Source organism: Gossypium raimondii, chromosome 6 (genome assembly GCF_025698545.1).
Source record: "Gossypium raimondii isolate GPD5lz chromosome 6, ASM2569854v1, whole genome shotgun sequence".
Taxonomy (NCBI): Eukaryota; Viridiplantae; Streptophyta; class Magnoliopsida; order Malvales; family Malvaceae; genus Gossypium; species Gossypium raimondii.
The window spans coordinates 36,541,034-36,613,122 of record NC_068570.1 but is presented as its reverse complement, the minus strand read 5'-3'; the positions used below and the strand labels follow the sequence as shown (position 1 = coordinate 36,613,122).

The window sequence follows — 72,089 nt, the reverse complement described above, 5'->3', positions numbered from 1 at the left end:
CTTGTTGGACAGTTTCCTAGAGAGGGAAGGGGAGCAACATGAGAAGGCATTATAATAACTGGTAGAGTAGACAAGGATTATGAAGCATCGGATTTGGTAATTGAAAGAACCGAAGAAATTCTGGCATAAGGGAAAACACCTTCATCAAACTAAACATACCCGAAAATGTAAACTCAACTAGTCTTGTCAACACATTTTTATCCTCTGTAATTTGCAGCATAGCCTAAGAATGTGCATGGAGAAGATCAAATGAGATATAATATTGATAACCAATAGAAAAACAAAGGGCAAGCCTCCAAAGATCAGTGACAATCAGTTCAAGTGGCACAGAGTAAATAAATGTAGTAGACTTAAATGGTAATTTATGAATTTTCCCAAGTGCACAGGCATTACATAGGGACGAAATTGTGGTACGATGAATACTTATATTACAAGCATGCAAGACATGATTCAACACATCAGTAAAGGGGTGACAAAGTTGTTGATGTCATCTAGTAATCTTAACTGTACTTTCTGGAACCATTGGATCTGCAGCCACTAGATGGGACACAAAGAGGAAAGGAGCCGAGTTATTGGAAGTAGTAAAGGCAAACTCATTAGAGGACGTAGGAAACAACTAGTACGACCTATTGGACTCAATACCTTGGATCAAAACCCTGTGAGTTGCCAAATCCTTCACATAGCAACATGAAGGATGAAATTCAAGAACACCTGATTATTTTTTGTAAACTTAGAAATAGAAAAAAGACTCTTATGAATGTCAGGTACATAGAGCAAATTGTTAATGGATAAGTTGTGAGAACCAGAAGAAACAGAGGATTCACGAACATAAGAAATAGAGGCATAACTACCATTTCCCATAATTACTTTACCTTGAACCATGTAGGAGTTGCAGTTGCTGAACTTGACTAGATCACTAGTCATGTGAGCAGTAACACCACTATTGGTGTACCATAGTGGAGCAACAACACTAGATGTGGCTGTGGTAAAAGTAACAAAAGCTTGCTGAGTAGTTGGATTTTCTGCATTTGAGAGAACAGATGGATGGAAAGTGGGCTGATAAACGATAGAGGGCATAAAATGAGTTCTAGATGGGAAAGGTCTAGGAAAAAAATGATCCATATGATGAGGTGGGCAAAAAAATTCCCTAATCCTTTATTGGTTGTTGATCCAAGAGAAAGATAACTCGAATCATTAGTAACCTTATTGTCATAAGTGGAATTATATCTGTAAAAAACCTACGAGCAACGTGACCCATCTTGCCACGGATTTGGCATTGCAGTCGCGACATCCCCCTAAATCATGCACAACCACGACCACCAAAGAACCTAGTAGCCCGACTGGAGTGAAACAATTGTGGTGGTGGATGACTGGTATAAGTAGGAAGCGATGGGGTAGATCAGTCAATCATAGCCAGATTCACAGAAATTTGAATCTGTGAAAAATGAGCATGTTGTCGAGCTTCAGCATCCAACAAGGCTGTAGTAATTCCTTGTAAAAAAAAGAACCCAACTCGTAGTAATGATAGATACGATGTGATCAAACTCTATTAGAAGACCATTAATAATCGTTGACTATTGTTCTACCAAAAAAACATGTTGACCAAAACTGGCTGAAGAATCACAAAAATGCTTGATACTGGCCAGATAAACAGACATGGAAAGATAATTCTTTTTGAATTTATGGTGAAGAGAGCGATAACACTTAGCCTTGGTAGTAGATTGTGTACCAAAGATTCGAGTTAGCGTTTTCCAGAGTTCAAATGCAGATGAGGAACTCCCAATTAACTGATTGTGCAAAGAGGCACTAACAGTGGAAAGAAGCCATACCGAGAGAGCAAAATCCTACTGCTCATATTGAATGCACACTGGATTCTCCACGGAAACACCATCATTGCTGGTCAACCTTCGAGGTGGAATCGTAAGCAAGCCATCAATGTAAGAGTGAAGGCAATGGGCCTTGATAATAAGAAGCACATGTTGCAACCTTTTGAGAAGCAGACGTAACAGGATTAAAGAACCTCACAATAGCAATCACAGAATTTGCAGAACCAGAATCCATGGTCGAAAGTGAAAAAAATTCACTCTAATACCATGACAGAATAATGATGGAAAAGGAAATTGTTCTCTTAATCATGTAACACAAGGCGCCTGAGTACTCAATATACAGAAGGGATATAATAGAATTTGTAAAGGAATAATTTCATAAGAGACAAAGAAAGGTGAATTTGTTAAGCCTGGTGAGCTAGACTTGGATGAGAATTGGATGGGCTGAGCTGGTCATTCTGTTTGTTATTCATTTCTCCTAATAGTTAGCATTATGTTACCATGAAGTGAGTTATTTGATTTTTGTAAATTTGTAGATCCAACCAAGCATCTTCTATTGAACTAAGAACTCAGAAACAAAATCATAGTGGGAATTGCTTGAGGGATTCACTATCTTCGTGAAGATTCTCGACTACGAATTATTCATAGAGACTTAAAAGCTGATAATATTCTATTAGACCGCGGAGATGAATCTTAAAATTTCAAATTTTGGAATGGCGAAGTTGTTCAGTTTGGATCAGACTCATACTGATACAAACAGAATTGTGGGAACATTGTGAGTACAAGTCTCCTCTCAAATGTTTGAGTCAAAAATTCCGTCTCAATGGGGACCAGAGCATTAAACCGTTATTCACTTATGGTTCTATGTGAAATTATCAATGTTTTTCATAACAAGGGTAGGTTCCGAGTCTTAAAACAATATACTGTACTAATCAGCTCAAGAAGGCTAATTAATGGCAAATAGATCTGAAGGTAGAAAGTTCAAAGAACCCCAAGAAACTTCAAAGGAAAATGGGAATGGTGGAAAAGTGATTCCATAATAGTATAATTAAATGAAATTAATTCAATCAGAAGTCTCATTTTTGTTTAGAATGAATTTATTCATTTGAAAAATTACTTTATAACTGTGACTTAGACAAGTCAAAAAGTATGCAAAATAAGTGAAGAGAGAGGTGAGTTGGTGTCCAAATTCCATGTGGAAACCTGGAGGGTCTCTTTCAATGTATTTTGATCTATTTATGTATGTAACAATGCTCTTATTCAAGTAATGAAGAAATCACTTTGTTCATTAACTTTTCTCTTTGTTTTTGCTTCTGTTTTAATCTTTCAAACACTTCAACAATCGGTTTTGATTGTTTTTTTAACTTTGTTGCTGATTAAAAACCAATATACCCTACTACTTTTGTCCATAACAACCGCAACATCACCTCCAACTTACAACAATTTGATACAGTTTGGGAGAGTTTGATGGGCAGTGTGGTGACAAAGGCTTCCAACGGCTCTTCTACTCTCAAGTACGCAACCGAGAAAGCAAATTTTATAGCATCTAAAACTATATATGCATTAACGCAGTGCAATCCAAAATTAGCACACAATAATTGTGATTCCTGCCTAAGGGAATTGGTGTTTCTATAAAGTATGCTACCATCAGAAGCAAGGAGCTCGTATTCAGAACCCCAACTGTTGGTTGGGGTGGGATTTGCATGGTTTTTATGTACCAAATCCAGCTACTACTGCTCCATGTTTTTCTCCACCACTCGCACCTGGTACTTCTCTCACTATAACAAAAGGTAAACACGCATCTGCTATATGAATATTCCAATGAGTAAACTGATGTCAATCTGAATTTGTATTAATAGTTTCCAAGATTTTGATACAATCTCTTTTATCATGGATAAACGAAAAATCAGATGAAAAGAAACTAAATAAATCAATCTGGGTTCCAAGTTTATCAGCGGCTCTTGGACTAGCTCTGCTTTCTGCTTACTATTTCTTCCTCTAGAAAAGGATAAACATTCAAGGTAATCCACTATTAGATCATACTGCCATTTACAAAATTTTGCTATAATCTTATGCCGATCACATTATGTTTTGTTACAGAGGATAAAGAAGATACCCAAGAAGTTCAATTACTTGACTTGGTACTGGGAAGCGTTCCTCATGAGAACTCGAGCGGAGATTTTAATTTAGAAAACGTGGGAAGATCTCTGGACTTTCCTTCTATTCAATTGGATATTTTACAAGCAGCGACGAATAACTTTTGTGATGAAAAAAAGCTCGGACAAGGTGGATTTGGCCTTGTGTACAAGGTAATTATGATTAGGATTTTTTGTTACACAGTGAACAACTATGTATGTTATTTTGTTAATTTCCAGGGCACACTACCAAATGGAAAAGAAATTGCAATTAAAAGGCTTTCAATAACTTCCGATCAAGGGCTGCTTGGCTCTTAGGATGTTGCTTAGAGAAAAACAAAATGTTGCTTGTATATGAATCCATGCCCAACAGAAGCCTTGACATGTTGTTGTTGGGTTTGATACTTGAACCTTTAAATAGCATCATTATCTTGTACATGAAAAAATTTTAATATGTGATTAGGTGTGTCGTTTTCTCTCCTTTTTGGGCATTTATCAGATTCAAGCTTGGCTATGCAATTAACTTGGCAAAAATGATTTAGCATTATTAAAGGAATTGCACGAGGAATCATGTATCAACATGAAGATTCTCGTCTTAAAATTATCCACAAGGATCTTAAAGCAAGTAATGTTTTACTTGATCATGAAATGAATCCGAAAATTTCAGACTTCGGTATGGCAAAAATTTTTGGTAGAGATCAAAATCAAGCAAATACAAATAGAATAGTTGGAACATAGTAAGTGTTTTAGACTCTTCCCCAAAAACTCATGTATAGTTTGACATTTTCTTTATTATTAGTTGTTGCCAATTTCAACTTTCCAAGAAATATGTACTCTGTATCAATATCATGTAAGTTAGAAGGATCCCATGTAAGAAATGGATCTAGTATGTTTCATGGCTAGCAGTTAAAAATTAGTTTGGGGTTTTTAAAGTTTTATATGATTATCTAATTTTGTTTTAATTTTTCATCATTGTTTCTTATGAAATAAAATAGTGGATATATGGCACCTAAATATGATATGGAAGGACTTTTTCAATCAAATCTGATGTTTTTAGTTTTGGAGTAATTTTGTTGGAGATCATAAATGGAAAACAAAATAATGGGTTTCAACTTTAGGAACACGGTGAAAGCCTCTTGACATTTGTATGTTTTCTTATCCTCTCTATCTTCAGTAAATAGACTAATACTATATTATATACATTAGGCTAATTCTAAGTAATAATTGTAGGCATGGAAACTATGGTCAAAAGGTGAAGGAATGGAATTAATAGATGAGCATCTTGTTGAGTCGAGTGTGCCCGCTGAGGTGCTTAAATGCATTCAAATTGGATTATTGTGCGTGCAAGTAGATCCAGCAAATAGACCAACTATGTCAACTATCGTTTCCATGTTGGGGAGTGACAGTATAACGCTTCCTATACCAGCAGAACCTACATTTTATGGTGGACATTTTGTTGCAAAACCAATTCAACCCAATTCAAGTGATAAAATTCATTGAGTTAGGCTCAATTGCAAAACTTCAATTACATGCTTTCCTCCCGGCTTAGGTCAAACAACAATTAAAGTCTCTAATATCCCATCACATAATTTTTTGCTCATCAATTTCACATAAAGTGTAAAAATTGGCCATCACCATCTCCCTGGAATAGGACTTTTAAGCTCTAATATCTCATACAGTAGTCTTTCTGTTCATCGATCTCACACAATGTATACCAAGACAATCATAATTTTGAAAATTTCTCATTCTCTCCTCATTTTATTAACAACCATTCATGCTTAACAATATTCAAATTCATTATAAACGTGTTTTTACCTCAACTATTGATTAATCCCTAACTCTACCAATTGTCACAAAAATTGAACTCGAAATCTTTATAAATACAAAACTTTATATTTTTAATCCCTATCAAATAAAGATCTAAAAAGAAATAATCAGACATTCAATTTATTTTCATTATTTACGTCCATAATCTTCAAAATAAATAACAGTTCAATTAATAAAAAGTAAAGATATAATAATTGATTTATTGGTTGTTATCTAAATTCCAAAACAAAAAGATATCTGTGATAAATAAAAAATAGAGAATAAATAATTTAAAATTTAATAATAATAAATTTTAACAATGTAAATAAATTTTATAGAATTATTTTTCTATGACCTTTCAACATAATAAATTATATCTCTATACATGATCAATAATATTAACAATAATTAAAATAATTCTTGCACGTGTGATAAAATATATAACATGCAACTTAGAGCTAAATGAAAACTATTATGTCATGTGAAGGTTATTTTTTTCCGTTTATTAAATTAATGTCGATGGAGTCTTAATTCGATTGACATGAACATTATTGCTAATGTATGAGGAAAGGTCTGAGCTCATATCCTTTTATCTTTTATATCTAGATTGGACACAAATCATGGTATAGTCACACTTGTATAGTCAAATATCATATTTCTTGATAATCTAAGTAGACTATGTTAAACAAAAAAGTGTGATATCTCATATCAACTTAATTGAGCATGACCATGCATTTCTAGTCTTACTTCATCAAGTGGCCCAAGATATTACTCTTACTATGGAAGAGAGATAAATCATATCCTGATAAATCATATCCCACTACATGGATTATGGTATACGCAACATTAGTCTTTATAGTTCAATTTGTTACGGTAGATGTTTGACTATATCAAAATATACAACTCACGATGTTCAGACAATGATGATCTCAAGTATGAGTAATATTTGTGACTATTACATAATAATCCAAAAAACATGCTCATGGCAGGTTAGTCCAATATGTTGTTCTCTAACACATGCTCATGTATTGATTTTGACATCCCTATGTCAATGACAACACTTTCTCATCAATCAACTACACATTAGTCTCAATGCATTATTATTGTCCAATCCTAGAATAATACTTGAATAAGGACTTTTTAAGAATTATCATATTATTCTTACGACTTTATTAGTAATCAATTTATTTATACACAAAGAAAAAGAAACTAAAATAACAATGGCATTGCCTTATATTAACAAACAAGGTAAAACGAGTATGTAATTAAAACCATCTCATGATTGGTCTTTGGGCATACTCTAACAATTGGTGGGAAAAATCTTCATTTTTAGACCCTTCATCACCATCTACTATGGTGCCCAATACCTCTGGATGTATGTCTAGAACGAGACCCAGAATGGGTTGTTATACAAACAACCACCGTAGTTTAGATTTTTGAACGTTTGCAATGTCCCTCCATAGCTTGACTGATCTTCCCAATACAAATTAAGATCAAAGTCAAATATGTGATGTTGACTTACTTGACGGACAAGTTGAATGGGTTCGTGATTGGTTAACTCTGCAAATAACTCAACCGGTCAGGGTTCTCGATCTCAAGTGGGAACTAAATTGTGACCATTGTAGCCACATTGATATGGCCGTGGCTAGGGAACCAACTAAGGCTGCCGACGAACCCTTGGGGTTCCCAACGGGTCCTATAACTCGTGCTTGAGCCAAAAGATTCAAGGAAGGAGTTTTAGCTCTCATAGATGGGATTTGGTGTAATATCGTGGCTGGACAGCTTGAGAACATCGAACCAAGCAACCAATGCAACCTCCTTCAAGCTCAATTAGCTCAAATTTAGCTTGAGGAGCTCACCTTTAGTTTGCGTTGAATTTGCTGGAATAAATAAATTAAGTTGCTGATTAGTTAAATAGTTAATTAGCTTAAGATTGATTAATTTACTAAAATCTGGACATATTAAATTTTGTGATAAATGTGTTTTATTTTAATGCATGTTATTAATGTGTCTAATTTTATTACATGCTTTAATGATGTCCAAAGTCCAGCTGAATTTATGTTAAATAATTAAATTGTCCAAAACTCAAACTTGTTTTAATTATGTTCTAAGGGTTGCCAAATTTAATGTGCAGGATTTTAGTGTTATTTGCTGCCGAATTAATGTGTCTAAATTGCATTTAATTTATTGAATGTATTTGCTGCAGGTACACTTCTCTTGGACATCCTAGGTGCATGAAAGACTTAAAGATGGTGTGCTGACTATTGGTGTAAACAAGGTGACCATTCAGCTAAAGGGCACACATGCATGGATAGAGAATAAATTGAGCTAATGATTGAAGTATCCTAGATGTCTATTCAGCTAAATAAATTCTTTTCACATTGCTGGAAGCCCCTTCACATGCTAAGGCTTTTCGGTTCTGGTTGTTCACACACAATGGGCTATTTCTATTCTAGTTTTCACACCACAAGACCATTGAGCTATCCTAAGCTGCTCAATTACTCCTATGAATGTTTGGCTGCCCCAAGCAGTACATTTAAAGCTCATTTAAGCTAGCTGCTGTCCAAATTGTTTGCATCTCAGTATCCAATAAGGCCACTCATTTTTCCAGCTCAATTAAGTCATTTGGGAGCAGCTAATGACGTTTTCTATTCAAGGAAAGCTTCAAGGAACCTTCCTCCAAATTCTGGAATTTTTCAAGCCATTTACTTAGCTCCTAAGATTGCCTATTCGGTTACCATGTAAAGCCTATAAATTCAGGCTGAAATCACTTTGTAAAAGACTTTTGAAACCTTAATGAATTGCTTTCAAATTTTTGAGAGAATTCTTCTCTTAAATTTCATCCAAAAACTCTGTTGACTTATCTAACTAGTTAGTGGCGTCAACCCGTTTTTGTTCAACCGAACTTATCACGAAATTGTGTGGCATTCAACTCAAATTATACCAAGGTTCCTATCTATTTTAGATAGTGGGTTGAGGTTTCCCTATTCTTTCTCATTAACAACTTTAGAACCTATAAGTTTCGGGTCAACCTTCAATCGAAGAGTTGGTTCATTATTGTTCTTAAGTTCTCGTTTTTAATTCCAATTAACGAGTTTCCTTTTCTCTTACCACCAAGCCTTATTCATTTGATTATCCTTCTTCTTTAATCCTATCCTTTGACACCCTAAAACCACACCTAGCCTAATATCCGACAACATTTCAAACTCAAACGATTCTTCTTTGTTTTAACAATCGGGTAACTATACGACTCGGACTAATCAATGGAACCGGGGGCATATCACACATCATCATCATCTACAAGTTCCATATCTGAGAACTTCAACGAATCTGTTGAAAATGAAATTTTGTAGAACAATCTTGACATATGCATCCCACAATGGGTAACTATCTTTGCACTTGTAACAAACTAATTTCAATGGTGTCGGAAACAAAGGTTTTGGGACCACAAATCCAATAAGTAAATCTGTAATAATTAGTATTTAAATTATATGATTCAATTATAATTTATAATATATTTCGATTTGATGAAATTTTAGTAAATTGAAAAAATGAGTAGTATAGGTGGTTGTCCCAAAAGTCAAGTGGTTTCGAAAAATGAGGTATCGAGACTTCATTTTTGAAAACCAAATTGTAAATATTTTATTAAATATTTACGGAGTTACTATTTTGGTATGTGATGGTCTGATTCAGAAATTTTATTGTTTAATTAGTTAATTAAAAAAGGACTAAACCGTAAAAAGCTGTAAAAATTCATCACTATTAAGTACTAAATTAATTTAAAAGTATTAATGGTTGGATTTAAATGGCAAATAGGACATTATTAAAACTAGTGGTCGGTTTTTCAACTTTAATTAAGTAAGTTATAGTTAAAATGTTTATTTTTTAATGTTTAAGTTATAATAATAAAACAAAAAGGTAAATTAAACTTCATCTACTTCATTCTTTCATTCTCCTAGCCGAATCACCATTTTAAAAGTCTTGGAAGCTTCGGCCAACGTTTGGTTTTTATGATTTTATGCTTTTATGATTGTTGCAGCTAGGTCCAACTAACATGTACCTCCGCTTTCGAAACTGTTAAAGATTTTAAAATTTTTCATTGATAAATCTTAGATGTTTTTTTTATATAGAAATGGTTTAGTTGGAAGCTTGATAATGAGTTTGGACTTGTTTGTAAAGTGATTTTGTTTTGTTAAGTTGTTAAGTTGTTAAATTTGACATGGTTTCCTTGTAAAATTTTAGAATTAGAGGGTTGATTTGGAATGTAATTAAATTCGGCTCAATAGGTATAAGGATTAATTGTGAAAATAAGCTTATTTCGGTTTTAGGGACTAAATTGAATATGTGTAAAAGTTTGGGGTAATTGTGAAAAATTATATATAGGAAGAAATAAGCACTAAATTAAATATTACATGAAGTTGAAGCTGATAATTGAAATAAATTTTACTCTATAAATCAAGAACAAGTAGATAATTGTGGAAAATGAAAGTTGCTAATTAGTCCTTGAATTCTGATATCTCTGCAATTTAGCACTAGTAAGTAATTTGCCAAATTTTATTAACTTGTGATTTATGATTTATTGAATATATATGTAATAAAATAATCATAATGATTATTCAAGGTGAGTAATGAAATTGTATTATAAGATATTATGCATTTTGTATATCGAGCCCGGATGAACATAGGATAGGATACAATTTGCATGTCAATAGATTATTTTGCACCCTGTATGGGATTGACTTGTGTTGAGATGATGATTCCTGACTTGTTACTCTCCACTGAATAAACTGGAGTCTAACATTTGTTGTGGACTACCATGTTATATTTACAGTGATTTGGCATGTTACCGGAGGCAAATGTAAAGTCTTCGGGTTTGGCACTTGGTGTCCAGGCATGTTTCTAGAGAGATGTTAGCCTACGGGCTAGGCACTTGGTGTCAAGGCGTGTTCTCGGTTGGTTTGGCTTGTATGAGCTTTCTGGCGTGTTTTGGGTGGATAACTACGTATCCATATCCGTTTGTATTGTTCATCAGGTTGAATTTTTAATGGTTAAATGACATAATGATTATATGTCACTGATATTTAGTTATATTTTCCTGTGAAAGATTTGTGCATGTGTTTATGATTTCCGATATTATGTCGTGACTTGATAATGGTTGATACTTTATAAATGAGGTGATTAAATAACTCGTATTTACGAAACTCACCTGTTGAATGGTTGTGATTGACATAGTTAATGTTAGCTATTGTTTTTGCTATTTATAAAACTGTGATTATATGGTAAGTTATAGCATCTCAACCTGTGAACTTACTAAGCTCATAAAAGTTTACTCACTATTGTCGAAACCTTTTTTGTTTAAAAGGTCAGGATCGACTTTTTATTTAAAAACGAAAATGGAGTCGCCACCAATCCTTTTTATTTAGGTGTGATCAGATCATCTCATAATTTAATCATTTTAATAAAAGTTTAAATTTACTAAAACGATAATTTTTGGTCTACAAAATCCAGAAAACAGGTTCGGAAGTCGGTTACGCACGAGGAAGGATTAGCACACTTAATAAGCCCAAAATTGGTACCTAGTTGATTACTTAATGTCTTAGTGTCGAAAGTTGAAATTTTGAAAAGATTTCAAAATACGATCCTTTTTTATTAATGCTAATTTAAAAAAATGCTTGAACTAAATTGAAATGAGCATCAAAGGCCCTCTTGTCCCACGATAACAAAATGCCACATCCCGTAAGTTAGGATGCAACATTTGAACCCTCGAGAATAAGCTTACCTTTAATTTTTATTGAAAATTCACGTATTTTAAGAATTAAAAGAATATTTGGCTATTTAGGTTTAACGAGAAAATCGAAACCCCGTAAGTTAGGGTACGATTTCTCGATTCTCCAAACTGCAAAAATACTCGATTTTAAAACATTTCCCTTTTTATGAATTTGGGTGAAAGTTGATGAAATATCTAAAAATAATATATGTGTAGTTTATTTGATTATGCTTTAAAACAAATCATTTAAAACTTTGAAAGGGTCATATGTGGCTAATAATGATAGTGTAACATGCATTTGAAGTAACAATGACATAATGTGCATAATAAAATATAACATACGTAGCGTTAATATTAATAAATCATAAAGTTAAAGCGCAAAACGATAATACTCATAATAATGCAAATGATAATATAATAACAATAATAATATAAGTAACGACCACAATAATTATAATAATTGAAATATATATTTAGAGTAGTAAAAGTAAAATAAAAAATACAAAATAAAAAATGTGAAAACGAAATAAGGGAAATATTAAGTAAATAAAGTAAATAAATAAGGCATTTGATTAAAAAAGGACTAAACAAATAAAAAATAACAAAATAACAAACAAAACAGTTTGTAAAAAAAATTAAAGTTAAATGGACCCAGGATAGAATCAAAATTAAAATAAAATTAAAGGGAAGAATTTAAAAGGAAAGAAAAAAGGATCAGGCCTAAATGAAATGCGCACAAAGATACGAGGGCCGAATGGGCAATAAATCCAATCCCTGAACATGCGTCCCTTCCCCAGGGGATCAACGAGCCAGGGACTTATTTGAAAAGCTAAACAAATTCTATGGTTCGATTTAAAATAAAAAAGTACACAAAAGGACTAAATCAAAACAAATTGAAAATACGGAAAGGCCAGGGGCGTAAATAGCCCATAACAGAAAAAACATACGGATCCCCCTTGCGAGTTGGGCAACGCGCAGATCCTAGGGTGAAACGACATTATTTTGGCCACTGGGATTAAAGCCCAAACCAACGCCATTTCAATCCTTTATAAAGGCCAATTTTTTTTCAAAAATTTCATTTCCCCTCTTCTTTTAAAAAAAACTCAAAATACTCTCTCCCTTCCCTCCAAATCCGACCATGACTCCGGCCATTGGCCACCATGGCAGCTATCGGTCGTCGGTGACGACGCCACCGTCCATGGTGGCTGAAGAGCACAAAAAAAAACTTGTTTGAAGTCCGTCACCCGTGGAGCAAGGATTTGAAAACCTTGCCAAACCTGGCGGAGCAACAAAGAAACATTTTGTTTCTCCTCTTTTTTCAGCGTGGCCTTTGGTGGTGAGTGGATTAGGCGACCTAGGTAAGTTTCCTTCCCTTCTTTTTAAAAAAAATGAAATAAAATAATCGAAATGAAAAATAAAAAAAATGAAACAACAACTACCTCTGAAAAGTTTTCTATTTTTTATTGCTATTTCGATCTCTGTACAGTTTTTTTGTGTCTGTAAAAAATATACATAGCAGTTTCGTGGCTTTTATAGCTGAAAATACAACATTCTTTTCTTCTTTCTACTGCTATTTTTTTTGTCAGCCTCTATGTTGTTGCGCGTTTGTTTTGCAGGTACGAGGGTCGTAGGCCAACTGTGTACAGAGGTGCTGACGTGTGCAAGGAGGCAGCGTGGCTAATGCGCGGCGGCAGCAAGCTAGGTTTTTTTGTTTCTGTTTAGGGTATTGAGCCACTGGGCCATTAGGTTTTTTTATTTTTTTGGGCCATTTGGTCTTGGGTCTGTTGTATGTAATGGGTTTAATTTAGTTGGCTTTGGGGTTTAAGTTTGTTTGCTTTGATTTTGGGTTTATGGTAGCTTGGGTTTTGGTTGGTTTGCTTATGAGCCCCGGGCTAAATTGGGCTCATACAACTATATTTTCCTGTTTCCTTGTAGATAACATTTTATGGAATCGGGCAATTGGATCAACATGAATGTCACACTATCCAAACTTTTTTTGGTAGATTTTGAAAACATTTATTTTTGGGATATGTGACATGTAATAAGAGTATCTTGTACATGTTTTAAGTACTTACTACAAATGGTATGTTCTATATTTGTGCGATGAATGTATGCTTTTGGTTAATAATATGTTTGTTCATGGTATAAAAATTCAATTATAGCGTGGAACTTGTCATGTAATAGGTGTGTTTTGTATTTAAGTTGAGTACATATTTCTATGTGTTCATATTTGGGTGATGGAAAGATGTTTAAGCTTGGTTTTAGACCACTTATGTCTATGCCTTTTGTGTTGGAATGAAGTGTGCATATAACCTTGGGTTTGGTTAGTTGATATAAATAATTTGGAAATGTTTACATTGTGGTAGGATTGAATATGAATAGGTAAAATAACATGGTAAGTTGGTATGTGTTTTTATGTATGAACTCATGGGTTAGAATGTAACTTATTTGATATGATTTGTGGATAAGTTTGTTAATTGAATTGTGGTGTCAATGAAGACACGTTGGGTAGGCACTTAAGTTAGATGATTTTGGCATGTTTTGGGCTTGTTCAAGTGTGTTTTGAATATGTTTAATTGTTGGTAAATAATTTGTTTGATGTTCAAGTAAGCACATTTCGGTAAACTTACATTTGAAGGAAAAATTAGGGGCACACGGCCTGGGACATGGGCTGTCACACGGCAATGTGTTGCACATGGTCGTTTTACACGATCGTGTGTTTCAAGTCAATGTGTCACACAGTTTGGGACACATCCTGCGACATAGTCGTGTGACCCTTGTTTTTAAAATTTTTAAATTTTCCTAAAACTTTCAGTTTTGTTTCAAATTAGTATTATTTTTTAAAAGCTCTGTATGTCCGATTTAAGGTCAATAATCGTATTTATGTTATGAATAACATTTGAATTTGATTTTTGTTATTTAATTTGATATTTGAATAGTTAAATGTTAGTAATTGTTCTGATGTGTGTTGTAATACTCTATAACCTAACTCAGCGACGAAGATGGGTTAGGGGTGTTACAACATTGATCTTCTATTTTAGTTCCACCAGCATTACATGCTTATTGAATCTCATTCTCATTTTTTTGCGACTCTGAAATACACAACCTTCTTCAGTTGTATTTACCATTTCTCTATTGAATTGACACTAACATCTGGCTATTCATCATCAACAAAATTTGTTTCCTTCACAACAAAACACTGATATTTCTTTGTTTTTTTTTCTTTCTCTTAAACTATTAATGTAAAAAAAAAAACCTCAACCAAAACATAAAAAAAAATCAATATACAGCCTATCTGTGCCGGCAACGAAGATAGTCGGCACCCCAAAAAAATTTCATTTTTTTCAAACATGGATGCCGACAGATGGAAAGCCAACACCAAATATATATATATATATATATTATTGACAAAATACCATTATCGACAACTAGAAGGTTGACACAAATATTTATTTTTTTAAAAATATTTTCCCAGCAAAAAATAACCGATGCCGGCAAAGGGAAGGCCAATACCAAAAATAAATTATTTTCTTACCCGGGTCTCGGTCTTGAGAAACACGGGACCAATTTTTTTTTTTTACCTACCACGGGTGCCAACACTAAAAAATACCGAAATAATATTTGAATTTTTTTTTGGTACCGACCATGTAAACGCTGACACCTAATCAAAAATATTTTTTTTCAAACCGAGAAATACCCGTATTTTTCAAAAAGTAGACCCAGAAATACAAACGGGTATCGGCCATTGCAATGTCGGCACCAAAAAAAATATTTTTTTAAACCCCAACCCAATCAGCAAGCAATCATTACACGGTGATTGACTTTGGTGCCAGCCACCGAAATGCTAGTATCGCTCGACACTATAGATTTCATGTAATTTTCATTATAGTTTTTCAACCTTAATTATTTTTGTAAATATTTATATTTTTTGAATTATTTAAGTAAAAAAGCCCAGCACTAATTAGCCCAACCAGAGTAATTACTCTGACAGGCAGGTAGTAAATTCAAAGAAGCAAATGAAACTTGGAAAGGAAGTGGGAACTGTGGCAAAATACGTACCACAGAAAACGAGTTTGAATGTTCAAAACAAAACCATCCAATTCAACATATATGATTTTTCATTATGTTTGCATTATTTTCAATGAATTAAGCGAAATTCTTTTCCGAAATTTTGTTTGATAGGTAGACATTGACTTGGATTAGTCAAAAAGATAACCCGAAAACCAAGCTTCCTAGCATGGACTGAATCTTTTTGCTTTAATGGGCGCTCTTGAATCTTTCTCCCACTCCAGGCAAGGCAACCAAAACACAAATACTCCCATCTCTGTCGAAACATATCTGGAATACTAAGTTCCCACTTCTTTTTTCTCGATTTTGGTTCCTTGAAATTATAGAATCTCAAAATGTGGATTAAACTTAAAGCTCTTTCTTCAATTCTCTCCCATCTGCTTATCGGCATTGCTCTCGTTGACGCTAACCTACGATGCTATGACACTGGTAATTTCACCCTTAATAGTACATATGGCAAAAACAGAGACCTTATTCTCGCTTCTCTCCTACCTAATGTCTCTGCAAATGGTGGTTTCTTTACTGCCAGTATCAGCCAAGACTCCAACAAAATTTACGCTCTTGGTATGTGTAGAGGAGACTCTACTCCGAACGGTTGTTATACATGTCTCAATGCCTCAATCCAGGACCTCATAGCTAGCTGTCCCAACCGAAAAGAAGCCCTTTCATGGGGAGGTGATCCTCCTTGTCTTGCACGCTATGCAAACCGCCCCTTTTTCGGAATCCTGGAGCTACAACCCACTGATGCAGGCTATAATACGGCGGACATCACGTCCAACTTAACTCAATTTGATACTATTTGGGAGAGTTTGATGGACAGAGTGGTGAGCAAGGCTTCCAGCGGGTCTTCTACTAAGTATGCAACCGGGGAAGCAAATTTTACAGCATTCCAAACGATACATGCACTTATGCAGTGCACTCCAGATTTATCACACAAGGACTCTGATTCCTGCCTAAGGCAATCCGTGAGTAACTATGAAAGCTGTTGCCGTGGAAAGCAGGGAGGTTATGTTCAGAAGCCTAACTGTTGGTTCAGATGGGATTTGTATCCTTTCTATAAACGCAATGCTTCTACTGCTGCAGCCCCATCCTTATCTCCGCCATCCTTATCTCCTCCACCTCCTCCCCCAGATATAAAAGGTATGTAAGCATTTTCTACATGACTCGTGAGTAAATTGAATTAAATTAAAACTAAAATATGCATCTTTTCAAAGAAAATTAATTCTAATAGGTATCATTCTAAAAGAGCTTGACATCTATAAGCAAATATATTATATATTAAATTAAAATAATTATATCAGTAAAAATGCTTTCAATTCAAAATATCAAAACATATTATGGATTCAAATAATTAATTGATCAAAATTTCCAATACATAATAATGATATATAAGATTTTTAATTTTTAAACATAACTTAATAAATTTTATATTATGTTTACATATATATTTTCATATAAATTATATAAATAAAACGATATATACGAAAGTAAAAAAGGTCAGATGTTGGACCGGGTAGAAGATGGGATATCATTCCTATCCTAAAGGTCACCAACACTAAGGCACATAGGTTGGATAAGGTTATAGCCTAAAGGTTTTTGAACCTTTATTTCTGCCTTTTCATTGTAGGTAATCAGAGAGTTATTATTATTAAAGTTTCAAATTTGTTGGCTAGCTATTGCGGTAGTTGAAAGCACTAAAAATATCCTACCCCTAATAAATAATGAAAAAGAATAGTAAAAGGGAAATAGGGTCAAATCCTCAGGGACTGGATTTGCACAATATCTTGTTCTGTGAAATCCCATGCAGAATCTTACCCAAGGAAACCTGCGGTCCTGGAAAAAAATAAGAAAATAATAGAATTAAAGGTTTTGATTTGGAAACGAAAAATAAAATAAAAACAGAATTAAGAATATTGAATCGAAAATTCGAGAAATTAAAAATAGAGTTGAGAGAAAGAAAATTCTTATGGGAGATTCCAGCCTCCAGTTGTCTTATTCCGCCTTGGGTTCAATCCTCGGCTTTTAGATGATCCTTCTCAAACCGAATAAGCCAGTTATAGTGGAAGAGGACGCCTACAACCACCAGCTCCAAGGATTTAGACTTACGATTTGGTGGAACCAGACTCTAGCCAACAATCGCTTCTGTAGGATCATCTTATGCTAGATCAACGCTTCTCAATGGCGAATCCCATGCCATTTTGTCTCTTGGGCTCGCCGACCTTTGACGCAGTAAGCTAACGAACTGACTGTGCAACCTACCCAACACATACAAAGAGGCCGCCTTCGCATATGTTGAAAAGCTTACTTCTTAAGGGACATGGACGGAAGCGTCAGCCCTGTAGTGCAGACAAACAATGAATACTCGTTGAAAAGGCTAAGTACGGATTCTAAGCCTCATAAACCCTTTTGGGGATTTTCAACAACCTTTGGCTAGATGGGTTTAGTGGCTCATGGTTGTGGTGGAAAAGAAAATAAATATAATAAAAATGGAGATTTTATTGAAAGGAAATATGAGAAGAACAAAAGTCTAGACTTTTAGGGAGAGAGTGTTTATAGAAAAAGATCGATCTCTTTTAAGTCACTTCACCTCTATTTATAGTGCTAGGGGGATAGTCTAATCCTACTTAAATTCCCAAAAGATAAATACATTTAATTGAAGATAGATAAAGATAAATAAAATTAAATCCTAAAATTAAATAATCTTAATAATTATCTTAATATTAATTATCCTAATATAATTAAAATAGAGTTTGATAGAATAAAATCTCTTCTTTTTGCATTTCAACCCTTGTGTCCTACATGTTTGCACTTTTGGCACCAATTTTTTCTTGTGTCGCGTATTGGCCCATTTTATCTCTAAATTCATGCTTTTGGCCCTTAATTTTACTTTTACCTCAAATTTAGTCTCTATGAGATAAAAGATCATAAATAGCTCAAATTAGATGATCATACTCAGAAGAAATACATAATTAATACATAAAAATACGTTATTCTAGAGTGTTATCAAATTTTCCCTACTTAGCCCATGCTTGCCCTCAAGTATGTTTCCTATCTACTGTGAAAGTTAGATTTTGCCATAAAAGAAATACCACTCCAAAGTTTTATAAAAATCAGTCAAAAATGCATATGAAAAATAAAGAGAACCCTAAACTTGCTTTAAGTAAAACAAAAAAAGTTTTCCAATTAATACACACAAAAATTAGAATCGACTTGAATTATTTAATGAAAATTAGGTAAATTACCAAACCTACCAAGACACCCTATTTGTTTCCTCCTTTAGTCCCCAAATGATATTTTTTTTCTTTTTTATTTATTTTGATTTTGATTTATTTATTATTTACATTTTTTATGCTTTAGGAATATACTAAACCTTTTGACGCGAAGAAAGATAACAGCCAATCACCCCACCCCAGTTACTCAGCCCAACAGACTCCTAATTTATTATAATTTTTTTCTTAAGAACACATCGAACCTTTTGACGCGAAGAGAGATAACAATCAAGCACCTCACCTCGGTTACTCAGCCCAACATGTTCTTAAAAATTAATTTTGGTTAGCGGAGTTTTACGTAACACGTCACACAACCTTTTGACGCGAAATAGGATGACAACCCAAGCACCCTACCTCGGTTACTCAGTCAGTCACGTTTTTAAGTTGCACTCATAACCATGGAAACATTAAATGACATTTTATTAATAACTTTTTTTCATGAGGACTTTAGAGAAAAACAATCAAGTGTCAAAAATAAGTTTCAGTAATTACCTTAATAGTCATGAACATATTTTAGCATGCAAACTTATTAAGTGTCCACTTTGTATTAAACTTGATTAATTTTACGAAAAGCAAGATAAAGTTAACTCTATGAATCACAATTATTTTTAGCCTAATAAGAATAAAACAGTGGAGATGACATCAATTATGGAAAATCCGTAATTTCTTCAGAAAACAAGAATCATGTTTGTAAGTCAAACAGTAGGCAATTCTTGGTAAAAATCTTGGGCATGAAAAAGGGCAGGAGATTCTAAATAAATATGGACAAAATAGAGCCTCAGGCCAAAAATAATCACAGCAACAGCAACTAAAATCACAGCAAAAAATTACAGTAATAACGAAGAGTACATCCCCTCTACTGAAAGCACATTGTCCTCAATGTGGACGAAAAGAAATAAATAGGTAGAAAAGTTTAGAAAAAAATCCTCGTGTTGTTACTGTCGATCGCATATGATGGCAATGAGCTCAGTCAGTTGCTGGCCAAAGGTTTCAAGTCGGGCCTCAATACGCTCTAAGCATTGCTCAACGGTTTTCTTCGCATTTTCGCTCTGTTTTATCTAAGCAAAAGAAGAAAAAATTATTAATATCCAAATAAGTAATAAATAATAAAATAAAATAAAGTAATAAATAAAGTAAAGAAAATAAATAAATAAATAAATAATAAAAATTGAGTTGCCTCCCAACAAGCGCTTGTTTAACGTCGTTAGCTCGACGCTGTTATTGGTTCTATGGTCGTTCCAAATTGATTTTCTCAACCATGTGGGCTTGAAAATTCTCATAAAACGGCTTCAACCGCTGGCCATTGACTACGGATTGCTTTCCAGATTCTTCACTCTCTATTTCAATCGCTCCATGTGTGAACACTTTAGTAACAATAAAAGGTCATTGCCATCGTGATCGAAGCTTACCTGGGAATAATTTTAACACAGAGTTATAAAGTAAAACTTTTTGTCCTACCGAAAAATGCTTCTAAGCTATTCTCTTATCGTGAAACAACTTTGTCATGTCTTTATAAATACGAACATTCTCGTAGGCATCATTGTGAATTTCTTCCAACTCTAGAGCCTGTATAACAAAAGGTAATAGTTTAGTATTTGGAGATAATAACTCATTAACAAATTCAAATTCATCAAGTTCAGAATTATCTTCATAAATTGACTCAAAATTCTTTTCCACTAAAGAGTCAATTATGTCGATACGATTTACGCTCAAGATTTCACTTGGATGGCTAATGGCGTCGTAGACATTAAAATTTACGATCTCCTCATCAAACTCTATCGTGAGAGTTCCACTTCGAACGTCAATTTTAGTACTAGTTGTACTAAGGAATGGTCGACCCAGCAGGTGATCTGAAGATCCAAGAGTGCTATCATCCTCTATTATGATCACATAAAAATCTACAGGGAAAATGAACTCGTTAATTTTTACCAAAACATCCTTAAGGACTCCTTTTGGATGCACAACAGACATGTCCGCCAATTGAATGATAACACTTGTTTTTGTCAAAAAAACCGCGTTAAGTGATTCATAAATAGAATATGACATTACATTTATAGAAGTCCCTAGATCACACATAGCCTTTTTAATTCTCAGATGGCCTATTTTGTATGGTATTACAAACATGCCCCTATCCTTACATTTTGCCGGCATTTTCTGCTGTAACACTGCAAATAAATTCTCACCAATATTCACCCTTTCATTACATATTAATTTTCGATTGTTGGTGTAAAGCTCTTTAAGAAATTTAGCAAACTGTGGTATTTGCTTAATGGCGTCCAACAGTAAAATGTTGATCTCAACATTCCTAAATGTTTTGAGGATTTTCTTGTCCTCTCTACCTCGTCGACACTGGTTGAATCATTCTGGAAATAGAGGTTAAATTTTAGGTAATAGAGGTTTCGGTCGTACCTGTTTATCTTTCTTGGGTTTTTTTGGACTATTTCTTAGCCAAGATTCTTATCAGAAATCGGTTCCAGTACCTTTTCGCTTCGCAATGTCACTGCATTCGCATTTTGTCTAGGGTTTGGTTCTATTTGCAACGGTAGTTTCCCTTGAAAGGTCAATTTCTCGATCGATGTGGTCAACTCTCTAATGGATGCCTCAGTTTTCTGTTGGAAATCCTTCGTCTCTTTTTGGAAATTAAGAGTTTTCTATTAAAAATCAGAAACATTAGCTACTAACTTTTGATCATGGTTTCTAGAAAATTACATGAACCTTACGGCTGCTGTGGAAACTGATTTTGGTATGGCTGGTTATTTCGTGGATTGGCCTTATAACTTAAGTTAGGATGGTCCCTCCACCCTGGGTTGTAGATATTAGCGTAGGGGTCGTATCGACTTTGTGGTGGCCCAGGGAAATTTTCTACAGAATCTAGATGGGCCGTGGTATCATCATACAAACTGGGACATGCATTAGTTGTATGATCGTGTAGCACATATTCCGCATAACCGAGCTGTCTTTACTTTTTCTGCAATAAGAGAGTTCATCGTATTAGTAAGTCTATCAACTTTATCCTCTAAGGTTGAATTACTTAGTTGGTGAACCCTTCTAGGGGGTTCAATATTGGCTCAGAACTGCTGAGAATTTACATCCATCATAGAGATCAAGTCTCTCGCTTGTTGGGGAGTCATGTTGACCAATGCTCCTCCACTAGCGGCGTCTACCGTATTCATCTCCATGGGCTTCAAACCTTCATAAAAGTATTGGAAGAGAGATTGCTCCATTATACCATATTGTGGCCAGCTTGCACATAACTTCTTAAATCGCTCCCAATAATCGTAAAGGGACTCAGCTTCTTTTTACTTTATTCTAACGATCTCTCTTCTTAGCTCAGCTACTCGAGACGCTGGAAAAAAACCTGTTCAGAAACAAACGAGATAAATTAGCCCAAGTTGTAATAGATCCAGGGGGTAAATAAAATAACCATTCCTTAGCGAAATCTGCTAGGGAGAAAGAGAAAGCAAGCAATTTAATTTGATCCTCAGTTACCCCATAAGGTTTCATGCTAAGACAAACCATATGAATCTCTTTCAGATGCTCGTGGGGATTTTCATTTTGCAACCCAATAAAAGTTGGCAGTAACTGGATTAAACCTGACTTTAACTCAAAATTAGTATCCACAGTAGGATACGCGATGCACAATGGTGGTTGTTCTGTTGGAACTTTGGCCAGTTGTCGGATCGTTTGAGCCATTGGTTGGTTTGCTAGATTCAGGTTTTCGTTAACCCTAGCGTTAAGCACTTCTTCTGGTGAGTTGACTTCTACTTTTTTACTTTCAAGTGTTCGAGAAGGGTTTTCGTTAACCCTAGACTCAGCTTCGTCGTCGGCTTCGATTTTTAGTGGTGGGTTACTTTTAGTTCCAACCACCGCTGACTGTTTTTTCGTAAATTTGTCTCCTTGCGATTGGCTCTAACAGTCTTCTCAATTTCTGAATTGAGCGCATATCTCAAGCAACGGTGCCAAAATTTGATGCGGTTGTTGAAAGCACCAATAATATCCTATCCCTAATAAATAATGAAAAAGAATAGTAAAAGGGAAATAGGGTCAAATCCTCAGGGACTGGATTTGCACAATATCTTGTTCCATGAAACCTCAGACAGAATCTTGCCCAAGAAAACCTGCGTTCCTGGAAAAAAAATAATAAAATAACAGAATTAAAGGTTTGGATCTGGAAACGAAAAATAAAATAAAAACAGAATTAAGAATATTGAATCGAAAATTCGAGAAATTAAAAATAGAGTTGAGAGAAAGAAAATTTTTATGGGAGATTCCAGCCTCCAGTTGTCTCGTTCTGCCTTGGGTTCAATCCTCGGCTTTTAGATGATCCTTCTCAAACCGAATAAGTCAGTTATAGTGGAAGAGGACACCTACGACCACCAGCTCCAAGGATTTAGACTTACGATTTGGTAGAACCTGATTCTAGCCAACAATCGTTTCTATAGGATCGTCTTATGCTAGATCAACGCTTCTCAATGGCGAATCCTACGCCATTTTTTCTCTTGGGCTCGCCAACCTCTGATGCAGTAAGCTAACGAACCGACTGTGCAACCTTTCCAAAACATACAAAGCGGCTGCCTTTACATACGTTGAAAAGCTTACTTCTTAAGGGACATGGACGGAAGCGTCAGCCCCGTAGTGTGGAGAAACGATGAATACTCGTTGTGAAGGCTAAGTACGGATTTTAAGCCTCATGAACCCTTTTGAGGATTTTCGACAACCTTTGGCTAGATGGGTTTAGTGGCTCATAGTTGTGGTGGAAAAGAAAATAAATATAATAAAAATGGAGATTTTATTGAAAGGAAATATGAAAAGAACAAAAGCCTAGACTTTTGGGGAGAGAGTGTTTACAGAAAAAGATCGATCTCTTTTGAGTCGCTTCACCCCCTATTTATAGTGCTAGGGTAGATAGTCTAATCCAACTTAAATTCTCAAAAGATAAATACATTTAATTGAAGATAAATAAAGATAAATAAAATAAAATCCTAAAATTAAATAATTCTTAATAATTATCTTAATATTAATTATCCTAATATAATTAAAATAGAGTTTGATAGAATAAAATCTCTTCTTTTTGCATTTCAACCCCTGTGTCCTCCATGCTTGCACTTTTGGCACCAACTTTTCCTTGTGTCGCTCATTGGCCCATTTTATCTCTAAATTCACACTTTCGGCCTTTAATTTTGCTTTAGCCTCAAATTTAGTCCCTATGAGATAAAAGATCATAGATAGCTCAAATTAGCAGGATCATACTCAGAATAAATACATAATTAATACATAAAAATACGTTATTCTAGAGTGTTATCAGCTATGTATTGTTTGAATGTTTAAAGGGTTGCCCTTTGTTTAAACTATTACAAGCCTTTTTATTTTTATTTGTATATGTGTTTTGATTAATAAATCATTATAAGAAAGAAATAAAAAAATTAATCATCTAACCATGAATAAATTTGATTTTTCCACACCAACTCTGCCATAATCTTCACCTCATTAAATACAATAACGAAACATATATAGCAAACTCCATACCATAATAAATTTGTTCCTTTAACTATTTCCCACAACTTCCATGGTCAAATGTAATGAATAGTGCATCAAGAAACAACTATCTTCCTCTAATTAATAAATTCACAAACTCTCGTTTATAAAAATTCATTGAGTTAGGCTCAATTGCAAAACTTCAATTACATGCTTTCCTCCCGGCTTAGTTCAAACAACAATTAAGTCTCTAATATCCCATCACTTAATTTTTTGCTCATCAATTTCACATAAAGTGTAAAAATTGGCCATCACCATTTCCCTGGAATAGGACTTTTAAGCTCTAATATCTCATACAGTAGTCATTCTGTTCATCAATCTCACACAATGTACACCAAGACTATCATAATTTTGAAAATTTCTCATTCTCTCCTCATTTTATTAACAACCATTCATGCTTAACAATATTCAAATTCATTATAAACGTGTTTTTACCTCAACTATTGATTAATCCTCACTCTACCAATTGTCACAAAATTGAACTCAAATCTTTATAAATACAAAACTTTATATTTTTAATCCCTATCAAATAAAGATCTAAAAAGAAATAATCAGACATTCAATTTATTTTCATTATTTACGTCCATAATCTTCAAAATAAATAGCAGTTCAATTAATAAAAAGTAAATATATAATAATTGATTTATTGGTTGTTATCTAAATTCCAAAACAAAAAAAGATATATGTGATAAATAAAAAATAGAGAATAAATAATTTAAAATTTAATAATAATAAATTTTAACAATGTAAATAATTTTATAGAATTATTTTTCTATGACCTTTCAACATAATAAATTCTATCTCTATACATAATTAATAATATTAACAATAATTAAAATAATTCTTGCATGTGTGATAAAATATATAACATGCAACTTAGAGCTACATGAAAAACTATTATGTCATGTGAAAGTTATTTTTTTCCGTTTATTAAATTAATGTCGATGGAGTCTTAATTCGATTGACATGAACATTATTGCTAATGTATGAGGAAAGGTTCGAGTATGCTGAAATGCATTATACTCTAATTTATGGGTTGGAAAGAAACTATGGGTAGTTCTAGACATTGTGTAAAAAAAAACAGATACAATCAAAACCTATAATGAGATTATTCAACAAAATTTACTAAATTAATTAATTAAAAATTAAGTTAATTAATATTTTATAAAATTTTAATTAGAAGAGTCTCAACCACTAAAATTAATTTGTATTTTAGTTTAATAAATAAATTTCAGTTTATTTTATCAATGTAATTATAAAAATTAAATAATAATAAAACAATTTTACTTTAATAAGGATTTTAATGTTAATGGTAATAAAATAACTAACATTTTATTATAATAAAATGAAATCTAATATTAATGGCAATAAAAATTAGGATGAATAAATAATTTTAGAAATTATCAATATTATTTATAATTTTTGAGTTGGTAACAGATAGAGATGGAGATAATAGGTATCATTCCGAAAGAGCTTAACGTCTATAAGCAACCAAAACTTACTGTTATTGTTATCTAATTTGTAATTATTTCTCGTAGTTATCTGATATCCTAGACTTGCAAAATTACAAAATTTGTCCAAATATTCATCCAATTTGAGAGCCTTCTTTTCTCAATCCAGCACTCATCTTCGTCTCTGATTGCATTTGATTCAAACAAAAAATTTGAGGCTTTCCTATGTTTTTCATTTGTTGGAACAAAGAAAGTCAGTTCCACTGCTGACTAAGTGTTTAGCCAATTTATAAAAGAAAAACCCCTTAACGAAAGCTTTCATATGGAAAATTTTGCAGGCATCAATCTAACCTACCAAAGCTTTAGGTGCTACAATGACTCGGGTAGTTTCACAACCAGCAGTACATATGGAAAAAACCTTGACTATATTCTCGATTCTCTCCCACACAAAGTCTCTGAAAATGGTGGTTTCTTTGAAGCCACTGGTGGCCAAGACTCCAACAAAGCTTACGCTCTTGGGATGTGCAGAGGAGACTTAATTAAAGATGACTGTTATATTTGTGTCAGTTCCTCGGTTAATGATCTCAGAGTTAAGTGTCCTCACTGGAAAGAAGCCGTTTCATTGGCAGTTTTACGACCGTGTATTGTACACTATGCAAATCGCCCATTTTTTGGAAACTTGGAGGTAGAACCCACGGATGCAGCTCATAACAATGAAAGCATCAAATCGGACGTACTAACAGAATTTGAAATGGCTTGGGATCGTTTGGTAGTCAGTATGAGGACAAATGCTTCCAACGGCTCTTCTAAGTTTAAGTATGCAACTGAGGAAGCAAAATTTACAGAATCTCAAACTATATATGCACTAATGCAATGCACCCCAGATTTATCACGGCAACATTGTTGGACCTGCCTAAAGCGAGCCACAGAAACCCATGATGACTGTTGCCGAGCGAAGCAAGGTGGTTTTGTTCAGAAGCCTAACTGTTATTTCCGCTGGGATTTGCATCGCTTCTATACAGTAGGACCTAACACTACTGCTGCTTTATCTCCTGCACATACATTTACAAAAGGTAAGTATGGCTAGATGACTCGTAAGTAAATTGATGTAATAAAAATTACCAAATTGGAACATGGAAACCATCTATTCATTCAATCTCTAATATGGTTTGAGAGCCGTCTTTTCTGAATCCAGCATTCCTCACAGCCAACGACTTAACCACAGCTCCTTTTCTCAATCCTTCTCATCCTCTTCATCTCTGATTGCATTTGATTCAAACAAAAACACTGCAAGATCATTTGTTGCAACAAAAGAATAGTCAATTCGACTGTTGAGTAAGTGGTTAGCCAATCAATAAAAGGATCGGCTCCTTTGATTGGATTTAGTTAGCCATCTTCTTTTGTATTCATTTCAGCCTAAGTAGATATGGTTGCCAGCACACTTAGTATCTAGTCTAAACAATCTTCCACTATATGAGTTGCAAGCTTTGCTCTCTTGCTAAGGCTAGTTGAGTTTTTGTGTTTCTTGTTACGTGTCCTTCCACGAGTTGATGATAAGATCTCTTTTTTCTGGGAAAAAATTATCAGATGAAACGAAACAAAACAAACCAATATGGATACCACTTGGTACAAGCTTATCAGCTACTCTAGGACTAGCTCTGTTTTCTTCTTGTGGTTTCTTTATCTGGAGAAGGAGAAACGTTCAAGGTATGCACTATTAGATCATGCTGGCATTTACAAATTTATGTTATAATCTTATAGCCAATCACATTTTGTTTTATTACAGAGGATAAAGGCCAAGAAGTTCGATTACTTGACTTGGTAATGGGAAGTGTTCCTCGTGGGAACTCAAGCGAAAATTTTGATCTACAAAATATAGGAAGGTCGCAGGAGTTTCCTTCAATTCAATTGAATATTTTACAAGTAGCAACCAATAATTTTTGTGATGAAATAAGCTAGGACAAGGTGGTTTTGGCCCTGTATACAAGGTAATTATGGTTAGGAACTAAAATAACGTAGTTAAGAAAAAATGCATGTTAATATGTTAATTTGTAGGGCACACTAGCGGATGGAAAAGAAATTGCAGTTAAAAGGCTCTCAAGAACTTCTGGTCAAGGGCTGCTTGAGTTCAAGAATGAGGTCATGTTAATTGCCAAATTACAGCATAGGAATCTTGTGAGGCTCTTAGGATGCTGCTTAGAGAAAAACGAAAAGTTGCTTGTATATGAATTCATGCCCAACAAAAGCCTTGACGTGTTCCTATTCGGTTTGATCCTTCAACCTTTAAATAACAACATTATCTTATACATACACAAAATAAATTTGAATATTTAACTTGTCATTTCTTTTTCTCTCCTTCTTGAGCATTTGTCAGATTCGAGTTTGCCTGCCCAACTAGTTTGGCAAAAACGATTCAATATTATTAAAGGAACTGCCCGAGGTATCATGTATCTGCATGAGGATTCTCGTCTTAGAATTATCCACAGAGACCTTAAAGCAAGTAATGTTTTACTTGACCATGAGATGAATCCGAAAATTTCGGACTTTGGTATGGCAAAAATTTTTGGCCGAGATCTGAATGAAGCAAATACAAATAGAGTAGTCGGAACATAGTAAGTCTATTAATTGGTTCTTCCCAACTTATTAACTCATAAGCTTACAGGGTTACATCTACTTATTTCTTCACCATTAGTTGTTGCCAACTTCAACTTATCCATATTCATCGACCAGTTCTGAGAAATATGTCCTCTACATCAATATCATATAAACTAGAAGGACCCCATGCAAGTAATGAATCTTAGTATGTTTCATGGTTAGTGATTAGAAACAAAACTTGGTTTTGTTACCGAGAGTATCTGATATGTGATTGATATACATTGAAAATCAGTTCATGTTTGTAAAGTTTCTTATGATTATCTAATTTTGATTTAGTTTTTCTTCACTGTTTCTTATGAACGACAACAGTGGATACATGGCACCCGAGTATGCTATGGAAGGACTTTTTTCTGTCAAATCTGATGTTTTCAGTTTCGGTGTCCTTTTGCTGGAGATTATAAGTGGAAAAAGGAATAATGGGTTTCATCTTTCAGAAAGCCTCCTGACTTTTGTATGTTTTCTTATCCCATCAAAATTTAAATAATAGATTAATACCATGTTATGTATACTACGCTAATTCTAAGTAAGAATTGTAGGCGTGGAAACTATGGTCCAAAGGAGAAGGAATGGAGTTACTGGATAAGAATCTTGTTGAGTCGAGTGTGCCCAACGAGGTGCTTAAATGCATCCAAATTGGGTTATTGTGCGTGCAATCAGATCCGGCAGACAGACCAACTATGTCAACAGTGGTTGCAATGTTAGGAAGCGAAACCATAACAGTTCCTCTACCAGCGAAACCTGCATTTTATGTTGGACGTTTTATTGCAGAATCAGTTCAACCCAATTCAAGTGATAAAATATGTTCTGTTAATGAAGTTACGATTTCAAACATGTCACCTCGGTGATTGATTAGTCATTCCATCTTCAATTTATTCACTATTACAAGATATGATAGATTCTAAAAATTTTGTTAAGCCGCTCTTTTAGCTAAATGTTCTGCAACATTCCTGCAAAACACAGGGAGATGTTCTTCCGAGTTTTCTGTATTGAACTTTGATATATATGTAGTAAATGACAAAGGGGTATGAAAAAACTGGTATGAAGCTGACTTTTCAAATCCAAAGTGGGAACGGTGGGAAAATCATTCCATTACCGAAGACAGAGCAGCAAAAACGAGTCTATTTGTTCAAAACTGAATTTTCAACGAGTATGGATGAGAAGGTACAATTTTCGTTTCCTTTTTCTTGGATACAATTAGGGCTAGTTTGGATGGGCGGTGTGTTTGCCTCCGGTGAGGTTAAAAACAGCGGTGGCGATGAGATTAGTTACTGTGGCGGTGAGATTGGATACTTGTGGCGGTGAGATTAGAAACAAGTGGTGGAGTGTGTGTTTGGATTCAAACGCAATTGTAGAAGTGTGAGGTGAGAATAAAATGACTATTAAGGACATCGATTAGAATTGATATATAATAGAAGTTTTTAAATTATTTAAATTTTTAAAATTATTAAAATATGTGAATTTATAAATTCATTTAATAAAATATTAAAATGTATCTTCCAATATTTTAATGAATTATATAATTAATTTAAATTATTTATTAGATAAAATGATAATTATTTTAATTTTTATAGTTAAATATTTTTTATAACAATGTTAAATATTATTTTTACAAATAGTAACATTATACTTGGATCAAATTTTAAAGTATCTAAACGGATAAATTTTAATAAAAAAATAGTAGCATAAGACATAACAAGTTTCATTATTACTAGAAATTAGGTTATGATACAAAATGTTTTTACAAATATGGATTCATTAAACTAGTTGCAATGGTTTCCCTTAACATCATGATTTCAAGGTCACTTTCTCTATTAGAAGAACTCGATTCACCTCTGTCAAACTGGCTTGAAGAGACTGGCATGTCGGGTATATTCTTAAATTCTCGAAAATCCTCATCATTTGACGAAGCATGTCTTCGAATGTAATTATGCAAAACCATTGATGCAATAACTATTAAAACTTGCTTATTGAATGAATAACTTAGAATATCTCTTAATATTGGACATTTTTTTTCCACACTCCAAATGTTCGTTCAATCACAGAGCGTAACGAAGAATGGGCATGATTAAAGGTTTCTTTTTTTCCAGATACTTGATGATTACCTCGACGAAAATCAGGTAAATAATATCGTTCCCCCTATACGGACCTAGAAAACCTGCCATTTGTGGATATCCTGAATCCACAAGATAATATTTTCTTACAAAAAAGTAAAACATAATATCAAGTTTAAAAATAAGTTAAAAATTTTAATTTTTTATGTAAAAAGTAATTAAAAATTTAAAGTTCAACCTGGTGGAGGGTGTGGAAACTTCAACTCTTGTTTTCTAAGTGCTTGCAAAAAAATTCTACTATCATGTGATGTTCCTTCCCAACCAGGAAATGCAAAATAAAGCACATGTTGAAGTCACAAACTGCCATAATATTTTGAGTTGGTTCACCTTTCCGTCCGATATAAGGTATTTGACAAGAAGGCGAAATACATGCTTTTATGTGTGTTCCATCTATGGCCCCAATACAATCCTTTAAAATAAATACAAGTAATGAGATACAAGTTAGAAATAATTTATATTTTAAAAATATAAAGAGTGTGTAAATTTTACCTTAAAGTGAGGCCAATATCTTGTATCATGTCGAATATGGTTCGGTACTTCCTCGAATTGACCTTCAGTGGGTTTAATCGTGTCTATTCCCATTCGAGCAAATATATGCAACATATCAGTAAAAATTCGACTAACAGTTTCCCCAGATCGTTGAAAGCGCTCTGTTGCATTTGAATTTGATTCTCTATTTCCAAGAATGTATAATGATAATGCTAACTTCTCCATCGTCGATACTTTCCCATTCTTTAAGCCATAATTTGTTTGCAAATCATGCAACAAGCTGTGAAATATATCTTTTGGCATCCTAAAACTATTCATGCAACGATCATCGTGCCCTTTTAATACTTCATCCACCCACATTTGACCTATATAATTTCAATCCATACGCGGTTGCATAGTGAAATAAGTTTCATGGTGTACCAATACACTGCTTAACACATATTCTTCCTCTTCATGATAACTGTTGTTCTCAACTTGGGTAACAATTGTGGCTATTCTTCGTTGAGCTTCTTCACTTAATTCAGGGGTATCATAATTCATATCAAAACTATTATACATATTGTTAAATTCATCCATAACCTGAAAAAGTGATCAAATGAAAATAAATCCTTTAAAATCTCGTGACATTCTATACAACACAGAAACTTGATTAAAAGCACAGCATAAAAATACCAAACATAAAAAGTAGCATACATTAGTTTTACATATAAAAAAGTAGTATAGTTATATTACAATAATAATTCTACGGAGCTTATGGTGGAGGTGGTTGATGGTATGGTTGGAAGGGAAATGAGGATGTTGCTACCAATGATGAAAATGATGCAATTGGATTTTGTTCAGCATACTCACGTCGAAGCCACCAAACCCTATCATCTGGATCTAAGTTCAAAAACACTTCTCGTTTCACCGGTATTTGGAACATTTTGGTGGCAAAATAGTATAGTTCATCTTTTTTTGGAATTTCATCTCCCAAAGCACGCAAAGCATCTATTGCATTTGAAATAGTATATTGAGAGTGTGGAAAAATAATTTCATTCACTGACTTCCTTGGACTAGACATGCTCTCACACAATTTCTCAATATGGGTAGTTAATGTATTTCTTGATGATTTTCTACTTGAACTTGATTTTTTTCCTTTACCATGTACAACCCCAAGTGTTTGCTTTCTTCGATCAGGGATTTCATGAAAAGGGTTTGATGGTACCTCATCAGGAGGAATACCTTCATTCTCGTTACTATGTTCATCTGAATCACCAAATCCCTCATTAGGTGCATCATCTCCCATAGGAACCCCACTTGGAAGAACACCAGACGAAGGTGCCCATGCGTTCTCTCCAGTGGCTACAATGCCACCAAACATTTGCCACATTAACTCATTCAATCGTGGTTCAATTCCTTTCTTCTTAAATCCTTTAAAATCAGGATTTTCCTACATAACATGTTAAATTTAAATGTTATACTAAGACTTTTATAATTGTAAATTATTAATTTCAATAAACTTTATGCATTAAAATAATGATAAAGTTAACACTAACCTGTATTTTTGCAGCCCACCATTCTTCCGTAGCATCGATCGTCTTTTTAGATGGACACCATCCAATACCTGTAGATTTCTTAAGCAACTCCCTCCATAACCTCCATTCCTTTTTTAATGTATCCCATTTATTTTTCAATTGAGGTTTCCATAATTTTTTTGTGTTTTTACTTGAAAAAAAGCAATGACATTTTCCCATCCTTTTGAGTTTAGATGAGTTGTCGGTCTATTACCAGCATTGACTTCATTCACGCAAAGTTCACAAAATATCAACGTCAGCTATCATCCCAAACAACTTTTGTTGCTAAGCTACTATCTTCGTCCACAAAATTTCGTGTCTTTACCATCTATTGTCATTGATATAATTCAGTCAATGTGCTAGCATTCACCAAGAAGCATAGAGAACATATATAGTCTATAAGTTATTTTAGACGTCTCCCAATGCTAATCTTTATCTAGCCACACCCAAAAAAAAATTGGCACCTTAATTGAAGCTTCAACTTAATGGAAAAAGGGAAAATGAATGCAACAAAAATATAATTTTCAAGTCTCATATTTACTCCATTTCTGATTCTCTTGGACAGAAGACATATTTATATGGATATCAGACTTAAGTCTCTAGGGCAAACTAATAAAATTAAAGAAAAAATCTGCAAGAACCATTGGCTCACGTTTATTGCTTAAAAATCTATCTACAATACAATTTCTTCATGTTTCTGCCAAATAAATACAGGGCCTTTGGGCCTTTGGCTACAAGCACTGATATGTTTATTTAATATGAGTTTTCTATGTGGTAATTTACATGTATGCATGTCAATAAAATTAAAAAATGCTAATTTTTTTTTATCTATTTTAGAATTATTTGACAAAAACTATAAATTAAAATACTCAAATAAATTTTCTTCTAAAGTTGGAGGACTAAAAAGGTTATTATGCCAAAAAAGAATAATAATAAAACAGATAAAATGTTTATGTTCAAAGAAGCATAAAATTAACACGTGTAATTCACAGGAATTTGACTCGGCGGAGCCACCAAGGGGAGAAAAAAAAGAAAGAAAAGCTCTTTCATTCTTTGTAATATTGGCGTAGGCAAAATAAATCCATTAGGCTTCAAAGATTGAAACTAACCGATTATGGCTTCCTTGGAGATTATGTAGGTCAGTTCGCTTCTTTCTTTGTTTAATTCTCTCTTTTTTTTCTGATACTTTTTTTTCTGATTATTTGAAATTCAATGTGATTTTAATATAGGAGCAAGGCAGTTTTTCATTTATGCTTCTTTTTCTGTTATATTTTTGTGAATAATACTTGGTGAATATGTTTTGATCTCTATTATAATTTGTTAGATTTAATCATATTCATTTTTTATGTAAATTTTTGTGGATTAATTAATGGAGTTTTTTATAAAAAGATATGTAGGCATGGATCTTTCCTAGCTTTGCTAAAAAAAGTATGAGTCATTGGTTATATTCAATTCCTCATATGTTGATAGATTTGTGGATTGTTATATTGAAATTGTATCAAATCCAGTGGTTCTATGTTCTACTTTCACGCTACTGAGTTTGCAGCAAAATTTTTGTTTGGTATCCTCATTGGATGCTCCAACTGCTGAAAATTCAGGGTGGGAATGGTGTTTATGCTTTCAGTGGCTTCATGTGTGTCTTGTATGGGTTTGATTGTGTCTAATTCAAGTCTTATTTGTTCTATTGAATGCTTTATACTGACATTCATGTGTGTCTTATATGGTTCTCTTATATTATGATATTGCATGTGGTGATGTGGTTCCAGTGCAGTTAAAGCACACTAGTTCTTAACAGAGGAAAGCTGGGATACTTTTAAACAGATTTTTGATACCAACATGCTTGAAGCGTCGAAGGTATTGACATAAGTATTCATTTATTCTCTTGACATTGGATATCAAAAAATTATTGGGCACATTTGTGAGAGAAGGAATATGCATTTCCTCTAATATTAACTTACAGTTACTCTTGTTGCACTATCATATCTCCTGTTCTTGTGGTATTTATGCTAGTTATGAATATAACTTAAGTGATTTTAGTCTAAAATTTGTATGTTCATCAGTTTTTTTGGGAGTTAATCAGACTCATAAAACTTTGGGCCAATGGTGTGTTGTGTTCATGTCATTCGGGGTGAAAGAGATGGATTTGGGGGAAGATGTTGATGCTGTTGATGGTGGTTTGTAGTATGTGAGAAGAGCGATAACTAGTTTTCATTCAATTGTGGTATGTTTTATCCTTAAATAAGTCAACGTGTTCGCATTTAAGTTTCTGCTTTACATCATTGATAGGAATGGATCGAGGCATATGGGGGTAGTTCACTCCTCAAAATGATTTATAAGGCTCTAGATTAGGTGAGTGTAAGTTCGAAATGACTAAATGCAAGTCTCAGCAGCTGGTAATTTTAAATACCCGGTTATGCAGGTTGTGAAACTCTCGGAGTGCAAAATTTATAGTTATAATCCAGACTACGATGCGATCCGCTTTCGGAGAAATGATCAATGTAAGTGTGTATTATATTAATACTTTAGTGAGTAGTCGATGGGCCATAATTGTTCAAGAATCTTTGTGGAGTTATATTTGCGAGATAGTCATTCAGTTTCTTCTTCTACAATAGGAAACTAAAGCGTGTAGTGAGTTTAAGCTTTTGCTGCTTAAGGTGGGTCTAATTGTGCTCTGTGATATTTATAGTTATGTACAAGCTTCCATGATTATCTTTATGCCTCATTACCATATATTGTCTCTTGCAGTAACTTAGTGGTTGATGGTTTTGCTGCTGACTACTTGTCTTACGAGGAAGATTGTGAAATATTTGATAACATGGATATATGATCACTTACATACTGCTTGTACAATGTGTCAATACCTTTTGACATCAGTCTACACTTAGTTATGTTCTGTAGCATATTTTCTACTTTGCTGTGTATATGTCGTTTATTTTACCCAGACTCAGATTTGTTCTACCTGGATATGTTGTCTTTTAAGTGTTTTCTTACCCAGATCCATTCTTTCTAATAAAATCTCAAATTCTGTTTCCTGTTTTATTTAAATGGGTTCAATCTTTATGTTATCCATTTCTCCTACTTTTTGAATTGATACTTCTTTCAGGAAAAGGAAGAAAAAAAAATCCTTGCTTCCTATTTGTTATATATAAAATCTCAATTTTGGAAGTAGTTGTGAAATTTATTTGTTAAAGGCCGTAGATAATATTCTACCTACCTGTGGGGAAAGATGACAAATATTCTCCACAAATTACAAACAGTTATCTTTCCATAGGATTTAAGCAGTTTGGTTGGAAAGAAAAAAATAAATTCGCCTTTGAAATTATCTAATAGTGCTACCGGGTGGATACTTGTACACTAATCTCTGACAAGTATTTAGGAGTATTGGAATTTGAAAATTGTAGAGACTAGTTCAGCATCAGCCAACACAGTACCCAACATCGGAAGAACTAAGCATAGGAATGATCAAATTCAAGGCCTTTGATTTTGGTTGTTATCAGATTGCTCGTAGGGTCTGGAAGGACTATTACGCCAAGGTATTTGCATTTATGTATGTGTGTATATATATTTTTTCAATAAGAAACCAACTAAAAAATTCAAGTATTAATCAATTGTTATCACCAGTTTAATAAGAAACATGTTAATGGATGGTTGGATGGTGAAAAAACTCAAAAGACAGCAAAATTTTGCCCATATACATATTTGCTTGGTTGTATACCCATATTTTTGCTGTAATTTTGTGATGAGAGAATTTTGTTATATTTTACAGAGCATAGGTCATCTTTTAACGGTATGGATGAATCTGTAACCTACCTATGTGATTGAAATCGTTTTGGGATAGTTTTAGCATTTTTTATATTTTGATATATTTTAGAAATTATTAATAATCATTAATAATTTTATTTTAATAACTTTCATAGCTTTTTTATTAAATTTTATTTTTAATGATAATATTCCAAAATGAATTTGTACATATAGTTGTTTAGTCATTTGTTCAAGTTAATTATGAATATGCAAATTTTATTTTTTTAATGATAATATCTTCTTGCACCTAGTAGGTTGGATTGATGCTAAGAGGAATGGGATACAATTCCTTTTATTAGGTGATGCAGGCCTTGACTGTTTGATTTCTTTCTTCCCCAAAGTACCAAAAATTCCCTTCGATAAAAGAAGGAATTATAAGATCATATATGCTTGTGATATATGGTATATGGTATATGATACTAACCCCCTCACGATGAACTTGTGTTAGGCATGAAGTCATATAGCAAACCTGCTAAACTTGTTCATATTACTACAAGCTTTTGTTGTTTCGTTTGTTTAGTTGTGCTTTGTTTTATTTTTTATAGTTTTAGTTTTTGAAGGTTTGAGACATGAATACAGCATTGCTGGAGACATGAATATGAATGGTATTAATACTGATTTGTTTTTTTATTTTATCATGTCTCTTTCATTAGATAATAATGTTTTAATTATGTTGATTTATATAGGTTAGAAGGGAGAAAATCAGTGAAAGAATGAAGTATCTGCAAGATTTAGTACCAGGATGTAACAAAATCACAGACAAAGCTGGTATGCTGAATGAAATCATCAATTATGTTCAATCTCTTCAATGGCAAGTAGAGGTAAAAAATAATGGAGAAAGAACATATGGATTTGTGTTTAAAGGAAAAATGAAACTACTTTCATACAATTCAAACACATATATAGAGTAGAAAAGAAGGGTTTTCACTTACGGATCAAAGTTGAGAACAAGATTGATAGGATGAGTAGAAAATATAGCTTCTTTAAGAGTCCTTTCTTTGTTGTGGTGGAGTTTTGTTCTTGTCAATTGAAGAGCGGGTTTTTGCATTTTGGGAATGAAATTAACTTAATTTTAAGGATAAAATGGTAAAATAATAAATAAAAGTAAGGTTATTTTTATGCATTATAATGTCAATCGCTCGGTTTAGCCTCCATCTTTGCTATTTTCTCCGGTGAAAATCACCGATCGGTGTGTTTGAAAAGAAACCTCACTGCACTGACACCCTCAACCAAACAACACAGCAGTGAGTTTGGCACCATCTTTTCCTTCAAAACGTGCCTCACTGCCTCACTGCCTCAATCCAAAGGAGCCCTTAATTTCACCACTTTGCTACTCTCAAGGTAGACTTTGATTTCGACCAAGTCAAAAAAGAAAACCCGAAAGACAAGTTACTTGGACTTTATTATCTGTCGACTTTGACCTCCTGAAGGAAGAAACACGCATGTATCTCATTACACAATTACTAGCTCTGGTGATTCCAAAATCCAACCTCCAAAAAGAGGTTCCAATTTCGGACATACTTCCTCGATAAGGTTTGAATATTCTGAAAACCATCATTCTTACTTATTGTCCTATATGTGGTTCAAATAAAATCAAATTATCAATGGTTTCCATATGCAAAGTAGGGGCTGGAGTCCCATCACAGTCTACTGTATTAAGTATTAACTAGCTCAATGATTTTGAAAAACTGGCCTATAACAGGCACATAGTATAGTATGATCAATGAAACCAAAAGAACTTCAAAATTAGTGAGAACAGTAGAAAAATCATTCCATTGCCGCTGATAGTCAGTGTTGGATTTTTATATTAAAAGTTTAGGGTTTAATTAAAATTTAAAAAAATTAGAGGATTTAGTGAGAATATTTAAAAATTTTGGTAGGTTTAATTAAAACTTTTAAAGGCTTAATGAGAACCAACAAAAAAATTTTAAGGGATCTAATTAAAAATTTTAAATTTTTTGAAAGACTTAATGAAAATTTTCAAATTTTTTGAAGGGACCTAACTCTAATTTATTATATTTTTAAGGTCTAAAAAGAATTTTCAAAATTTTGTGAGAGACCCCCTAGGGCCTCGTTATCATCCACCTCTAATAATAGTACCATTTTCAACACCAAAACGAGCGAGGACATCTAAAAGATTAAACTATTTTGAAAATATTAACTTTTAAACAAATACTTAAATAATAAAATAAATGTAGATTTAAAATGTGAAAACCTAGAAAGTTTAGAAAAGTAAATACTTTTATAATTTAAATAACTCTAAATATTAAACATTATTAATAAAATATTTAAGATTTTATGTTATATAACACTGCACTCTACATTTTTTTAAATTTATTCAAAATAAGAAAAATTTATTTTATAACTTTTCAAGTGGGATAATGCCTACTAAAAAGAAATTATATTAATTGGTGAACCTAAATTTAATGAGGAAATTATATTAATTAGTAATTCTATCACATATGTATGCACGTAGAATGTATTTAGAGCAAAAGTAAGTATAGTGAAAATAACATTTATTAAATAATGAAATGTCTAGTTTGAAATTAATACTAAACATATATGCAATACGTGTGAAATTAAAATAAATAAATTAGTTTAAATCTAAATAAAAAAACTAAACGGTTAAATACATCTTATTTAGAATGATAAATGTATTCCAATTGTACTACACATATACTTTTGTAAACTACTTATTTAAAATGTATGTAATAATGCAACAAATAATTTGAAATTAATAATAATATACAAAATTAAAAGGGATAAATCTTAAAATTATACATGAACTTTGATTTAATGTGTAATTGCATACATAAATTTTAACTTGGTACAATTATATACGTGAAACTCAAATTATGGTTCAAATGTATAGTAGATGTTGACACCATTTTTTTTGGGAGAAAACGGGGTCGACTTGGACTTTGAAAATAGAATGAAAACGGGAGTCGCCACCAATCTTTTTTTGATGAGGTGTGATCGGGTCACTTCGAAAAGTGGTTGTTTTTAATAAACGATTTAATCTTTATTAAAACAACGATTTTGGTCTACGAAATTCAGAATATGGGTTCGGGAGTCAATTACGCACGAGGAAGGATTAGCACCCTCGATGCGCCCAAAATTGGTACCTAGTTGATTAATTAGTGTCTTAGTGTCGAAAATTAAAAACTTTGAAGAGTTTTAAAAATACGATCCTTAAAAGAAACTCGGATAACATGAATTGAAATTTAAGATTCTCTTGCTCCGAAGGAATATCACATCCAGCACATTAGGACACGATACTTTTAACCATCGAAACCAAGATCACCTTATAGTTTAATGAAACCATACTTTGAAGTTTTAAGAGGATATTTGGCTATTTAGTCGAACGAGAAATCAAAACACAGCACGTTAGGGCACGTTTTCTTGAATTTCCAAACGCAAAACATTGCCTCGTTTTGAAATTATTGAAAGGATATTTGGCTATTTGGCTATTTGGTCGAACGAGAAATCGAAACCCAGCACGTTAGAGCACATTTTCTCGATTTTCCAAAAGCAAAACATTACCTCATTTTGAAAAATTTTCCTTTTGATGAAACTATCGTGATATTTAACATGACATATGCTTAGTTTATTAAACATCGTATGGAAGCAAACAAATATGTTTTTTCTAAAACATAATGTAAGATACAATAATAGTGAAATAATGTAAAGTAACCGTGGGGACTAAATATTTAAAAGACAAATAATGGGATACAACAATAATAATGATGTGATATTGATAATTAAATTGCAGCAACAATAAATGAAGCAACACAAAATAAAATAAGATGAAAATAGGAGACACGTAATAAGAAAAGGTAAACATCACGCAAAACACCAAGACAATGAAACAAATAAATAAAACTAAGAATAGAATATATGTATGTATGTGTATATATTTACAAATTGTAATAATATAAAAATATATGCATGTGAAGTAAAATATGTATACATACATGTAAGTATATAAGAATTATAAAATATGAAAAATATATTTAAGCATGTACAAGTACATATATATATATATGAATTAAAATGTGTATATTTACGTATATCTATATATATAAAAATATGAAATATAAAATATAAAAAGTATATATTTATAATGAATGAAAAGTACGTACGTAAATATATATATTATAAAATGTATGAACAATTTGAAATTATTAATATTAAATTATTTTAATATAGATAATAATATATAAGATGATAATATATAAATTTAAACCAAATAAATAAATAAATAAAATAAAAACTCGAGATAAATACTAGTCAATCTAAAATAGTTTAAAATAAAACAATATACAAAAGAAAATCTTACACAATAAAAGAAACAGTTTTAAAAAAATATATAAAAAATTTAATGCAAAAACAATTTCAAATAAATAATAAATATAAAGGCTTAAAACAAATAATGATAAAATAGCATATATAAAAAAAAATTAAACGTATTAAGGATGTGGTTGAAACAGAATTAAAAAAACGGGTCTTAAACTGCAAATACATGAAACAGGTGGCTAGGGGGACCGAAATAAATTGCGCTGAGGACATGGGGGACCGATTGTGAAATTTTCCCCGTCCCTTATGCGCGTCAGTCTGCACAGGACTAAATTGGAGCAGGCACAAAATTTAGTGGCCGAAATTAAGTAAAATAAATGGTTGCGTCGAATGCACCGCAGGATTGGAGGGACCAAATGCGAAAATTACCCATTAGGGTAAGAATGCTCAGGTCTCCCTCCCTCAAACGGCGCCGTTTTACAAATGATATAAATGCTAAAATTTTATTTTTCTTTTCTGCTGTTTCATTTTGTGCACAGAACGTAAGAACAAAAAAAAAAAAGGGAGACTCCCTTTTCTCTGCTAGGGTTCCAGACCAGGAACCCCGCCGCTGTCGCGCCTCCACTGCTCGGTGGCCGGAGCCATACGAGGACGCCTCCTCTCGGCGCATTGAAGCGCATTCAGAGTTCGAGGCCATGGAACACGGAAGCAAAGGGAAAGAGAAAAGCTTTGGCCCCTCTCCAAACCCACATCCGGCGACGGTGAAGCACCATCAACGGCGGGCCTGAAGGCCGGTTCAGGTAACCCTTTTCTTTTCTCTTTTTTTATTTTTTTAATTACTTTAAAATAAACTTGCAATAAAATAAAAGAAGAAAAAATTATGAAAAAGAGACTGAAGAGAACAGTTTCTTAAAGAAGAACAACCTTTTTGGAACTTCAGTTTTTGATTTACGATTTATTGATGGATGTTCGTAAAAAAATTACAACGATAGAATCACAGCCTTTATAGCCGAATTACAACTGTTCATTTTCATCTTTTTTACTTCTTTGTACTCTTCTGTTGCTTTGCATCCATTCCTCTCTGCAGGTGTCAGACGAGGCCGACGGTGGTGGCAGAAGGCATGCGCGATGAGGCATTGGGCAAAGGCGGCGGCTAGCTTGAGGCTAGGGTTTGCTATGCCTTTCTGCTGAAAATGTTAATGCTGTGGGCTAGGTTTTTAATTTTTGGGCCTGATTTGGGTTAACGGTTTATTTTTGTTTTGGGTTGTATTTGTTTATTTTTTTGGGCCAGCAAATTTGGGCTTCTACAATAGAAATTTAATCATACACATTTAAAGAAATAATTACATCAATTTATTTTTATATTTGATAAATATAATTATTTATGTATGCAATATATAAATATGAAATAATGTTATATCAATAATTGTGTTAATAATTTACAAGAATTAAATCAAATAAAAATTTATATGCAATTACACTTATATCAACTTAAAATAAAATAAAATAGTTTAATTTCTCAATTAAAAGAATATTTTCCATTAACTAGACGCCGGTGAGAGACTGAGGCATTACAGACCAAGTTTCGTCTGACTTTTAAAACCTTCAAGACCTTTTACTTTAATGGGCGCTCTTTGACTCTTTCTCCAACTCAATTCCCCACCTCTTCCCTACCATGAAAAATCTGGGATAGTAAGTTCCCACTTCTTTCTTTTGGGTTTTCTTTCCTTCAAATTATACAACCTCAAAATGTGGGTTAAATTTACACTCTTTCTTCAATTCTCTCCCATCTCCTTATCGGCATCACTCTTGTTGAAGCTCTCCTAAAATGCTATGACACTGGTAATTTCTCTACAAATAGCACATATGGAAAAAAACTGGGACCTTATTCTTGCTTCTCTCCTATCTACTGTCTTTGCAAAAGGTGGTTTCCTTACTGCTAGTATTGGCCAAAACTCTGACAAAGTTTACACTCTTGCTATGTGCAGAGGAGACTTTACTCCAGACGATTGTTATAAATGTGTCAATTCTACAATCCACAACCTTATAGCTAACTGTCCCAACCAGAAGGAAGCCCTTTCATGGGAAGGGCAACCATGCCATGTACGCTATGCAGATCACTTGTTTTATGGAGCCCTGGAGCTAGATCCCCCTGAGGCAGTCTATAACACCGGTAAAATCACATCTAACTTAACACAATTTGATATGGTCTGGGAGATTTTGATGGACAGTGTGGTGAAAAAGGCTTCCAACGACCCTTCTACTCGTAAGTATGTTGAAACATTTTCAAATATTTATAGTGTTCCAATAACTATAAATGAATGAGTGTAATTAATCAAAAAAGTTATATTATTTGATTTTTTGAAAAAGAATTATAACTATTTAAATAATATTATTTGAATGGTTATAATATTAAATAAATAATTATGTGTTTATTTTAAAGACATTATTATTTAGAAAGACACCTATTGATGAAAGATGTCTCTATGAAGAGATATGAAAATTCCTATAAATAGGAATGGGATTTCATTTAGAAAACACACCAACAAATTCTAATATTCTTTCATTCCTTCCTTCCCTTTCTAATATTATTAGATTATTTTATAAAGTATTACTGCAGAAATCCTTTATAGAAATTGAGTTTATTGTCATACATTGCTTAGTGTGTAGTGGGCTATTCTCATCAGTGCAAAACGCAAATAGTCATTGGCTTCATTGTATCCTCGAGGTTAATTTGCTTGGAACTCATTTGCACACCAAAAATAGGTGGGGGCAAATATAACCTTAAAGATAGTGACTTGATACACGCCTTGGAGCCTTGTCCTATTTCTTCTTTTTCTATTCGAGTTCCGTCCGTGTGTTCGAGATTTTCTTCACTGGAGATTTGTACTAACAATTTTAAGGTTATATTTCATGATGACTACCACAACACATGAAAGTGGAATGCTAAGGGAGTTAGCTTTCAACTTTGTCAAACTTGATAGGTTTGATGGTGGCAATTTTCGATGATGGCAGAAAAAAGATGCACTTCTTATTATCAACTTTGAAGATTGCTTTTGTTTTTGATACTTCAAGACCTGAAGAGAATGATAACGAATCTGTTGTTGTAACTCGAGAAAGGAAAAAATGGGATAATGTTGATTACATGTGCATGGGCCACATATTGAATGGTTTATCTGATGGTTTGTTCGACACCTACCAAAATGAGGTCACCGCTAAAGAATTATGGGACAAATTGGAGACAAGATACATGACCAAAGATGTTGCAAGTAAGAAATTTCTTGTCAGTCCTTTCAATAATTATCAAATGGTTGATGGTCATTCTGTTATGGAACAATCCCATGATATTGAAAAGATGCTGAATCAATTCAAGCAATATGATATGAAAATGGATGAAATTATTGTTGTATCCTCCATAATAGAAAAAATTCCTTCATCTTGGAAAGACTTTAAAGGAAGTCTAAAACATAAGAAAGAGAAAATATCTCTTGAGGCTTTGGCAAATCATCTTCATTTTTGAAGAAGAATATCGAAAACAAGATCAGAACCTAAATTCTAAAATTGTCAAAGTGCATGTTACGGAGGAAGTACAAACTACTAAACCATTCAAGAGAAAGTTCAAACAAACTAACAGAGTACCTAAGTTCAAAAAGAAACAAAAGGGCTCATGCTATCATTGTGGAAAGCCGAGACATTTCAAGAATGAATGTCAATTTTTAAAGAAGAAATCATCTTCTAAGGTTGATAATAACGAAAATTTTGTTGCAATGGTATTTGAAATTAATATGGCACAAGATGATAATACATGGTGGATTGATATCGGAGCAACCAAACATGTGTGCAAAGACAAAAGTATGTTCACAAAGTTCACACAATGTGAAAATGACAATGTCTTGTACATGGGAAATTCTTCCACCGCAACAATCAAAGGCAAAAGGTCTGCTGAACTACAATTCACTTCTGGAAAGGTTTTAACCTTAAATGATGTATATTATGTACCAGAAGTTAGGAAGATTTTAGTGTCTGGAAGTCTGTTGAATAAGTTTGGTTTCAAACTTGTTTTTGAGGCAAATTAGTATATTTTGTCTAACGGAGGAATTTTTGTGGGGAAAGGGTATATGTATGAGAATATGTTCAAACTCAATATTAATAATAATAATAATACTATTTCTGCTTATATGGTTGAATCTTTTTGTTTGTGGCATTATAGGTTAGGTAATTTGAATTATAGAAAATTGAATGACATGTATAAGTTAGATTTAATTCTGTTTTAATAATAATATTGAAAAATGCAATACATGTATGTTGACTAAAATTACAAGAAACCCTTTCCCTAAGGTTGAAAGGAAAACAAAATTGCTTGATTTGATACATAGTGATTTATGTGACATGCATAATACTCCTACATTACGTGGAAAGAAATATTTTGTTACTTTTATTGATGTTTGTTCTAGATATTTTTATGTATATTTATTGCATTCAAAAGATGAAGCACTTGATAAATTTAAAGTTTATAAATCTGAAGTTGAACTTCAGTGTGAATTATTTATCAAGTGCTTAAGATCGAATAGAGGTGAAGAATACTATAATCCAAGTTATTTTGAATCTATTGGAATTGCCCATCAAGTTTCAGCCCCTTACACACCACAACAAAATGATGTAGTTGAAAGGAAAAAATAGAGTCTTGATTGAAATGCTAAATTCAATGTTATCATATTCAGGTCTTGGACAACGTTTTTTGGGAGAAGCTATTCTAACAGCGTGTTATTTATTGAATAGAGTTCCTAATAAGGAAAACTAAAATAACCCCCTATGAACAATGGAAGAAAAGGAAACCAAACCTTAATTATTTGAAGGTTTGGGGTTGTAAAGCTATTGTCAAAGTTCCAACACCTAAACGTAAAAAGTTAGGTGAAAGAGGAATTGAATGCATATTTATAGGTTATGCACATAATAGCAAGGCTATAGGTTCATGGTCATTGAACCAAATGATTCAATTTCAATTAATAATTTTATTGAATCAAGAGATGTTTTCAGTTTCGGTGTCCTTTTGCTAGAGATTATAAGTGGAAAAAGGAATAATGGGTTTCATCTTTCAGAATGCGGTAAAAGCCTCTTGACTTTTGTATGTTTTCTTATCCCATCAAAATTTAAATAATAGGTTAATACCATGTTATGTATACTACGCTAATTCTAAGTAAGAATTTTAGGCGTGGAAACTATGGTCCAACGGAGAATGAATGGAGTTACTGGATAAGCATCTTGTTGAGTCGAGTGTGCCTAATGAGGTGCTTAAATGCATCCAAATTGGGTTATTGTGTGTGCAATCAGATCCGGCAGACAGACCAACTATGTCAACCGTGGTTGCAATGTTAGGAAGCGACACCATAACAGTTCCTCTACCAGCGAAACCTGCATTTTATGTTGGACGTTTTATTGCAGAATCAATTCAACCCAATTCAAGTGATAAAATATGTTCTATTAATGAAGTTACGATTTCAAACATGTCACATTGGTGATTGATTAGTCATTTCATCTTCAATTTTTTCACTATTATAAAGATATGATAGATTCTAAAAATTTTGTTAAGCCGCTCTTTTAGCAAAACACAGGGAGATGTTCTTCCGACTTTACTATATTGATCTTTTATATATATATATATGTAATAAATGACAAAAAGGTATGAAAAATGGTCGAGTTTACTGGATGAATGAAACTGATTTTTTAAATTTGATAAGCTACCAAAGTAACATATTTTAATCCTATTCTTAATGCGTTTTTGGATAATTAATTATGCAAATTGGTGAATTTGATACTCCTAATTCTTTAAATTCTTGTTTCTATACTTAGAAGAGCATTTGGAAGTGAAATAAGCAAAAAACAAGCCAAAATCGGACAAATAGAACTGTTTTAAGGAGTCACACGGCCTGAGCATTTCCACACGGGTTGGGTACACGCCCGTGTGAGCCACATGGGCTGGAGATACGCCCATGTTCTAGCTTGTGTCGATTTCGTATCCTACTTCCCAAATACACAGAAAAATCTAATTTTTAGGCTTTCCGAGCATTCTAAAGTCTATAAATACCAATTAGAAGAAGACATAAGGGGGCAATCGGAGAAGATCGAAGAAAACACTCAAATAATGCCATCGGTATCAACTCGAAAACGGATCTTCATCAAGATCGAAGATCTCCTTTTAATTTCTTTCGAAGTTTTATTAAGTTTCTTTATGTCTTGTGGTTATTCTGACTTAGAGATATTTCTATTTACGATTATGAACTAATTTCCTAGATACTTAGAGAGGATGAAACCTATGATGAATACTTTTATTTAATGTTTGTTTTTACGCGTAAATATTTGATTCTTGTTTTCAATTATGCATGTTTATTTCTTGTTTTAATATTTCCAGGATATTAATTCATGTTTAATGTGGTTAATTCAATGGAGCAAAAGTTTCTGTTTAAGAGTAGATTTAGCATAATTGAGTAGAATTGCATGCAATTCTAGAAATATGACTACATAAATCTATCGGCAAGTTAATGCGATGATAGGGGTTTTAATTAGAAAGAGATTTCAATTAATCAACCTAGAGTCAATTGTTCTTACTCTCGAAAGAGATATTAATATAATTTAGGGATTTCTACAGATCAAGACCAGTGAATAAATCGTTTAATTCAGATTCATAATAAAATATGAAGTCTAGGTGGATTCTTTCTTGGGTATTGTCTATTCTTAATTAAATTAGTTTAGTAAATTTGGATTAAAACACATCACCCCAAATTGTCGGCTAAATAATAGAAAAATAGTAATTACTAATACTTTTAATCCTCGTGGATACGATATTCTCTACTCATCATGGCTATACTATTGTTTGATAAGTGCGTTTGACTTTATCGTATTTATAGTTAATTTAGTGAGCATCAAAGTTCAAAGTGGGAACGGTGGGAAAATCATTTCATTACCAAAAAGGAGTCTATTTGTTAAAAACTAACTTTTCAACGAGTATGGATGAAAAGGTACAATTTTCGTTTTTTTTTCTTGGATACAATTAATTTCACCACTTTGCTATTTCGACCAAGTCAAAAAATAAAACCCGAAAGACAAGTTCCTTGGACTTTATTATCTGTCAACTTCAACCTCCTAAAGGAAGAAACATGGAAGTATCTCATTACACAATTAGTAGCTCTGGTGATTCCAAAATCCAACATCAAAAAGAGGTTTCAATTTCGGACATACTTCCTCGATAAGGTTTGAATATTCTAAAAACCAACGTTCTTACTTATTGTCCTATATGTGGTTCAAATAAAATCAAATTATCAATGCTTTCCATATGCAAAGTAGGGGCTGGAGTCCCATCACAATCTACTGTATTAAGTATTAACTAGCTCAATGATTCTGAAAAACTGGCCTATAACAAGCACGTAGTATAGTATGATCAATGAAACCAAAGGAACTTCAAAATTAGTGAGAACAGTAGAAAAATCATTCCATTGCCGCTGATAGTCAGTGTTGAATTTTTATATTAAAAGTTTAGGGTTTAATTAAAATTTCAAAAAAAATTTGGAGGATTTAAGGAGAATATTTAAAAATTTTGGTAGGTTTAATTAAAACTTTTAAAGGCTTAATGAGAACCAACAAAAAAAATTTAAGGGATCTAATTAAAATTTTTAAATTTTTTGAAAGACTTAGGGTGCGTTTGTTTGCAGGAAAACATTTTACGGAAAATGTTTTCCTAATTTTACGGTGTTTGGAAGCCTGAAAACATTTTACACTTGTAAAATGTTTTCCAAGACACGGGTAAAATGGCCTCAGTTTAGGGAAAATGTCTTACCAATTTCATTTCCGTAAGACATTTTCCGGAAAATCCCTCCCTCCTTCGGTCCTTCTCCTTCGTCAATCTGTCTTCCCCTCACGAATTTGCAGGATCTAAACATCCCAAAGTTGGCCCATCGTCGATTTGTAAGTATCCATTTTCTGTCTTCCCCTTTCTGGTAGCTTGCAATTGGGAATTTTTATTGTTCTTTCTGGTTTCCCCTTCTGTCTTCCAATATATGTCAACAAACAGCTGCTTGCAATTGGTTGAGACAACTTCAATTCCAGCACCATGGCTTGAACTTCTTCATGTCTCGTCAGTTCCAAAATCCCTAATGTTAACGCTAGTCATAGTTCCTTTTTTCTTTTTCTTTTTCTTTTTTACAAAGGGGGCCACAGTTTCTCGATGAAATTGCCACTAATTCCATTCCAATTCACTGCTGTTAAGTGCCGATCATCCCTCAAATTTGCTTCTTTTTACTGCAATTTCATCCATATTTATCGTACCAATCCATCCAAACATCAACTACTTGCCGTTCTTAAAGCCGCTGCCATGCTCCTTGAAAGCCATTGTGTTGCCTTCAATTTTTGTTTCCATCTCCTTTAAAAAATTTGATGCTTTCCATATTGTGGTTGTCTTTAATTTAAAGCTGCTGTTGTTTTTGATTAGTTCAAACCCCAATTTGTTATTGCTTACTTGAATCGTGTTACAAGATGTTGCTTTGCTTCATTGCTAAGAGGTTAGTATCAATAAGGCTAGCTCCATATATTAATTAATTAGTCGAACGATATTATGGTCAGTTTACCTATATTAAAACATACTTATTTATGTGGATACTAGTTACTAGAAAAAAAATTTAAAGGAATGGAAGTTTAAAAATTGCGATTATTCAATACCGAGTTGAGTAGAACAAAGCTATACAACATATGAACAAACCAGATAATTGACTAAATCTGAAACTCTAAAACTTAAATGATGAAAAAAGGGTTTATATTTTGTCTATAATTACCATTTTTGAACAAGAAGAAATACCCCAAGGATCTGTATTTAGTTCCATTTTTTCCAGAGTACAAATGGGTTTCAATCGTGTAGCAGATTGGATTCGGCTTCTTTGCTTGTAATAATGTGGAGTTGTTTCCTTAGCTTGACTTCCATGTCCTGCTTGCTTTATGTGCTTTTAAGTGTTAATTCCCTCTTGAGCTGCAAGATTAAATGACAAACAATTAGCACCTTTCAAAAAAATTTCACAATTGTCTGATGCAAGACTTATTCATGGTTTGCAACATCTTTCCAGTTTTCTAGTCCTTGATGCATTACTGAAATAACTTAATATAGAAAAATAAAGCCTAACTAACTGAGAATTCTGATGAGTAGCATATAGCTTCATATTTTAGAAGATTCAGTTTCTTCCTTCTTTCACTGTCATCCTGCAACACCTGTTCATACACAAGTATTAATAACAAAAAAGATTGATCTGTTTAGTGAGAGGGTTTCAATCGTGTAGCAGATTAGGTTCGGCTTCTTTACTTGTAATAATGTGGAGTTGTTTCCTTTGCTTGATTTCCATGTCCTGCTTGCTTTATGTGCTTTTAAGCATGGTAATGTATTGTTTCCTTAAAATTTGTGTTTTGCTTTTATTTTGGGATAGCTGCTTGTTGATTTTCCTCAAAATGAAGTTGAGATGATTGATTTATTTGGATTTTATGCTTGTCAACCTTGATCTATCTTTGAAATTTGTTTGATAAGTTCATAGAATTAAGCTTGATTTTTCGATGCTGATTTGATGTGTGTATTTGGTTAGATTCTTAGCAAAGATGCTTGAATTTTTTCATTTCTATAATCTGATGGTTGTGTTGATTGGAAATCATACCCTGAAGTAAGATATATCAAAATTCTATGTATAGTTTTTTGATTCTCAAAAAACTTGAGTTCCAGTGGGTTTTTGTTGTTTTTTTGGGTTTTTTAAGCTTTTAAGCAATTTAGAATTGTGGATTTTGAACCATTTGGTTTGATAAGGAGAGTTAAAAAAAATTTTAAGTGGTACTTTCAAAAAATTATTTATTGAAGTATTGTATTAACTATGATCAATATATTTTAAGTGGTACTTTCAAAAAATTATTATGCAATTATAATTAGCTTGATATGTATGTATGCACTTTTAGTCATGGTAACTTTATGTGATCTTATGAAAATCTTGCATATTTTTTTGTAGTGATCATATATTTGTGTGGCATTATTTTGTGTAGATGGATCGTAATCAACATCAAATGGCAATTGTCGGAGTCGTGGCTTCAGTTTTAGCTTTACGAACAAGTGATGTCGATGGAGGAAGAAGGATTTGATGATGACTTCTTGTGTTCTGTGTTTGATTATCTAGTGAGTCATGAATCCGAGGCTAAAGCTTTTTTAGTTAAAAGTAAGAAGTATAAAAAAATTTGGCTTCAAAAATTTTCTCAAGGTTGAAGATATTGATACTTTTATGTGGTGTAATATTATGCACTTGGACAATGTTGTTACTATGTGGTGTACTACTAATTATGTATTTAGATAATATTATTAATTTCTAGTATTCATTGTGGTTTCAAGCTAATTTAATTATTCAATCCTTGTTTTTTATTTTTAACACAATTACAAATAATTTATTTGATATTAGTTATTTTCAATTTATGACGGTTAATATTGTAGCTTAATAATTGAGTATTATTATAAATAAATCATTGCAATATATGTAAAAACAATTTAAAATATAAAATTTATTAATATATATTAATATATGTAAAACAACTTTTCCGGAAAATATTTTCGAAATCTACCAAACAATGAAAATATTTTACAGATTCATCCAAACACGAAAATATTTTCCAGTAAATCATTTTACAGAAAAGTAAAACATTTTCCAGAAATCATTTTACGGAAAACATTTTACTGGCAAACAAACGGACCCTTAATGAAAATTTTCAAATTTTTTGAAGGGGCCTAACTCTAATTTATTATATTTTTAAGGTCTAAAAAGAATTTTTTAAATTTTGTGGGGGACCCCTAGGGCCTCATTATCATCCACCTCCAATAGTAGTACCATTTTCAACACCAAAACGAGCGAGGAGATCTAAAAGATTAAACTATTTTGATAATATTAACTGTTAAACAAATACTTAAATAATAAAATAAATGTAGATTTAAAATGTGAAAACCTAGAAAGTTTAGAAAAGTAAATACTTTTATAATTTAAATAACTCTAAATATTAAAATTATTAATAAAAATATTTAAGATTTTATGTTATATAACACTGCACTCTACATTTTTTAAATTTATTCAAATAAGAAAAAATTTATTTTATAACTTTTCAAGTGGGATAATGTCTACTAAAAAGAAATTATATTAATTGGTGAGCTTAAATTTAATGAGGAAAATTATATTAATTAGTAATTCTATCATATATGTATGCATGTAGAATGTATTTAGAACAAAAGTAAGCATTGTGAAAATAACATCGGTCGAAACCTTTTTAGAAATCAACTTTTTTATTTAAAAAAAAATGAAAATAGAGTCATCACCAATCCTTTTTAATTACGTGTGATTGGATCACCTCAAAACTTAGTCATTTTAATAAAATATTAGGTTTACTAAAATGATGATTTTTGGTTTACAAAATCTAGGAAATGAGTTCGGGAGTCGGTTACGTATGAGAAAGAACTAGCACCCTCATAACGCCCTAAATTGGTACCTAGTTGATTACTTAATGTTTTGGTGTCGAATATTGAGAATCCGAAGAGAATTTAAAATGCGATCCCTTTTTCCATGATGTTATTTGATTAAAATATTGCTAACTGAATTAGAACTTATGAAAAAGGCCTTTTTATCTCGAGGTAACCAAAACAAAAAGATCATGTCCCATAAGTTAGGGCACGACATCTCAAACCCTCGAAAATAAGATTGATCATTATTTAATTATTATTTAAATCTTATGTGTTTTTAGTTTTAAAAAGGATGTTCGATTATTTAGGTTCAAAGAGAAAGTCGAACCCCATAAGTTAGGGCACAACTTCTCGAATTTCTAAATAAAGAATGCTGCCTCGGTTTTAAAATTATCTTTTTTATGCATCGAGTAAAAATCAATGTAACATTTAGAGCTATGTGCATTTAACTTATTTGGGTATAATATGAAAATGGACAAATATATTTAAGCATGATACATGATATAGTGTAGAGGTGCTCATGGGCCGGGCCGGGCCCATAAAAAATTTCGGCCCGGCCCGAAATATGGGTCTGAAATTTTGCCCAAGCCCGGCCCGAGAAAAAAATCATAAGCTCAGGCTGGCCGACCCATTTTTAATAAATACTAAAAATTTATTTTAAAAATTAAAAAAAGTATTTTAAAAATATTTTAAAATTAAAAAAAATTAAAAAAGTATTTTAAAAATATTTTAAAATTTAAAAAATTAAAAAAAGTATTTTAAAAATATTTTAAAATTAAAAAATATATATTTATTATATCGGGCCGGGCCGGGCCCGGGCCAAAAAAGTGGTGCCCGAGGCCCGGCCCATTTTCTAAACAGGCCTTATTTTTTTGCCCAAGCCCATATTTCGGGCCTATATTTTTACCCAAACCCTCCCATATTTTGGGCGGGCCGTCGGGCCAGGCCGGGCCGCTCGGCCCATGAGCACCTCTAATATAGTGATGGCAAAATAATATAAAATAGCCATGTGGGCAAAATATCAATATTAAAATGATAAATAATGAATAAATAAAGATCATAATAATAATGCAACTATAATAATAATATTAATTCATAATACTAATAGCAATAGTCATATCACTATCATAATACCAAAATAAATAAATAAATAAATAAATAAAAATATGTAATAACCAACTAAAAAACGCATAAAAAAAAGGGAATATGAACAACATAAACTTTAAGTGCTAAAAAAAAGTAAGTAAAGGGGTGAAATTAAATAAATGAATGATTAAATGGAAATTTAAATGAAATTTAAAGTATGAATTATATAAATAAATAAAGTAAAATAAAGGACTAAAATATAGCATGCGAAAAGGAACAAGAACCAAATGGGTAGTTATCCCACCCATATTACACGTGTCCTTCCCTCAGAGGGTCAACAGTGGGTTAAGAGACTAAATTGTACAAAAGTAAAATAAAAGGGAAAAAATAGAAATTAAATAATAAACTGTAGGACGAAATTGTAAAATAACAAAAAAGCGGGAGGGTCAAAGAAGCAATTAGACCCTCCCTTTGAAAACGCACGGATCCTAAGGGAATCTGGTTCGGGTCATCGGGTTGTGTTTAAAACGATGTCGTTTTGGGGCTTCTAAAGCCTGGCCAAAACGACGTCGTATCCTGGTCCTTGTATATACCAAAAAGTTCTAAAAAAATCATTTCTAAACTCATTTTTTTAAAAAAATTAGGCCTCTATTCTTTTCTCGTCCCTTCCATATCCGTCCCTGGTGTTGGCTAGTCTTCGTTGTGGCCACTGATCATCGGCACCAAAGACCGCCGCCTCCGATGGCCGAAGATCGCAAAAAAATACCTTTTTGTCCCTATCTTTTAGGGAATTCGAATCTGGGGTCAAAATCCCTAGCCCCGGTCAAAGTTCAACAACAAAAAAGGGCCCTTTCGGTTTCTAGTCATCCTCCGACGCGGCCTTAGGCGAACCCCCAAGGGTTCGGCAGCCTTCTAGGCCATAAGAGACTTCGACGACGACAATAGAGGTAAAAACAAACCTTTCGTATTCTTTTTATATATATATATATATGCAATATTCGAAAAAAATAAAAAAAAAGATACCTTTAAAAAAAACTGTTATAGTTTCTTTCTGTATTTCTCTTTCGATTGTCTATAAAAAGATACATGTGTTGTTATGGCTTTTATAGCCGAACATATTACAAAATATTCATTTTTATTTTCCCTTTTTTTATTGTTGTTTTTGCTACTGTTTCTGTCTCTTTCTTCTTGCAGGTCGTGATGGTGTTCAACGACAATAGGGAGTCGTACCCTTGCCATTTTGGTAAAACGATGGCAAGGGAGGCAATCCTCAGGTGACGTATTCACTGACATGGCCAGGAGCAACGGTGCATAAGGGATGTAGGGTTTTTTGATTAGTTTAGGTTTTTTGGGCTTGGACTTAGGTGTATTGGGTATTTAGGATTTTGTAAATGGACTTTTGTTAATGGACTCTATTATTTCTATTTATTTATTTTTGTCTGGACAAAATTGAGCTATTATAATATCTATTAAATAATAAGATATCTACTTGAAATTAATATTAAACATATATGTAATATGTATAAAATTAAAATAAATAAATAAATTTAAATTTAAAAAAAAAATTAAATACATCTTATTTAGAATGATAAATATATTTCAATTCTACTACAAATATACTTATGTAAACTACTTATTTAAAATATAAGTATGTAATAATGCAATAGATAATTTGAAATTAATAATAATATACAAAATTAAAAGAGAAAATCTTACAATTATATATGAATTTTGATTTAATGTGTAATTGTATACATGAATTTTATTTGGTGTAATTATACACGTAAAACTCAAATTTTGGTTCAAATGTATGGTAGAAAATTTAATTTTGATTTAATTATACATATTTAAATAAATACATCAATTTATTTTTATATTGGATAAATATAATTATTTATATATACAATATATAAATATAAAATAATACTATATCAATAATTGTATTAATAATTTAGAAGAATAGAATTAAATAAAAATTTAATGTATTAACTTAAAATAAAATAAAATAAAATAAAATAAAATAGTTTAAATTCTCAATTAAAAGAATATTTTCCATTTCTAGACGCAGGTGAGAGACAGGCATTACAAACCAAGTTTCCTTTAAAACCTTCAAGACCTTTAGCTTTAATTGGCGCTCTTTGACTCTATCTCCAACTCAATCCCCCACCTCTTCTCTGCCATGAAAAATCTGGAATAATAAGTTCCCACTTCTTTCTTTTGGGTTTCCTTTCCTTCAAATTATACAACCTCAAAATGTGGGTTAAATTTACAGCTCTTTCTTCAATTCTCTCCCATCTCCTTATCGGCATCACTCTTGTTGAGGCTCTCCTAAAATGCTATGACACTGGTAATTTCTCTACAAATAGCACATATGGTAAGAACCGGGACCTTATTCTTGCTTCTCTCCCGTCTAATGCCTCTGCAAAAGGTGGTTTCCTTACTGCCAGTATTGGCCAAAACTCCGACACTCTTGCTATGTGCAGGGGAGACTCGACTCCAGACGATTGTTATAAATGTGTCAATTCTACAATTCACAACCTCATAGCTAACTGCCCCAACCAGAAGGAAGCCCTTTCATGGGAAGGGCAACCATGTCATGTACACTATGCAGATCGCTCGTTTTATGGAGCCCTGGAGCTAGATCCCCCTGAGGCAGTCTATAATACCGGTGAAATCACATCTAACTTAACACAATTTGATACGGTCTGGGAGAGTTTGATGGACAGTGTGGTGCAAAAGGCTTCCAACGGCTCTTCTACTCTTAAGTATGCAACTGGGGAAGCATATTTTAGATTTTTCCAAAAGATACATGCACAAATGCAGTGCACTCCAGATTTATCACAGATCATTTGTGATTTCTGCCTCAGGCAATCCGTCAGTACATATCAAAGCTGTTGTCATGGGAAGCAAGGAGGTTATGTTCAGAGGCCTAGCTGTTATTTCCAATGGGATTTGTATCCTTTTTATACACCCAATGCTTCTACTACTGCTCCATCCTTGTCTCCTCCACCCTCACCTGTTAGTCCTCCACCCCCAGCTGCTAGTCCTCCGCCATAGTCGGTGAACACAATCAAAAAAGGTAACTACCGATCTGCTAGACGGCATGCTGGTTTCAGGAAGAAATTGATGTAAATGAAAAGTTGTTGCTTGTGCAGAGGAAGGTGACCACCGTTCATCCCAGACCCTAGTCATTATCATTGTTCCAATTGTCATCTACTTGTCATACTTGCAGTAGCTATTCTCCGTAAAAGGATCGCGAAACCCAAGCAGGATGATCAAAGTAAGTTGGTCCTCTACTCTCTTTTGATGTACTTCTTCCAATGTTTAAGCATGGTTTTATACTTTAGAAAATAAAAATGAGCAAAAAATTTGCAAGTGCTTTCCTCTTGTTTTCATTTGTTATAACTTTTTTTTTTTTTTCATGAGACCTCCCTGCCTTTAACCACAAGCCTTAATTCGTTCTGTGTTAACCTGCAGATGCCAAGACCCGTGTAGAATCGTTGCAATTTGACTTTGATGCAGTAAGAGTTGCAACAGAAGACTTCTCGGATGCAAACATACTGGGACGAGGTGGATTTGGTCCTGTTTATAAGGTAATTTAAGATTTGGAAAATTGATAAATATATGAAAGTGAACCCTCCAGTTTGATGGCTTCCAAGAAATAATAGGAAATAAAAGTTGGTGTTTTCTATCATTGTTCTTTGTTACAAATACTATCAAGGTAAGCTTGAGGATGGACGGCAAGTAGCTATAAAGAGGCTGTCTGAAAATTCGGGACAAGGACAACAAGAATTCAAGAATGAAGTGATGTTATTGGCGAAGCTACAACACAGGAATTTGGTTAGGCTTCTTGGTTTTAGCTTGGAACAAAAAGAAAGGGTTCTCATCTATGAGTTTCTGCCTAACTCAAGCCTTGACAACTTTATATTCGGTATGGTTTAATATATTTGGTAGAATGCCACTCAAGTCATGCTATAGAGGTGAAAAGTTGATAATCTCTAGTTATTACTATTAAATTCATGATTAATCACAGATTCAGTAAAGCGTTCGCTACTAAGCTAGACGAAGAGGTACAAAATTATAAACGGAATAGCTAAGGGACTTCTTTATCTTCATGAATATTCTCAATACCGAATCATCCATCGCGACGTAAAAACAACCAACATATTGTTAGATGAAGAGATGAATCCTAAAATCTCAGATTTTGGAATGGCGAAATTGTTTACGGTTGATCAAACTCGGGCTGACACAAGAAAAGTCGTTGGGACCTAGTAAGCATTTAGAAGGATCTGTTTCTACATGTTATTTGTTAACTTTGTGATATCTAAAACTCAAAGATCTTAAGCATTAGTGTACAGCCCAAATTTAGCCCGGGCCTCACCAAATCAAACAAGGCCCACTAACCTAAAATCAGACCCAATTAACCCCAAACCAACCAACTAAACCAAACCCAAATAACAGGCCCAAAATTTAAAACCTAACAACCCAAAATTTCAGCCAAATTCTCTAAACCCTAGCCCATAACAGAAAAAAAAAAAATTCAAACCCTAGGCGCTGCACCTAGGGCCTTCTGCCTCCCTGCTGGCCGCCACCCTCTGCCACCGCCACTGCTGCACCGGCCGCCACTTGCACCTGCAAAATCAGAAAGAAGCGACAGAAAGCAAAAAAGATGAAGAAAAATATGTAAAAAAATGGCTATATAAAAGCCATTCGAAAATGTAAAATGGGGGGGATTTTTGTTTTGAAATCGGTATAAAAACCGATTGAAACCTTTGTAACGTGGGGTTTTTTTTTTCCTTTTTTACGAATATTTGAGATGATAAAAAACAAAAATAAACGTTTAAGGTGATTCTTCTTTTTGTTTGAGATCTATTTTTAGTTTTTATTTTTTTTTATTTTTTTTCTCTGCGTATATAAAAAAAACAAACAAAAAAGAAAAAAAAATTAAAACTTTCTTACCTTTTCGGTCTGTAGACCTTAGATCCGGGCTTGGGAGCCGAAAAGCCGAAAAGAGAAATTTTTTGCACTATCCGCCATCATGACGGCGACGCTGTCGCCATGTGCCCATGCCGGCCGGTCTTGGTGGTGGTCGGCCGATCCTCTGGCCGGATTTTGGGGAGAAGAAAGGGGGAGAGAGAATTTTCGGATTTTTTTTCTGAAAAGAGGGGGAAATGAAATTTTTTGGAAATTTTTGAAAGTGTGAAACGGCGCCGTTTTGGCCCATCTCCAAAACGCCCAAAACGACGCCGTTTTCCCTTGGATCGGACCGACCCAACCCGCCTGCCTCAGGGGATCCGCTTTTTTTACGAAAGGGCTAATTGCACGTTTAGCCCTTCCGCTTTTTAATGCTTTTTAAATTAGGTTCTTTTAATTTCTTTAAATTTTACCTAGAAATTTATTGTGTTTTCAATTTAGCCCCCGTTGAAACGACGTCATTTTGGAGGAAAGGTTAAATTCTCTTTTTAGTCCCTCCATGTTACATGCGCGTTCAGAACAGTCCTTCCCCTTTAACTTATTTATGATTTAACCCCGAATTTTGTTTTAAAATTTTAATTTAGTCTTTTGTTATTTTGTTTATTTTCTTAATAAATTTCATATTATTATTATTATTATTATTATTATTATAATTGCTTTTATATATACGTATATTTTTATATATTTATATATATATATACTTATATACATACTTTTTTGTAATATATATATACATATACACATACGTATTTTTATAATTTATTTATACATGCATATATACATACCTACATTTTTTATGTATATTGTATAATTTTGTACATATCCATATACATATCTATATATGTATTTTATTTTCATATATATTTATATATATATTTACATATTCTTCATATTTTTAAAATATGTATTTTATATATGTATTTTATATTTTATGATTCATATATATACCTATATGTATATACTTTTCATATTTTAATTTACATACATATATGTATATACTTACTGATATATATATATATATATATTTATATAATTATTTTAAAATATGTACATATGTTTTATATTTTACATTATATATATATGAATACACGTGAATTCATTTATATAATATATTTATACGTACATTGTTCTTTTTTACATAAATATATAAAGTATACATATATATATATACATTGTTCTTTTTTACATAAATATATAAAGTATACATATATATACATACTTTTATATATACATGCTTTCATATATCTCCATAATTTTATGTATATATACACATATATATCTTTTATATTTTATAGCCTTATTCATTTCTTTATTTATTTCTTTATTTATATTTTCATTATTATTTTGAATGAATGTTTTAATTTTATTTCCTTATATGCATTGTTATTTTGTATGTTATTGGTTTATCCTTTTACCTAATTTATTTTCATTGCTATTACTCATATTATTTATGCTACATCATCGTATTCATTTTTGTTTTGTTCGCATATTGACATTGTGTTTTATTTCGTGTTAGATTAATTTTATTTGATGCATAAATTATAATTTTATTTGAATAAGCAAAATCTCGTGTTTAGATTTGGGAAGGTCGTACCCTAACTTACTGGGTTTCGATTTTCACAATAAATTTAAATACACGAATCTTTTCAAACTCAAGTTTTAAATGATCTCGGGAATAAAAAAGATCGTGTTCTAACTTACTGGTCGTGATCCTTTTTTTAAATCCGAGATAGCTAAATACCTTTTAAATTTCCGGCATTCATTCGCGCATCGGGAATTCGAGATATTGTGTCCTAACATACTGGAATGATTCTCTTCCTCGATTAACGTGAAATATGCCCCTTTTCTCAAACATATTCAACATTTTAATACAAGGATCGTATTTTTAAAATTCTTCAAAGTTTTCAATTCTTGACAACAAGACATTAACTAATCAACTAGGTACCAATTTTTGGGCGTTACGAGGGTGCTAATCCTTCCTCATACGTAATCGCTTCCCGAACCTGTTTTTCTGAATTTCGTGGACCAAAATCGTTGTTTTAATAAAATCAAACTGTTTATTAAAAACAACCACTTTTCGAGGTGATCCAATCACACCTCATTAAAAAGGATTGGTAGCGACTCCCGTTTTTTTCGTTTTCATTTTCAAAATCCAAGTCGACCCCGTTTTTCATTAAAAAAATGGTGTCAACAGCTTGGCGACTCCATTGGGGACCCAAAATAAGAGAGTCAAGCCACGAGTTGATTATTTCTTGTCTTTTTGTCGAAAGTTGAAAATTTGATTTAAATATACGTTTCTTTCATTGCATTTCATTTGTTTTGAGTTATAGTTTTCATCATGTTTTGTATTTTAAATTTTTATATCTTTCTACATTGCATTGCATGACCGTTGGTCACACCTTTTTAAGTGGGAGTGAGAAGCTACTCCTTCGTGAGGTTTTCACCTCCGTGCAGGATAGTGGATCGCTTTCAGGGTACATCCGTACCTATGTCTTCGTGAGATTTTCATCTCCATGCAGCCATAGGGAAATGTATTCCCCTGAACCGAACTCGGTCCACATGAGCCTATAATGGGTGAGGATCGAGGAATCTGCTGGTTCGGGTACCTTTGCTTTAGAGCTGAACCACATGTAGTGAACCTAAGAGCCTACCCTAGGTAGAACCACTTCAAACCCCTAGTGGTCACCCGAATAAGGGTTCTATTTATTCTTGCTTGCTTTTGTTTTGTACTAACCTGTTTTCTTTTGTTTTTGTATGATTGCATTGCATTTTCATCATAAAAAGAGGTGTTGATTTACGTTCGGTTGTTAAATAGAGAGCTTGTCATAAGGAAATGAGTTTCTTGATAAAGTGGATAATAATACGGTTGTCTGAATATGGTCTAAGAAAACGTGATAAGAGAAGGATAATAGTTTAATGGAGGACTACACGACCATTGCTCCGTTACCTGAGAATTCAAGATGATAAAGATTATTCAAGAGCCGCCGAACTTTTTTAAAGAGAAGCCAACGAGCGTCACAAAGATGAGTGAGCAACGAGTTGCGGCCTAGATCAAGCAAAAGGGAGATAGAAGAGACATTCCTTTTGAAGAGTTCGTGAGATTTATCTTAACGCTCGAATGAAGAAAAGGATCATTGACTTGGAATATAAGGGCAAAGCCGTATATATATATCCGCTTTATGTAAAGAGATTTGTTTTCTAGTAAAGTTCTTCTAATAGAATTGAATCAAAAAATCAATGTCTCTTTTTTACATTCATTTCATGCATTTGCATTACATTGCATCATATGCATTAGATTTTCACAAAGTGACCCTAATTAGGTAAAATTATTTCAGCAAATTTGGAAAACCAACATTCTTGCGGTACCCGAACAGAAACTAAAGGAATGGACCAAAGGTTGGAGAGATTAGAGCAGATGCAAATACAGATGCTAGAGCAATTGGCCAAATTTCAACAAGATATGAAGGATCAGATGGTAGAAGTCCAAAGAAATTTGATGAGCCAGTTAACCCAGTTATTGGATATGAGGTTAGAAAAAGGAAAGAACCTAGTGGTCCACTTTGAGAATGATAATGAAGGTCTTGCATATCTTCCAGACCTTACCCCAACAAACATCCAAGCACAACCAAACACATATCCACAAAGGGTAACTGTTAACATCCGACCACAATACCAGACCAATACCTCGACACCGGTGAATTTCGCGACGGGCTCAGGTTCCAATCTTAGGGGAAATCTAACTGATCCTGTTGTCATTGATGATCTAGCGGAAACAAAACAGGTGAGAGTAGAGTTCTCAAAACGATTTGAAGATCGTTACAAACGGAAAGGGCAAGAGTGGAACTCCCAAGACAATACTTCAAAGGTCCCGAGGAAGAAGAAAAATGAGGTGAATAATGTGGGTAAATATAACAAGGGTTATTTAAAGCCGATTATAGCAGGTCAGCAAAGGTCGGTTGCTACTGGCCATCAGATCCCCTCAAGACAAGAATCTAGCACAAAGCAAAACATTAAGAAGTCCTAATTTACACCGATCCCAATGTCATACCAAGAGCTGTATCAGAGTTTATTTGACGCATATGATGTCTCACATTTCTACTTGAAGCCTTTTCAACCTCCGTACCCCAAATGGTACGACACAAATGCGCAATGTGACTATCATGCGAGAATTACGGGGCATTCTATAGAAAATTGCACTGCCTTTAAAAGGCTAGTCGAAAGGTTTATCAATATGGGCATTGTCAAATTTGAGGATTCACTCATCACAGAAAACCCGCAACTCAATCATACGGATAATAAAGGGAATGCGATGAATGAAGAGATGGTGGGAAGTGTTCACATCAATGACACGCATAAAGACAACTGAAAAAGGGACTTTGTTAGATATTCGTCCTTCTAAACTTGGGAGTGTTCTGAATAATTAGACTGTAGAAGAGAACCCTATAGTATTTAGAGCTTACTCAGAGTAATATTCAGAACACACTTGTCGCTTTTAGCCTAGAGGCAATAAGAGCTCTTTTGTGAAATAGGCTCATGTCTGAACGTCATTATTTTTTGGAATGCATCTTTGCGATCTTTTTGAACCAATATTATTTCATTTCTTATGAATGGTTATTTTTATTCTTTTATTCTTTCTTCCAAATTATTATTGCATTCATAATCATATTGTACATAACTTCATATATTCTTTGTATATTCTTTTGTACCTATAATAGGTCCCTGAATATCAACGACATGAATGACATTGCTACAGACTCAGAATCTCTTTTTAAGCGAGACATGTGTTTAGAGGGATCTCACGACTTTGAAGATGACAGAGATTGTAGTCTATCTTCGGACTTACTGAGGATGGTAGAACAAGATGAAAAACAGATTCTACCCTATAAAGAATCATTGGAATCCACAACTTCTCCCTATGTGGGGCATGAATGTCATTGAGCCGATCTTGCCAAAAATTTATGACGGTCAACAATTCATCTTTGCAGCCGTCGTTTACTTTACTAAGTGAGTGGAAGCTGCTTCATATACCAATGTCACAAGGTCAAAGTCATTAAATTCCTTTCAAAAAAAATCAAGCGTCGATGAAGAATGCAAAAAAAAAGGGGACAATGTCAAAAGTTTTTAGTCTGTTCAAATATCAGATGCCGTAGGCAACAAAAAAACAAAAAAAAAGATCGTGAGAAAGATGACCGAGACATGTAAAGATTGGTATAAGGAAGTTACCATTCACCCTCTATGTTCATCAAACGCCGACTAGGACCTTTGCCGGGGCAACACCTGACCCATTGGTTTAAGAAATGTTAAAAGCTTCTCGTCATGGTCAAATGATATGAGCTTACGACAAAGAGATTCATCCTAGAGAAAGTGGATGCCAAATTGGGAAGGACCTTATATTGTAAAAAAGACCTGTTCTAGAAGAGCACTGATATTAATCGAGATGGATGCCAAAGACTTGCCCAATCTGGTGAATTCAAATTCAGTCAAGAAGTATTTTACCTGAAAAGGAAGAAACCAAGGTGAAAACCCACAAAGGGTGTCTTGGGTCCTAAAAAAAAACTCTGTCGGGGCAATGCCGTTCTCTTGGGCCTATCGCAGTTTTGCCTATTGAAGACAAGATTCTTTCTCTCTGAGTTTTGGATCCAATCCCAATCGAAGAGGAATGTTCAAAGTTATCCATCATGGTCAAATGTGCCAAAAGCAAACGATGTGAGCTCACAAAAAAGTTCGCCTTAGAGAATTTCATGAGAAGGACCTGGTATTGAAGAAGATCCTTCCCATACAAAAAGAACCTCATGCCAAGCTGGGAAGGATCTTATGTGGAAGGCATATATGAAAAGTGTTAATCTTGATCAGAAGGGATAACAAGGACATGCCTAATCATATAAGTTCAGATTCAAAAAAAAAAGAGAAAAAAAGAAAAAGAAGAGGTCAAGGTGAAAACCCGCAAAGGGCGCCTTGAGACCAAAGAGGATTTGAGTTGAAAACGCGAAAAAGGGCGACTCAAATTTTGAGCAAAATGGGGCATGGACATCACCATTATCGAAGACTTCTAATGGACATTGTTTCATTTTTTGAGAGGCTACTTCATGGATCAAGGTCATCCTATACCGATACAGAATTTCAGAGAGGATGGTATTGGAAAATGCATTAAACTTAAATGATAGCACGATAACTGAGGTCTGAAATCAATTTAGAAACAGACACCACGTTTTGTCACCGAATTACCTAGAGGTGAACAAGGACTGGCATGAGAAATTATCATTTGCCCTCATTGCTTGTCGAACATCTGTACTGGGGCAACACCTCTCTTTTTGGTTTACAGGATTGAGGTAGTTTTACCTATTAAAATCCCCTCATTGCTTTTTAGAGGGATCCAATCGCGATGTGATTAGTTGGCCCTAGGAAAAGGGTTAAAAGCTATTCATCAGGGTCGGATGTACCATAAATAAATTATATGAGCCCATAATAAACAGGCTCGTCTCAGAGAATTCCACGAGAGGGCTGGATGTTGAAAAAGATTCTTCCTTAATAAAAGGATTTTAAAGGGAAATGAATGCCAAACCGGGAATGTCCCTATGTTGTAAAGAAGACCATTTTCAGAGAAGCACTGATCCTGAGTGAGATTGCCAATCCTATAAACTCAGATCCAGTTAAGAAACACTTCGTTTAAAGAAGAAGGAAGAACCAAGGTGAAAACCTGCAAAGGGCACTTTGAGTCAAACAAAAAAATGAAAATAAAAAAAATGAAAAATGAAAAATTGAAAAAGTAAAAATGGAGAGGCTAAGGGGAAAACCCGCAAAGGGCACCTTAGGCCAAAGGGGATTTGAGTTGAAAACTCGAAAAGAATGGCTCAAAATTGATCAGAATGGGGCATGAAGTGATCAGATTGGGGCATGTGGTGATCTTGCTATACCTGAATCAACAGGAAAGGGTAAGGCGACATCTTGGGGCATCGACAAAGTAATGTAGATCTCCTAAACACATGTCAAACTCAGAATGGTCTTTAGAAATTTTGTACAGAGAAGTTCAAGCTGCGATATCTGGGGCACCTAGTCTTTATACTATTTATATTGAATTTGTTATTCTTGGAATTCTTCATTCCTTTTCAAGATACGTGTTCCCAATTAATTCTCTTTTTATTCTTACTATCATTGATAATTTATCCACTTCGGGCTATGCTCTCAAATTAATTATATTTTATCCATCGTTATATTCTTTTTGCAAGCATGTTGCATTAGAATAATGATTAATGGACTAATAATACATTCACAAGGGAAGTTTTGCATATTACTCTAGGAGTTTCTAAATAATATAGGAACTTGAAACAGGACTATTGTTTAGAATACACCAAGTTTAAAGGGTGAAATATCTAAGAAGGAAGGGTCTAAGTTAAAGACTATCCTTTCAGATTTTGTTGTCAAAACATTTGACTGAGCAAAATGACCAAATGTCGTGTTGGTGACAAGGCTTCAATGAACAAACAAGCAAGGATCATCGAGTGATAAGAAGAGGTTTTTTCGGAGAAGAAAATTTTACAATTGTGCATAAACATTTGGTATGACACATTGGGAATGGTGTAGGAGACCAAAGAGTTTCACATTCTGTATCCTTGAATTGTGATAGCAGAGGATCGAGAAAAGGCCAGATCTTTCTACCCTTGGGTTACAGCGGGAGAAAGATGGTTCAAATTTTGCATCCAGTGGATTGAACTTGGAGGTTTACAGTGGGGGCAATCTGATTAAATGTTTCTTTGGATATGCCAGCCGAGCAAGAAGGCATTGTAACAAATCAGTGATAAAATAATGAGCAATAACAACTCAAACATTAAAAATGGATCATTCTCATGACATTCTGTATTCATGCAAATATCATTCATACACATCTAGTTAGGAAATTTTGATTCATTTTAATCATGACATCCTAAACACTATGCATAAATAAGTCCATCAAATGGATTATACAGGTCATGTTCCCCAGAGAACAGATCAATGAAGATAGCATATCTTGCCTTCCTGTACTGACAGCGAAGCAGATCGAAGAAACCATAGTTTGCAATTCAAAAGATTAAAGCCACAACGGTGAATCTTACTTCCTAGGCGATGCAGTTGAACAGATTGAAGCTACAACAGTGAATCTTGATTCCTTGACATTGCAATTAAAAGATTGAGGCCACAACGGCGAATCTTACTTTCCCAGGTGGTGCAGTGGAACAAATTGAAGCCACAACGGCGAATCTCGCTTCCCCGATATTGCAATCAAAAGATTGAAGCCACAACGGCGAATCTTATTTCCCAGGCAGTGCAATTGAACAGATTGAAGCTAAAATAGCGAATCTTGCTTCCCCGACATTGTAATTAAAAGATTGAAACCACAATGGCGAATCTTATTTCCCAGGCAGTACAGTTGAACAGATTGAAGCTACAACAGCGAATCTTGCTTCCCTGACATTGCAATTAAAGGATTGAGGCCACAACGGCGAATCTTATTTCACAGGCAGTGCAGTTGAACAGATTGAAGCTACAATAGTGAATCTTACTTCCCCAACATTGCAATTAAAAGATTGAGGCCACAATGGTGAATCTTACTTTCCCAGGTGGTGCAGTGGAACAGATTGAAGCCACAACGAGGAATCTCGCTTCCCTAACATTGCAATTAAAAGATTGAGGCCACAACGACGAATCTTACCTTCCCAGGTGATGCAGTGGAATAGATTGAAGCTACAACGGCAAATCTTCCTTCCCCGACATTGCAATCTCATTTCTCTAGGGGTGCAGTGGAACAAATTGAAGCTACGATGGTGAATCTCGCTTCCCCGACATTGTAGTCAAATAGATTGAAGCTACAACAGCAAATCTTACTTCCCTGGCGATGTAATGGAATAGATTGAAGCCACAATGGCGAATCTTGCTTTCCCAACATTGCAATTAAAAGATTGAAGCCGCAACGACGAATCTTATCTCCTCAGTGAACAGATTGAAGATAGCAAGTCTTATCGCCCTGAAGTTGCAATGGAGCAGACAGAAGAAGCCAATCCTATCTCTCTGAAGTTACAGTGGAGCGGATTAAAACCACAGAACTTATCTCTCTGCAGTTGCAGTAGAGCAGATCGCATCCAGCCTTATCTCCATGACGTTGCAATGGAGCAGACTAAAACCACAAATTTCGTCCCCCTGAAATTGCTGCGAAGAAGATTGAAACTTCAAGTTAGACGCATCTCTCTGAAGTGCAGTGGAATGGATCGAAGCAACAATACACAGTGGACTGGAATGAAGCTACTTGAAGATAAGCATCAAGAGAAGTCCAGACTCGGTAAGACTGGACAAATTTGGTCTTTCTTAGTCTTTGCTTCATTCCCGTTACACGACAATGAAGCAAAGAGAGGCAGCTGTACAGCTCAAATTTAGCCCGGGCCTCACCAAATCAAACCAGGCCCACTAACCTAAAACCAGACCCAATTAACCCTAAACCAACCAACCAAACCAAACCCAAATAACAGGCCCAAAATTTAAAACCCAACAACCTAAAATTTCAGCCCAATTCTCTAAACCCTAGCCCATAACAGAAAAAACAAAAAAATTTTAAACCCTAGACGCCGCACCTAGGGCCTTTTACCTCCCTGCTGGCTGCCACCGCCACTGCTGCGCCGGCCGCCACTTGCACCTGTAAAATTAGAAAGAAGCGACAGAAAGCAAAAAAGATGAAGAAAAATATGTAAAAAAATGGCTATATAAAAGCCATTCGGAAATGTAAAATGGGGGGATTTTTGTTTTGAAATCGGTATAAAAACCGATTGAAACCTTTCTAACGTGGGGTTTTTTTTTTCCCTTTTTTACGAATATTTCAGATGATAAAAAACAAAAATAAACGTTTAAGGTGATTCTTCTTTTTGTTTGAGATCTATTTTTAGTTTTTATTTTATTTTTTCTCTGCGTATATAAAAAAAACAAACAAAAAAAAATTAAAACTTTCTTACCTTTTTGGTCTGTAGACCTCAGATCCAGGCTTGGGAGCCAAAAAGTCGAAAAGAAAATTTTTTTGCACTTTCTGGCCACCGCGGACGGTGGTGCCGTCGCCGGTGACTGGCGCGGCGGTGGTCGGCCGATCCTCTGGCCGGATTTTGGGGAGAAGAAAGGGGGAGAGAGAGAGAATTTTCGGATTTGTTTTTCTGAAAAGAGGGGGAAATGAAATTTTTTGGAAATTTTTGAAAGTGTGAAACGACGCCGTTTTGGCCCATCTCCAAAACGCCCAAAACGACGCCGTTTTGCCTTGGATCGGACCGACCCGACCCGCCTGCCTTAGGGGATCCGTGTGTTTTTGACGGAAGGGCTAATTGCACGTTTAGCCCTTCAGCTTTTTAATACTTTTTAAATTAGGTTCTTTTAATTTCTTTAAATTTTACCTAGAAATTTATTGTGTTTTCAATTTAGCCCCCGTTGAAACGACGTCATTTTGGAGGAAATGTTAAATTCTCTTTTTAGTCCCTCCATGTTACATGCGCGTTCAGAATAGTCCTTCCCCTTTAACTTATTTATGATTTAACCCCGAATTTTGTTTTAAAATTTTAATTTAGTCTTTTGTTATTTTGTTTATTTTCTTAATAAATTTCATATTATTATTATTATTATTATTATTATTATTATTATTATTATAATTGCTTTTATATATACGTATATTTTTTATATATTTATATATATATACTTATATACATACTTTTTTGTAATATATATATATACATATACACATACCTATTTTTATAATTTATTTATACATGCATATATACATACCTACATTTTTTATGTATATTGTATAATTTTTGTACATATCCATATACATATCTATATATGTATTTTATTTTCATATATATTTATATATATATTTACATATTCTTCATATTTTTAAAATATGTATTTTATATATATATTTTATATTTTATGATTCATATATATACCTATATGTATATACTTTTCATATTTTAATTTACATACATATATGTATATACTTACTGATATATATATATATATATTTATATAATTATTTTAAAATATGTACATATGTTTTATATTTTACATTATATATATATGAATACACGTGAATTCATTTATATAATATATTTATACGTACATTGTTCTTTTTTACATAAATATATAAAGTATACATATATATACATACTTTTATATATACATGCTTTCATATATCTCCATAATTTTATGTATATATACACATATATATCTTTTATATTTTTATAGCCTTATTCATTTCTTTATTTATTTCTTTATTTATATTTTCATTATTATTTTGAATGAATGTTTTAATTTTATTTCCTTATATGCATTGTTATTTTGTATGTTATTGGTTTATCCTTTTACCTAATTTATTTTCATTGCTATTACTCATATTATTTATGCTACATCATCGTATTCATTTTTGTTTTGTTCGCATATTGACATTGTGTTTTATTTTGTGTTAGATTAATTTTATTTGATGCATAAATTATGATTTTATTTGAATAAGCAAAATCTCGTGTTTAGATTTGGGAAGGTCGTACCCTAACTTACTGGGTTTCGATTTTCACAATAAATTTAAATACACGAATCTTTTCAAACTCAAGTTTTAAATGATCTCGGGAATAAAAAAGATCGTGTTCTAACTTACTGGTCGTGATCCCTTTTTTAAATCCGAGATAGCTAAATACCTTTTAAATTTCTGGCATTCATTCGCGCATCGGGAATTCGAGACATTGTGTCCTAACATACTGGATATGATTCTCTTCCTCGATTAACGTGAAATATGCCCCTTTCCTCAAACATCTTCAACATTTTAATACAAGGATCGTATTTTTAAAATTCTTCAAAGTTTTCAATTCTTGACAACAAGATATTAACTAATCAACTAGGTACCTATTTTTGGGCGTTACGAGGGTGCTAATCCTTCCTCATACGTAATCGACTCCCGAACCTGTTTTTCTAAATTTCGTGGACCAAAATCGTTGTTTTAATAAAATCAAACCGTTTATTAAAAACAACCACTTTTCGAGGTGATCCAATCACACCTCATTAAAAAGGATTGGTGGCGACTCCCGTCTTTTTCGTTTTCATTTTCAAAATCCAAGTCGACCTCGTTTTTCATCAAAAAAATGGTGTTAACAATTAGCACTTCTTCTAGGGGATTAGCTACCATTTAAATTCATTCATTAAGATTTATTTGTCCGCAGTGGATACATGGCTCCTGAGTATGCATGGCATGGACAATATTCAGTTAAATCCAATGTTTACAGCTTTGGAGTGTTGGTTTTGGAAATCATTAGTGGTAAAAAAATCAGTAGCTTCTCCAACCAAGAAGTGGGAGACTCTCTTCTAACCCATGTAAGCTGCATACTGTGGTTATGGTATTACTGCATTAGAACTTGCTAAAACAGAATATAAGTTCATATTCCTCGACTTTTGCAGGCATGGAGAAACTGGAGTGAAGGAACTGCTTTAGAAGTAGTAGATCCAATCCTGAGGGATTGCTCCAGAATTGAATAATGAGATGTATCCATCTTGGGTTGCTTTGTGTTCAAGACAATATTGCTTACAGACCAACCATGGCCTCTGTGGTTCTCATGCTTGGTAGCTATTCCATGTCTCTTCCAGTGCCATCGAGACCTGCATTTTCCATGCATTCCACCATGGAGACAGAAACGAAGTCTGAGTCATCCTCACTCTCCAATCAATCTAAACGAGAAACCGTTCAAGTCTTAGTCAATGAAGCTTCCATTTTTGAACTAGATCCTCGATGAAGTTCGAAGATGGGTACTTACTAAGTACTTGCATTGCATATTTTTTTGTATCTTTGTCTAGAAATTCAGAAATTCTTTGGTTCATGTATACATAGCAACAAAAAGAACTGTATAAACTGTAAATTTACTGATTCCTATCCCTTTCTAAGAATAACAAATTTGATTTTTTGTGTTGATTTTTAGCATTTCGATCCCTTATAAAGCAATAATAAACAAACAAGCTTCCATTTAGGACACTTGGATAGAAATAGATAAAATCATCTATAAAAATAATAGATTAAATCATATAAATAATTTTTTGTAGAGTTCTTATTGGTTTCAACTACACAATTGACTATATTAATTATTAAAATATTTTATTTTTAATCAATTATGATTTAATTAGTGTTATAGTTATATATGAATTGAAATTAAGATTTATCATTATAACAACATTAAATAAATGAAAATTATTTTATTGGTATGTTTGATGTGTCTAAAAATAATGGAGTACTAAAATAATGATTGTTCGAAAAGAAAATTTCAACTCGTAGTCAAATGACAAAGACACGGAAAGTAATGAAAATCAATTTAATCAATGATGAGATAAACTTATAATATTCATTCATCATCATCACACATTTATTTAGTTTATAATACATATTATACTAAATTTGTTTTGAACTCACATTTTTCATTTTCCTATGATTCTCTAATTTGAAAGCTTCAGTTTATAATTGTATTTTCTTATTAATTTTATTTCTACTGTATATTGTTTTTCTAATTAGTATTATACTTATAATTTAATACATATCTTCAATTTTTTATTATTGTTTAAGTAATTTGCAACTCCAAAGAAATTAATTGCATCAAAAGTGTAATATTAATCAAAGAATATTAGATCTGTCAATGGGTCGGCTAAACCAAAAATTGACCGTGGCAGATCTAGATAACAATAGATTAAATAAGAAGATCGAGATGAAAGATGATGACGAAAATC

General features: G+C 33.3%; 2 protein-coding genes, 3 long non-coding RNA genes and 2 pseudogenes across 6 annotated transcripts; 6 read left to right on the top strand and 1 right to left on the bottom strand.

Moving 5' to 3' along the window:
* Window positions 1-3,099: 3,099 nt before the first annotated feature.
* On the top strand, window positions 3,100-5,669 carry LOC105771942 (uncharacterized). Of its 2 annotated transcripts, XR_008196905.1 has the most exons (4): window positions 3,100-3,616; window positions 3,737-3,847; window positions 3,927-5,106; window positions 5,192-5,669. It is a non-coding gene; the product is annotated as an uncharacterized LOC105771942 (long non-coding RNA). The 2 variants fall into 2 exon arrangements; XR_008196904.1 differs by having other exon boundaries at window positions 3,927-5,669.
* A 9,996-nt stretch (window positions 5,670-15,665) lies between these two features.
* LOC105773214 (cysteine-rich receptor-like protein kinase 18) lies at window positions 15,666-29,548 on the top strand (annotated as a pseudogene).
* A 2,315-nt stretch (window positions 29,549-31,863) lies between these two features.
* LOC105771940 (uncharacterized) lies at window positions 31,864-32,481 on the bottom strand. The gene has a single exon (XM_012593317.2). It carries the CDS (start codon window positions 32,479-32,481, stop codon window positions 31,864-31,866), a length of 618 nt encoding a protein of 205 aa, XP_012448771.2.
* Window positions 32,482-34,682: 2,201 nt separating this feature from the next.
* Window positions 34,683-35,106, top strand: LOC105771939 (uncharacterized). The gene is made up of 3 exons (XR_008196906.1): window positions 34,683-34,850; window positions 34,952-35,014; window positions 35,085-35,106. It is a non-coding gene; the product is annotated as an uncharacterized LOC105771939 (long non-coding RNA).
* Window positions 35,107-41,286: 6,180 nt separating this feature from the next.
* Window positions 41,287-42,126, top strand: LOC128041893 (uncharacterized). Its single transcript, XR_008196903.1, has 2 exons — window positions 41,287-41,562; window positions 41,850-42,126. It is a non-coding gene; the product is annotated as an uncharacterized LOC128041893 (long non-coding RNA).
* Window positions 42,127-42,628: 502 nt separating this feature from the next.
* Window positions 42,629-54,635, top strand: LOC105771938 (cysteine-rich receptor-like protein kinase 14). The gene is made up of 3 exons (XM_052632029.1): window positions 42,629-43,028; window positions 43,747-43,868; window positions 54,552-54,635. Exons 1-3 carry the CDS (start codon window positions 42,629-42,631, stop codon window positions 54,633-54,635), a joined length of 606 nt encoding a protein of 201 aa, XP_052487989.1.
* An 864-nt stretch (window positions 54,636-55,499) lies between these two features.
* LOC105773215 (cysteine-rich receptor-like protein kinase 44) lies at window positions 55,500-71,205 on the top strand (annotated as a pseudogene).
* The last annotated feature ends 884 nt before the right edge of the window (window positions 71,206-72,089 follow it).

Coding starts and splice junctions, on each gene's coding strand:
- LOC105771940 (XM_012593317.2), bottom strand. CDS start 32,481: ATGTGGCAAATGTTTGGTGGCATTGTAGCCACTGGAGAGAACGCATGG.
- LOC105771938 (XM_052632029.1), top strand. CDS start 42,629: ATGGAAAAAAACTGGGACCTTATTCTTGCTTCTCTCCTATCTACTGTC. Junction 43,029..43,746: donor TTCCAACGACCCTTCTACTC/GTAAGTATGTTG, acceptor CAAACTTGATAG/GTTTGATGGTGGCAATTTTC. Junction 43,869..54,551: donor ATGATAACGAATCTGTTGTT/GTAACTCGAGAA, acceptor TTCTTCTTGCAG/GTCGTGATGGTGTTCAACGA.